This window comes from Somniosus microcephalus, chromosome 2 (genome assembly GCF_052327205.1).
Source record: "Somniosus microcephalus isolate GS21.2 chromosome 2, FLI_Smic_1.0, whole genome shotgun sequence".
Classification (NCBI taxonomy): Eukaryota; Metazoa; Chordata; class Chondrichthyes; order Squaliformes; family Somniosidae; genus Somniosus; species Somniosus microcephalus.
The window spans coordinates 264,094,925-264,167,013 of record NC_140988.1 but is presented as its reverse complement, the minus strand read 5'-3'; the positions used below and the strand labels follow the sequence as shown (position 1 = coordinate 264,167,013).

The 72,089-nt window shown below is 45.1% G+C and overlaps 1 long non-coding RNA gene across 1 annotated transcript; it reads right to left on the bottom strand.

Moving 5' to 3' along the window:
* Positions 1-21,375: 21,375 nt before the first annotated feature.
* Positions 21,376-50,583, bottom strand: LOC147123366 (uncharacterized). The gene is made up of 2 exons (XR_015074327.1): positions 47,081-50,583; positions 21,376-23,206 (listed from the first exon to the last, which is right to left on the bottom strand). It is a non-coding gene; the product is annotated as an uncharacterized LOC147123366 (long non-coding RNA).
* Between the last annotated feature and the right edge of the window lie 21,506 nt (positions 50,584-72,089).

Genomic DNA, 72,089 nt, shown 5'->3' with positions numbered 1-72,089 from the left:
TGAGCCTTTGGGACCTTGCATCAAATGCAACTCTAGACTATTAATGTTACCAAGCTCAGAAAAGAAAAATGAGTTTGTTTTTAGAACATGGGGAGCTACAGTTGTATACCACATTGGAAAAGAACTGACTGCACATGCATTTCAAATCCACATGTTTCATACCCAGAAATCTCCTTCTGTTGAATAACCTATTCACTCACATCCTGCGTTTTACTCACTAATTATCATTCATCATGAGGTACATCCCCCAGTGTTGCTTTAAAAGGGAACAAGAAGATTGTGAAATTGTTTGTTCATAATACAGCAAAATCATCCAACTGTAAAGCAAAGCTGTGTGTTGCCATAAACACAGACACCTGCAGTTCACAGACAACAAATATTACAGTGCGTGACCCAATGCCTGCTGTGCACTTCTATACATGTGCTCTGAACAGCTGCTGATTGAAGAAGGAACCTCCTCCTGTGAGATAAATAGCAGTAAGAAAGCACAGAACTGTTAATAGTTGCCGCAACCATCTTGACAGCAGATTTGCAACACATAATTGAATACGAGCTAAATAAGGCTTCACCCAGAATGTTGACCCCATATAAATATATAATAAATGCTATGGGGTGGAGCATATGAGCTATTATCAAAGTTAAATAGCGCACATGTTAATCTAATTTTTTATAGCAGACTTCTACAGAATGTCAAAGATTATATGCATTTTACATTATATAGAACAGTAAAAACATTTGCTGACTCAGATCTTTCATGCCAATTCATATTCAGTCCATTTCAGTAAGATTGGCTTCATTAATAGATACTGAGACAAATTGCTCTGCAGTGAGCTGATGGCAGCACTGCATAAAAGCCACTGGAAATGGGATTAATCTTTTCAATTAAGAAAAACAAACTAAAGCAAATTGCAAATATAGCAGCATATCAAACTACTTAGCTTGCTGTACATCTTGAAGTGTGGAGATTAAAGAAGTGCAATCCACCATACATACTTTAAATGGAATTTTATAAGGAGAGTTAGAATTTTATAGAATATAGCACAGGCTGCTTACAGCTTGCAGTGGGTTGGAGCATATTATGTGCAGTTTTATTTATTTTGCCTCATCTATGAAAATCCAGTGCATTTTTATTCTATGTATTGTAAAAACAGGGGTAAGGTAGCATAGTGGTTATGTTGCTGGATGAATAATCCAGAGGCCTGGAGTAATGATCCGGAGACATGAGTTCAAATCCCACTATGGCAGCTGGGGAATTTAAATTAATAATTAAATAAATCTGCTGCTAGTTTCAGTAATGATGACCAAGAAACTCACGGATTGTCTTAAAAGCCCATCTGGTTCACGAATGTACTTCAGGGAAAGAATCTGCCATCCTTACCCGTTCTGGCCTATGTGTGACTCCCGACCACAGCAATGTGGTTGACTCTTAACTGCCCTCTGAAATGGCCTAGCAAGCCTCTCAGTTGCACCAAACTGCCACGAAAAACAATAAGAAGAATTAGACCGCCAGGTATCGATCTAGGCACTGGATTCGGTCACGACAACAGCACACCCAGCCCAGTCGACCCTGCAAAGTCCTCCTCACCAACATCTGGGGACTTGTGCCAAAAGTGGGGCAGCTGTCCCACAAACTAATCAAGCAACAGCCTGACTTAGTCATACTCACAGAATCATACCTTTCAGACAATGTCCCAGACTCCGTCATCACCATCCCTGGGTATGTCCTGTCCCACAGGCAGGACAGACCCACCAGGGGTGGCGACACAGTGCTATACAGTCGGGAGGGAGTGGCCCTGGGAGTCCTCAACATTGACTCCAGACCTCATGAAGTCTAATGGCATCAGGTCAAACATGGGCAAGGAAACCTCCTGCTGATTATCACCTACCGCCCTCCCTCAGCTGATGAATCAGTACTTCTCCATGTTGAACACCACTTGGAAGAAGCACTGAAGGTATCAAGGGCACAGAATGTACTCTGGGTGGGGGACTTCAATGTCCAGCGCCAAGAGTGGCTCAGCAGCACCACTACTGACCGAGCTGGCCGACTCCTGAAGGACATAGCTGCCAGGCTGGGTCTGCGGCAGGTGCTGAGAGAACCAACACAAGGGAAAAACATACTTCACCTCGTCCTCACCAATCTACCTGTCACAAACTAAATAAGGGAGGGGAGGGGAGGGTCCCGGTGGAAAGAAATCTAGAATGCTAAAGAGAAAAGACAAGGAAGCAGTGCAGGAAAGTGATTGGGGTAAGGATAACCAGATTGTGTCAGGAAGGGACAGAGCGTACAAACAAAGGAGTCCGGGTAAGTAAAAATGGTAATAAGACAAATAGGGCCATAGTAGAAAAAAATGTTAAGATGTCTAAAAATGTTAAAAAGACAAATCTAAAGGCACTGATACTAAAATCGGCTGTGTGGTTGATACTGAAGGAAGCTGTAGACTGCAGGAAGATATCAATAAATTGGTCAGGTGGGCAGAACAGTGGCAAATGGAATTCAATCCAGAGAAGTGTGAGGTAATGCATTTGGGGAGGGCTAACAAGGAAAGGGAATACACATTAAATGGTAGGACACTGAGTAGTGTAGAGGAACAAAGGGACCTTGGAGTGCATGCCCACAGATCCCTGAAGGTAGCAGGCCAAGTAGGTAAGGTGGTTAAGAAGGCATACGGAATGCTTGCCTTTATTAGCCGTGGCATAGAATACAAGAGCAATGGGGTTATGCTTCAACTGTATAAAACACTAGTTAGGCCTCCGCTAGAGTACTGCGTGCAGTTCTGGTCACCACATTACAGGAAAGATGTGATTGCACTAGAGACGGTACAGAGGAGATTTACAAGGATGTTGCCGGGAGTAGAGAATCTTAGCTATGAGGAAAGACTGGATAGGCTGGGTCTGTTTTCCATGGAACAGAGGAGGCTGAGGGGAGACCTTATTGAGGTGTATAAAATTATGAGGGGCCTAGATAAAGTGGATAGAAAGGACCTATTTCCTTTAGCAGAGGGGTCAAAAACCAGGAGGCACAGATTTAAAGTAATTGGGGGAAGGTTTAGAGGGGATTTGAGGGGAAATTTCTTCACCCGGAGGGTTTTGGGGGTCTGGAACTCACTGCCTGAAAGGGTGGTAGAGGCAGGAACCCTAACCACATTTAAAAAGTACTTGGATGTGCACTTGGAATGCTCTAACCTGCAGGGCTACGGACCAAGGGCTGGGAAGTGGGATTTGGCTGGATAGCTCTTTGTTGGCCGGCGCTGACACATTGGGCCGAAATGGCCTCCTTCCATGCTGTAACTTTCTATGATTCTCTATCTGAATGCACAAAGCATTCGTAATAAGGTAGACAAATTAACAGCGCAAATAGATGTAAACGGATATGATATAATTGCGATTACTGAGACATAGCTGCAGGGTGACCAAGGCTGGGAGCTGAATATCCAAGGATATTCGATATTTAGGAAGGACAGGCAGAAAGTAAAAGGAGGTGGGATGGCATTGTTAGTAAAGGATGAAATCAGAGTAATATCAGAAAGGATATTGGCTCAGAAAATAAAGATGTAGAATCAGTCTGGGTGGAGCTAAGAAGTACCAAGGGGCAGAAAACATCGGTGGGAGTTGTCTATAGGTCTCCAAACAGTAGTGGTAATGTAGGGGATGGCATCAAACAGGAAATTAGAGATGCATGTAACAAGGGTACTACAGTAATCATGGGTGACTTTAATCTACATATAGACTGGCCAAAACAAATTAGCAATAATACTGTGGAGGATGAATTCCTGGAGTGTGTACGAGATGTTGTTTTAGACCAGTATGTTGAGGAGCCAACTAGGGAACAGGCTACCCTAGATTGGGCATTGTGCAATGAGAAGGGGTTAATTAATAATCTTGTTGTGTGGGGTCATTTAGGGAAGATTGACCATAACATGAAGAATTCTTCATTAAGATGGAAAGTGAAGAAGTCCAATCCAAAACTAGGGTCCTAAATCTAAACAAAGGAAACTACGAAGGTATGAGGAGTGAGTTGGCTATGATAGATTGGGGAGCTTCATTAAAAGGCATGACAGTGGATAGGCAATGGCTAACATTTAAGGAACGAATGCATGAATTGCAACAGTTATACATTCCTTTCTGGCGCAAAAACACAAAAGGAAAAGCAGCCCAACCATGGCTAACAAAAGGAATTAACGTTAGTATTAGATCCAAAGAGAAGTCATAAAGTTGCCAGAAAAAGTAGCAAGCCTGAGGATTGGGAACAGTTTAGAATTTGGCACAAAAGGACCAAGAGAGTGATTAAGAGAGTATGAGAGTAAGCTTGCAAGGAACATAAAAGCAGACTGTAAAAGCTTCTACAAGTATGTAAAAAGAAAAAGAATAGTGATGACAAATGTAGGTCCCTTACAGTCAGAAATGGAAGAATTTATAATGGGGAACAAGGAAATGGCTGAGGAATTAAACAAATACTTTGGTTCTGTCTTCACGGAAGAGGACACAAATAACTTCCCAGAATTGCTAGGGAACCAAGGGTCTAGTGAGAAGGAGGAATTAAAGGAAATTAGTATTAGTAAAAAAATAGTGCTGGAGAAATTAATGGGACTGAAAGCTGATAAATTCCCAGGGCCTGATAATCTGCATCCCAGAGTACTAAAAGAGGTATCCATGGAAATAGTGGATGCATTGGTTGTCATCTTCCAAAATTCTATAGATTATGGAACAGTTCCTGCAGATTGGAGGGTGGCAAATGTAATGCCACTATTTAAAAAAGGAGGGAGAGAGAAAACAGGGAACTACAGACCGGTTAGCCTAACATCAGTAGTAGGGAAAATGCTAGAGTCTATTATAAAGGATGTGATAATAGGACACTTAGAAAATATCAACGGGTTTAGACAAAGTCAACATGGATTTATGAAAGGGAAATCGTGTTCGACAAATCTACTGGAGTTTTTTGAGGATGTAACTGGTTGAATAGATAAGCGAGAACCAGTGGTTGTGGTGTATTTGGATTTTCAAAAGGCCTTTGATAAAGTCCTACATAAGAGGTTAGTGTGCAAAATTAAAGCACATGGGATTGGGGGTAATATGCTGGCATGGATTGAAAATTGGTTAACAGACAGGAAACAGAGAGTAGGAATAAATGGGTCTTCTTTGGGGTGGCAGGCGGTGACTAGTGGGATACCGCAGGGATCAGTGCTTGGGCCCCAGCTATTCACAATATATATCAATGATTTGGATGAGGGAACCAAATGTAATATTTCCAAGTTTGCTGACGATATGAAACTAGGTGGGATTGTGAGTTGTGAGGAGGATGCAAAGAGGCTTCAAGGCAATTTAGACAAGTTGAGTGAGTGGGCAAATACATGGCAGATGCAGTATAACATGGATAAATGTGAAGTTATCCACTTCGGTAGGAAAAACAGAAAGGCAGAGTATTATTTAAATGGTGATAGATTGGGAAATGTTGGTGTATAAAGGGACCTGGTTGTCCTTGTACACTAGTCACTTAAAGGAAACATGCAGGTGCAGCAAGCAGTTAGGAAGGCAAATGGTATTTTGGCCTTCATTGCAAGAGGATTTGAGTACAGGAGCAAGGATGTCCTAATACAGTTATACAGGGCCTTGGTGAGACCATACCTGGAGTACTGTGTGCAGTTTTGGTCTCCATACCTAAGAAAGGATATACTTGCCACAGAGGGAGTGCAGCGAAGGTTCACCAGACTGATTCCTGGGATGGCAGGACTGTCGTATGAGGAGAGATTGGGTCAACTAGGCCTGTATTCACTAGAGTTTAGAAGAATGAGAGGGGATCTCATTGAAACGTATAAAATTCTGTCAGGGCTAGACAGACTGGATGCAGGGAGGATGTTTCCCCTGGCTGGGGGGTCTAGAATGAGGGATCACAGTCTCAGGATACGGGGTAGGACATTTAGGCCTGAGATGAGAAGACATTTCTTCACTCAGAGGGTGGTGAACCTATGGAATTCTCTACCACAGAAGGCTGTGGAGGCAAAGTCACTGACTATATTTAAGAAGGAGATACATAGATATCTAGACACAAAAGGCATCAAGGGGTATGGGGAGAGAGCAGGAATATGGTATTGAGATAGAGGATCAGCCATGATCATATTGAATGGCGGAGCAGGCTCGAAGGGCCGAATGGCCTATTCATGCTCCTATTTTTCTATATTTCTGTCTATGTTTCTAAATGCATCTGTCCATCACATTATTGGTAGGAGTGATCACCGCACAGTCCCTGTGGAGATGAAGTACCATCCACACACTGAGGACACCCTCCATATTTTATGGCACTACCACTGTACTAAATGGGATAGACTGAGAACAGATCTAGCAGCTTAAAACTGGGCATCCATGAGGAACTGTGGGCCATCAGCAGCAGTAGAATTGTATTCCACCACAATCTGTAACCTCATGGCTCAGCACATCCCTCACTCTACCATTACTATCAAGCCAGGGGACCAACCCTGGTTCAATGAGGAGTGTAGAAGAGCATGCCAGAAGCAGCACCAGGCATACCTAAAATGCGGTGCCAAACTGGTGAAGCTGCAACACAGGACTATATGCATGCTAAACAGCGGTAGCAGCATGCTATAGGCAGAGCTAAACATTCCCACAATCAACAGATCAGATCAAAGCTCTGAAGTCCTGCCACATCCAGCCGTGAATGATGGTGGACCATTAAACAACTAACGGGGTGAGGAAGCTCAAGGAACATCCCCATCCTCAATGATGGAGGAGCCCAGCACGTGAGTGCAAAGGACACGGCTGTAGCGTTTGCAACCATTTTCAGCTAGAATTGTCGAGTGGGTGATCCATCTCGGCCTCCTCCTGACATCCCCACCATCACAGAAGCCCATCTGCAGCCAATTGCATTCACTCCACGGGATATCAAGAAACAGCTGAGCACACTGGATACAGCAAAGGCTATGGGCCCCAACAATATCCTGGCTGTAGTGCTAAAGACTTGTGCTCCAAAACTAGCCGTGCATCTGGCGAAGCTGTTCCAGTACAGTTACAAAACTGGCATCTACCCAACAAAGTGGAAAATTGCCCAGATATGTCCTCTCCACAAAAATACCACCCCCATCAGTCTACTCTCAATCATCAGCAAAGTGACAGTGCTACCAAGCGGAACATGCTGACCAATAACCTGCTCACCGAAGCTCAGTTTTGATGCCGCCAGGACCACTCAGCTCCAGACCTCATTACAGCCTTGGTCCAATCATGGACAAAAGAGCTGAATTCCAGAAGTGAGGTGAGAGTGACTGCCCTTGACATCAAGGCAGCATTTGACCGAGTGTGGCATCAAGGAGCCCTAGTAAAATTGAAGTCAATGGGAATCCGTGGAAGAACTCTCCACTGGCTGGAGTCATACCTAGCACAAAGGAAGATGGTTGTGGTTGTTGGAGGGCAATCATCTCAGCCCCAGGACATTGCTGCACGAGTTCATCAGGGCAGTGTCCTAGTCCCAACTATCTTCAGCTGTTTCATCAATGACCTTCCCTCAATTATAAGGTCAGAAGTGGGGATGTTTGCCAATGATTGCATAGTGTTCAGTGCCATTCACAACTCCTCAGATAATGAAGCAGTCCATGCCCACATGCAGCAAGACCTTGACAACGTTCAGGCATGGGCTAATAAGTGGTAAGTAGCATTCGCGCCACACAAGTGCCAGGCAATCACCATCTCCAACAAAATAATAATAATAATAATAATCAACTTTATTGTCATTGATAGTGCACAAGTGCAGTACAACGAAATGTAGGCTTGCGGCTCCCGAGAGTGTACATTTAGATTAAGACATTTAAACATTCAACATTCATTTGGCTTGTAATACATTAACATAAACATAATAATGTGCATTGGCAGATGTGCAGGCTTTAGAGTTTATTTGTGGAGTTCAGTAGAATGACAGCCCTGGGAAAGAAGCTGTTCCTAAATCTGGTCGTTCGGGTGCGAATGCATCTGTAGCGTCTCCCAGATGGCAGGGGGGTGAACAGACTGTGGCTGGGGTGGGTAGGGTCTTTGATGACGGTCAGTGACCTCCGTAAACAGCGTTTCTGGTATATGTGCTCTATGGTCGGTAGCCGGGTGCCGGTAATGCGTTGGGCAGTTTTGACTACCCGCTGCAGGGCTTTCCGGTCATAGGAGCTACAGCTGCCATACCATACTGTGATACAGTTCGTCAGGATGCTCTCTATTGTGCAGCGGTAAAAGTTAGAAAGGATCAGGGGTGACAGGTTACAGCTCTTCAGCCTCCTTAGGAAATATAGGCGCTGCTGGGCCTTCTTCACCAGAGAGGAGGTATTGAGGGACCAGGAGAGGTCTTCCGTGATGTGGACTCCAAGGAACTTAAAGCTGTCCACCCTTTCCACCACAGCCCCATGGATGTGGATGGGGGTGTGACTTCCGCCTTTAGACTTCCTGAAGTCCACAATGATTTCCTTGGTTTTCTTGATGTTAAGGGCCAGGTTGTTATCGGCGCACCACTTCACGAGATGCTGGACCTCCTCCCTGTAGGCTGACTCATCGTTGTTGGTGATCTGGCCTACCACCGTGGTATCATCCGCAAACTTGATGATGGTGTTGGAACCATGAACAGCCACACAGTCATGGGTGAAGAGGGAGTAGAGGAGGGGGCTCAGCACACATCCTTGTGGGGCCCCCGTGTTCAGGGTCAGGGGGGGGGTCTAACCACCTCCCCTTGACATTCAATGGCATTACCATCGTTGAATCCCAGACCATCAACATCCTGGGGGTCACCATTGACTGGAATCTTAACTGGACCAGCCACATAAATACTGTGGATACAAGAGCAGGTCAGAGGCTGGGTAATCTGAGGCAAGTGACTCACCTCCTGACTCCCCAATGTCTTTCTACAAGGCACAATCAGGAGTGTGAAGGAATACTCTCCACTTGCCTGGATGAGTGCAGCTCCAACAGCATTCAAGAAGCTCGACAGAATCCAGAACAAAGCAGCCCGCTTAATTGGCATGCCGTCCATCACCTTAAACATTCACTCCCTCCACCACCGGCACACCGTGGCTGCAGTGTGTACCATCTACAAGATGCACTGCAGCAACTCGGCAAGTTTTCTACAACAGCACCTCCTAAACTCACAAGCTCTAACACCTAGAAAAACAAGGGCTGCGGTGCATGGGAATACCACTACCTGCAAGTTCCCATCCAAGTCACACACCACCCTGACTTGGAAATATAGCGCCGTTCCTTCATCGCCGCTGGGTCAAAATCCTGGAACTCCCGACCTAACAGCACTGTGGGAGTACCTTCACCACACGGACTGCAGCGGTTGAAGAAGGCGACTCACCACCACCTTCTCAAGGGCAATTAGGGATGGGCAATAAATGCTGGCCTTGCCAGCGATGCCCACATCCTATGAATGAACAAAATAAGTGTAACGTTTTGAACACAAAAATGAAGAGATTCGAAGAAAGTTATCTTTCCATTTTAAGATTTACTTTGTAGTCATATATTTGACATGATGTTTATTCATCATGAGCATGATCTAACTTTGATATGTAGGCTGACCCCACCTCATAGCATTTATTATATATTATATTATATATTATTTATTATATATCCAAAGATGTGCGGGTTAGGTTGATTGGCTATGATAAAATTGACCCTTAGTGTTAGGGGGATTAAATACGTGGGGTTACGGGGATAGGGTGGGATATGTGTTGGTGTAGGGGTTACGGGGATCGGGTGGGATATGTGTCGGTGCAGGCTCGATGGGCCGAAATGGCCTCTATCTGCACTGTGAGGTTTCTGTGATTCTGTGATATTTACAAAGGGTCAACATTGCGGGCAAAGCCTTAGATAGTTCGTTCACACACCACCACAAATCTGACAAACACAAAGTGGAGTTCTGCTACTGGAACATGTGTATCTTCCCCCGATATTGTGGAACACTCAATATACGGATATAAGTATCACCAACCATGACGTCAAAACCTACAGCTAGCATTATTGCTTTTAAAATGGCATCATCCTGCAGTAACATAATTCTTCACACATAAGTTATAGCTTTAGTATAATGTGACCCAAAGCACAGCTGTAGCTTATAATATGAAGCATATATAAAGCATGGCTGGTCTGCAAAGAGTGGCCTTAAATGGAGTGCATCTAAGCAGAGTATTAAAGTTGGGAATTTAGAGAGAAGGAAGGAGATGCTGCTTTTTGCCTCCAATACTTGCCGTTCTTTGTGTTACAGGTAAATATTTAATTTAATCTACCTATAACAAACTAGATCAAGTAATTAGTTAAAAATCTAAACTATAGGAACATAAGAAATAAGAGCAGGAGTAGGCCATACGGCCCCTCGAGCCTGCTCCACCATTTAATAAGATCATGGCTGATCATTGACCTCAACTCCACTTTCCCACCCGATCTCCATATCCCTTGATTCCCCTAGAGTCCAAAAATCTATCTATCTCAGCCTTGAATATACTCAAAAGACTCAGCATGCACAGCCCTCTGGGACAGAGAATTCAAAAGATTCATAACCCTCTGAGTGAAGAAATTACTCCTCATCTCAGTCTTAAATGGCCTACCCCTTATCCTGAGACTATGCCCCCTAGTTCTAGACACTCCAGCCAGGGGAAACAACCTCTCAGCATCTACCCTGTCAATCCTCTTCAGAATCTTGTATGTTTCAATGAGATCACCTCTCATTCTTCTAAACTCCAGAGAGTATAGGCCCATTCTGCACAATCTCTCGTCATAGGACAGCCCTCTCATCCCAGGAATCAATCTAGTGAACCTTCGTTGCACCGCCTCCAAGGCAAGTATATCCTTCCTTAGATAAGGAGACCAAAACTGTGCACAGTACTCCAGGTGTGGTCTCACCAAGGCCCTGTACAATTGTAGAAAGACCTCCTTACTCTTCTACTCCAACCCCCTTGCAATAAAGGCTAACATGCCATTTGCCTTCCATATTGCTTGCTGTACCTGCATGTGAGCTTTCTGTGTTTCTTGCACAAGGACACCCAAATCTCTCTGAACACCAACATTTGAAAGTTTCAGAGAGATTTAGGTGTCCTAAGCTAAGTTAATTAAATATATAAACTCTAATTAATTACATAATTAACACAAGGTTATATAGGGATGGCAGTGCAGGTGGTGTGCTGCAACTGCAGCATGGGGGAGTTTGTGGAGAGCATCGCGATCCCGGACGACAACGTCTGCAGTAAGTATCTGCATCTCGAGGAACTTCAACTCAGAGTTGTTCAGCTGGAGTCCAAGGTGCAGACATTGTGGGGCATCAGGAAGGGGGAGAGTTACCTGGACACTTTGATACCAGAGGCAGTCACACCTCTTAGGTTAGGTGGTGGTTCAGGTCTGGTTCGTGGTCAGGGACAGGAGGGTGTGACTGCGACTCAGGCAGTCAACGGGACCCCAGGTGCAGTGCTGGAGGAGCCTCAGCCTTTGCCCTTATCCAACAGGTATGAGGTTCTTGCTGCCTGTTTGGATGAGGGCAGAGTCTGCAGGGTGGATAAATAAACGGACCATGGCACTGTGGTACAGGAAGCTATTCAAGTGGGGGGGGGGGAGAGTGAAAAGCAATACTGTAGTGGTAGGGGACAGTATAGTCAGGGGGATATACTGTAGCCGCGACCAGGAGATCCAAAGACTGTGTGCCTGCCCAGTGCCAGGGTTAAGGATGTCTCCATGGGGATGGAGAAGATTTTATAGTGAGAGGGGGAGTTGTCGTGGTCCACGTAGAAACCAACGACATAGGTAGAACTAGGAATGAGGTTCTGCTGAGAGAGTTTGATGAGCTAGGGTTCAAATTAAGAAGCAGAACTTCAACGGTAATAATCTCTGGATTGTTACCTGAGCCACGCGCAAATTGATTGGCATAGGGACAAGCAGATCAGAGAGTTAAATGAATGGCTCATAGAAAAGTGCGGGAGGAAGGGGTTTCGATTCATGGGGCACTGGCACCAGTACTGGGGAAAGAGGGAGCTGTTCCGTTGGGACGCGTTCCACTTAAACCGGGCTGCAACCAGTGTCCCGGTGAATCAAATAACTAGGGCTTTAAACAAAAAAGGGTGGGGGGGGCGGCGTCAGGTGAGGAGACATTTAGAAATCTAAAGAAAAAAGTTAAGGCAATGGAGCAGTGTTTCCAAAATTCTCAACGAACATACATCCCAATGAGAAATTAAAAATCCATGGAAGAAGTGATCCCTCTGTGGCTAACTAAAGAAGTTAAGGATAGAATTAAATTAAAAGAAGAGGCTTATAATGTTGTGAAGAACAGTAGTAAGCCTGAGGATTGAGAGAGCTTTAGAAACCAGCAAAGGATGACCAAAAAAATGATAAAAAGGGAGAAAATAGAATGAGAGTAAATTAGCAAGAAATATAAAAAGAGATTGTAAGAGCTTCTACAACATTGGTCCCTTAGAGGCTGGGACAGGAGAAATCATAATAGGGAATAAGGAAATGGCAGAGACTTTCAACAAATATTTTGTACCTGTCTTCACAGTAGAAGACACAAAAAGCATACCAAAAATAATGGGGAACCAAGGGGTTAATGAAAGTGAGGACCTTAAAGTAATTAATATCAGTAGAGAAAAAGTACTTGAGAAACTAATGGGACTAAAAGCCGACAAATCCCCGGGACCTGATGGCCTAGGTCCTAGGGTTCTAAAAGAGGTGTGGATGCATTGGTTGTGATCTTCCAAAATTCCCTAGATTCTAGAATGGTCCCAGCGGATTGGAAGGTAACAAATGTAACCCTGCTACTCAAGAAAGGAGGGAGAGAGAAAACAAGGAACCACAGGCCAAGCAGTCTGACATCAGTTGTAAGGAGAATGCTGGAATGCATTATTAAGGAAGTGGTAACAGAGCATTTAGAAAATCATAATATGATTAGGCAGAGTCAACATGGTTTTATAGAAGGGAAATTGTGTTTAACAAATTTATTAGAGTTTTTTTAAGGATGTAACTAGCAGGGTAAATAAAGTGGAATCCGTGGAAGTAGTATACAGGAAACTTTCGTTTAACCGGAGGTTAAAAGTCCAGAAAGCTCTATCTACCGGCAAAATTCAGGAGCCGTTTCCTATAAGTTCTTTTGCTTCTCGTTGCTTTTTTTTTCCCAGTCAGGCTCTGCAAGGTCTGTAGCTAAGCAACAGCTTCAGCTAGAGTCGCTTGCAGCTGCAGCCGACTGTTTTGAAGCTGTTGCTAAGCAACAGGGTTTGTTGATTCACACGGCGCTGAAAAGCTCTGTATGTTTTAACATTAGGGCTAGTTTATACGGCAGTTTTGATGGGACGGCACCAACTCGGTCCCGTCAGTGCCAGATACCAGAAAGTTTCCTGTATTTGGATTTCCAAAAGGCATTCGATAAGGTGCCACATAAAAGGTTGTTATGCAAGATAAGGGCTCATGGGGTTGGGGGCAATGTATTAGCAGGGATAGAGGATTGGTTACTGGACAGAAAACAGAAAATAGAGAGTAGGGATAAATGGGTCATTTTTCAGGTTGCCAGGCTGTAACTAGTGGGGTGCTGCAAGGATCAGTGCTTGAGCCTCATTTACAATTTATATTAATGACTTAGTTGAAGGGACCGAGTGTAATGTATCCAAGTTTGCTGACGATACAAAGCTAGGTGGGAAAGTAAGGTGTGAGGAGGACACAAAGAGCCTTCAAAGGGATATAGACAGGTTAAGTGAGTGGGCAATAAATAAGGTGGCAGATGGAGTATAATGTGGGGAAATGTGAGGTTGTTTACTTTGGTAGGAAGAATAGGAAAACAGAATTTTTTTAAATGGTGAGAAACCATTAAATGTTGGTGTTCAGAGAGATTTAGGTGTCCTAGTACAGGAAACACAGAGGGCTAAAAATTGAGTAGCGCTACTTTTAGCGCCCTGGAAAAATTAGCGCCCGAACGCCGGAAATTGAGTGGTTGCGCCCCAAGAGGGAAGCGGGGGTACTACTGGAAGCGCCCCTTGGGGCGCTGCGAGTCAATATCGTGGCACTACGTGCCGCGGTATTGCAGGCCTTCCTCCCCTTCTTAAAGGGCCCGGGGATCGGGAGTGCCGGCAAAAGAGCCCGACACTCAAAAGAAGTGCCGGGCTCTTGGAGCGCAGCCGGCACTCCACGGGGTGGGGGGGGGGGTGCAGTTCAGGAGGCTGGGGACGTCAGCACAGGCAGGTGCTGGCAGGCAGCTAGCAACAAAAATGGCTGCCCCACACCACTCCTTTAAATAGCGCCTCCCCTGATTCCTGTCGGACATAGCGTCTGGCAGTAAGTCAGGGGGTGCTCCCTAAGATTGCGGCCGGGGCGCGAGCGGGGTGCTGTGCATGGCGATGACGTCATCGCCAGCGGTGCAGCACCGCGGGGCGCTACCGGTTAGCGCCGCCGCTAACCTCCCGCTGAATTTCGCAGGAGGTGTGGGCAGAGCTGTGCCAAGGTGCTAGTTGCTTTGCATCCCATTAGCACCCTCTTAGGGCTCTACTGGGAGGCGCAAAGCAACCCAATTTTTCCCCAGAGAGTTAACATGCAGGTACAGCAAGCAATTAGCAAGGCAAATGGCATGTTGGCCTTTATTGCAAGTGGGTTAGAGAACAAGAGTAAGGAAGTCTTACTACAATTGTACAAGGCTTTGGTGAGACCACACCTGGGCCTAGAAATTCAGTTCGGACGCTATTGCGGCGCTAAAGTCGGGCGCTCGGCAAATTTAGCGGCCGCCGGAAAGTGCAGGCGACCTCGCCGAAATTCAGTAGATTTGGCCAACTTTTTGGCCGAGCGCTGCAATAGGCGTTGGAACCCTGTGTTCAGGCGCTAATCCGGCGATGCGGCCTGATAACGCCGATTCCGGGCGCAGCGCAGGTGCGATCATGTGGTGAGTGTCAGCAGACACCCTGACGCCGGCCAGCTCTTAAAGGGGGAAGGGTCAACTTTGACTGCAGCCACGCCCTGCATGCTGTAGCCCTGCAACTAGGCCTCAGGACTGGTTGTGTCCCAAATCAACGCCTGGAGGTAATGGAGAGGGCCTGTGAAAGAGCCCAGCGGTTCTCTGACCATGCGCTGGGTGTGCTCCTTCATGGGGTACGCAAGAGAAGACGGGCCGTGTGCCCGGCTAGTGGCAGGAAGGCTCCCAGGAGCAAGTTCAGGGAGGCCTGGACCAAAATTGCCCGGAGGGTCTCCTCCAACTCCGATGTTCCCAGGAGTGCGGACCAGTGCCGCAAGAAATACAATGACCTATGTCGGCTGGTCAAGGTGAGTACCCTTTCCAGTGTCCCCCTCATCCTTGCATGTGCACCTCCCATTAGGGCCAAAGGGACATCAAAGGTCTAATGCCCAGCCCTCCTCCCGCTGCAATGGCACTTGCATGTTAATCAATAGCTCTTTCTGCACTTATCACACTGTCCAAGCTATTCCACCATGGGAGGCCTCACACACAGCAACAGGGCACCACACTGTCCAAGCTATTCCACCATGGGAGGCCTCACACACAGCAACAGGGCACCACACTGTCCAAGCTATTCCACCATGGGAGGCCTCACACACAGCAACAGGGCACCACACTGTCCAAGCTATTCCACCATGGGAGGACTCACACACAGCAACAGGGCACCGCACTGTCCAAGCTATTCCACCATGGGAGGACTCACACACACCAACGGGGCACCACACTGTACTTAGACGCCCTCCTTTCTCTTGCAGGCCAAGTTGGCGAGGAACGCCAGGAGCCTGCGTGTCACTGGTGGAGGCCCTCGCGATTACCAGGAGCTAACGGTTCTGGAAGAGAGGGTGGCCCGACTCCTGCGTCACCCGGTGACTGGGCCTGTGGCGCTCGGCGATGCAGACCTTATACTGGAACCCACTGGTAAGGACAGGACCGGGTGCACCTCTCTCCTTGCCCTCGCGCATCAGATCTACATCCTTCCCCACTGGCCGAAAAATGCGCATAATGCACCAGTGCGGCCTCCCTCGCTGTCGGCCTGTCCTCACTCTAAAGCTACACTTGTGCCTTCCTGCTTTCAGCTGGTGAGGAGGAGGTGCTCCCTGAAGCCCACACAGCCAGGCCCTCGGAGGAGGAGGACGTCGAGGAGCAGCAGGAAGGCGCCACCTCGGGGGAACCCTCCTCCGCTCCAGGAGATGGCAATGAAGGGGAGACGTCTGGCGTGCCGGAGAGCCAGGGGGAGGCGGGGGAGGGGAGCCCCGAACCTGGTCCCAGTGGCATGGACGCACGCAGCAAGGCTCCGGCGGCACGCCAGCCTTCTGCCCAGAGGGGGGAGGCGGTGGAGGGGAGGGCAGAACCTGCTCCCAGTGGCGTGGCCGCACGCGGCAAGGCTCCGGCGGCACGCCAGCCTTCTGCCCAGAGGGGGGAGGCGCCCTCCAGTCCGGACTCGGACGTCGCCCAGGAGGTGCGCCTCCTGGACGAGATGTCGGCGGCATCGGAGCGGCGGCACGTCGAATTCATGGAGGTGGTGGCACAGATGCCTCACGCCATCGAAAGCCTCGCACAAAGTGTGGTGGCTTTCGGCCAATCCCAGGCCAGGGGGCTGGAGCAAATCGCAGCAGCGCACGCCAGGGGGGTGGAGCTCCTTGTGGCAGCGCATGAGAGGGGGGTGCAACAACTCGAGGCAGCGCAGCACGCCAGTCGCCAGCTGAGAGGTGCTGGGCAGACAATGGCACTGCAGATGCGGGCACATGCCGGCGCAGTTGGGGCACTGACTTCTGCCACCCTCGCACTGGCGCGGAGGCGTCGCCAGGCCAGCCGCCGCCCTGCTGCCGCACACCGGTCTGGCGACCAACAGTTTGGCGCGCTTGCTCCCCGGCCAGGCCGCCCGAGTGCACGTGTGTCTGGCGAGCAGCGCGCGCCTGGCATCACCCACCTTGTCCCCATTGGTGCAGGCGAGCCTGTCACTCCCCCAGCCAGGGTGCAAGGAGCTGCTGCAGGCAGTGAAGAGGGCCACCCACAGCTGCAGCAGCCACCAGCCGGCCCCTCCCGGGCCCGCCCTCGTGTAGGCCGACCCCCAAGGGCATCTGGCGAGACGCCTCGTCGCCCTGAAGATCCTTCCCCCAGCCTCGCCACAGCCTCACGGCCCAGCTTGAGGCGCAGCAGCAGGACGGGCCGGGGCAAAAGACGGCTGTCGACGGACTCGCCCTCTCGCCACACCGAATAGAGTGTGGTGAGCGAGGGTTTGGGTGATGCGGGGGCTTCTGTTCTGGGGGGCATTATGTTGTTTGGTTTTATGGGGGTGTTTGTGTTGTGGGGGGGGCTTGTTTTTGTTAGGCCAGTGAGGAAGGCCATTTGGATGTTGATGTTTTGTTAGTCCTCCCCAGGTTTTGGGAGTGACAGAAGTTTGTGACTGTTTTTTGGGGGTCTTCTCTGTTTTGCTCTTCCATGTGGGAAGGGCCCTGAGTTTTTGAAATAAAGATGTTTATTTATTCACCATGTGCAGGTGTCATGTTTCAAGTGGTTGTTGGGTTAACTGGCTGAGGGCTTGCGGAGCGGCTGCCTTCAGCTGCGTTCAGTGGCCCAGGCCATTCCCTGACAGGGGGCCTAGAAGTGTCGAGCAATAAGCCCCCGGCGGACGGCCCTTGGACCTTGTCGCTCCCTCCTGGCCTGGTGCTCCTCCTCCTCAGGGTCCTCCTGCTCGTCCTCCTGAGGTGGTGGGGCAATGTCAGGTGGCAGTGCCTGAGTCCTGCAGATAGCCAGGTTGTGGAGCATGCAGCACACCACGACGAACTGGGAGACTCTATCCGGCGAATACTGAAGAGACCCGCCCGAACGATCCAGGCAACGGAACCGTTGCTTGAGGACACCTATCGTTTGCTCTATTAGGTTCCTTGTGGCTTGATGGCTTTCGTTGTATGCCAGCTCCGCTGGGGTCCTGGGCGCGCGGAGCGGGGTCATGAGCCATGTGCACAAAGGGTAGCCCTTGTCCCCGATAAGCCATCCCCTTGGTGGAGGCTGTGCCTGGAACATGTCAGCCACAGTAGTCTGGCGCAGGATAAAGGCATCGTGGCTGCTTCCTGGGAAGCGGGCATTGACAGCTAGGATGCGCTGCCTGTGGTCACACACCAGCTGCACATTTAGGGAATGGTAGCCCTTCCGGTTGCGGTATTGCTCGGCATTGTGGATAGGTGCCCGCATAGCCACATGCGTGCAGTCAATGGCGCCCTGCACCATGGGGAAGGCCGCGATCCTGGCAAATCCGACTGCACGCTGCTCCTGCTTGTGTTGGGTCATGGGGAAGGAGATGAATTGGTGCCTCCTCGCGAAAAGTGCTTCGGTGACCTGTCGGATGCAGCGATGCGCGGCGAACTGGGAGATGTTCGCAATGTCCCCAGCAGCGGCTTGGAAGGAGCCGCTTGCATAAAAGCTGAGAGCCACCATGACCTTCACTTCCACCGAGAGAGACGTTCTGGGCATGAGCTGTGGCTGCAAATCTGCGTGAAGCAGCTGGCAGATCTCTCCAACCACCTCCCTTCTGAAGCGCAGCCTCTTAACACAATGCGCCGCAGTCATGGTGAGATATGAGACCTGCTCCCGGTATTGCCTGACTGGGTAAGGCCTACGTTGGCGACGCCTAATGGCCCCTCTGCGTCTAGGCATGCCTGGCCCTCTCTCAAAGCGTCTGCGAGCCCTTCGCACAAAATGTAGCAACTGAGGGTTGGCCCCCCATGCAGCCCCCATTACAAAGTTCCAAACAGCAAAATCACAAGGATGCAAATGTCAAAGCACTGGCTAGAAGCCAAAAATACCTCTCCTATGGTGTCCGAAATCAGTAATCTCTGTGCCTTGCTCTCTGTGCAGAAATCCAAAGCAGTAAAGTCATTGCAGCGAAATGGCTGGCTTTTATGGGTGAGTGGATGTGCCCTTTAATTAGCGCTCCCCGAATCCCACAGGGCCTCTGTTGAGTTCCATTTCACAGTTCTTAGCAGCGCCACGCCCACATCGGCCGGGCGCCACTGAATTTCCGGTTTGGGGCGCACAAACCGCGTTGCATGACGAAATGACGTCATAAGATGCGCGCGCAGCTGAGCAGGCGCTAACACTTTGCGCCGGCGCTAAATCCCAGCTGAATTTCAGCGTAGGCGCAGATCCGGCGGTGCCCGGGCGCTAAGTGGCTAGCGCCGGAAATCTGGCGCTAACGGCTGGCGCAAACAGCTGAATTTCTAGGCCCTGAAGTACTGTGCACAGTTTTGGTCTCTGTATCTAAGGAAGGATATGCTTACCTTAGAGGCAGTGCAACGAAGGTTCACCAAATTGATTCCTGGGTTGAGAGGGTTGTGCTATGAGGAGAGATTGAGTAGAATGGGCCGATACTCTGGAGTTTAGAAGAATGAGAGGTGATCTCATTGAAACATATATGATTCTGAGGGGGATTGACAGGGTAGATGCTAAGAGGTTGCTTCCCCTGGCTGGAGTGTCTAGAACTAGGGGGCATAGTCTCAGGATAAGGGGTCGGCCATTTAAGACCGAGATGAGGAGGAATTTCTTCACTCAGAGGGTTGTGAATCTTTGGAATTCTCTACCCCAAAGGGTTGTGATGCTGAATTGTTGAGAATATTCAAACTTGTGGTAGGTATATTTTTGGATTCTATGGGAATCAAGGGATATGGAGATCGGGTGGGAAAGTGGAATTGGAGGTCAAAGATCAGCGATGATTTTATTGAATGGTGGAGCAGGCTCGAGAGGTTGTATGGCTTACCCGTGCTTCTAGTTCTTATGTTCTTAAAGCAACTACATATAGTCTGTGCATTTGATTGTAAGCAGACTAAAGCCATAATTGATGTGTTTAAAGTGTTGCTAGTATGGCCATTATGCTGACAGACTGGATAATTTCACACTAAGTAGATATATAGATATGGGCAGAATTTGTGGTCGGTATGATGGTGTACTCTAAGAGTCCGCCATTGTACCGCCTCTGAAATTGACCGCAAGTTCAGGATTTCCACATGCACATGCGCTAAATCCCGAACTAGCGATCTGTCAACTACCAACTTGACAGATCATCTGTTGCGACTGTGAAATCCTCTTTCCTGGTGCAGAGTTGGGCTAATTGCCCACCAACTGCTAGCAATTACGCATGAAAATTTTATGGCCGGTGCACATAGGCGCAGGAGCCTGTTTGCCCAGTGTAAGGGGAGTTGTGGGGGGGGCGGGGAGGGGGGCGAGGGAGATAGTTGACCATACTGTTTTAATTCAGCATAGCTTTGCATTGCCATTCAAACACTGCCATTACTTTGTATTGTTCTCACTCGGCTGTTCATCACTCTGATTTCAAATTATTCCCAGCCAGTAGATATTTTGGATAATAAAGTAATTGGATATTGTTGAAACAAGATTTGCTGCCTAATATTTCTTTGCTGTTCCTTGCTTTGAATAACGTTGTTTTAATTCATTTCACTCCAAGTAAAACTGGACAGATCCTTGAAAAAATATTCCTTGTTTAGCTTGAGTGTTATAATGATTATCATTATTGTTTACAGTGGGAGTGATAAGTCATCAATTCAAATCACACCGCTTAATTGAAAATTTGATTGATGTTGGGCGTCTGAGGTTTCAGTTTCCTGATTGCGCGCCACCCCACATGATCCCGGGTACGCTTACGCACATGGTGTGCCCCTGGCATCTGTGGGCTACTACGCTGCACTCAAATCTACAGCTAAACAACGCAAGTTTATGAAGGGGGCCTCGCACCAGGTAAGTGCGGATTTCTTTCAGAGGTCGGCGGCGTACTCCTTAGTTATGCTACGACCGCAATTTCAGGGCCATAGTGATTGTTAGAGGCCAAAGTTTCTCAGGTGAAAATAATACTATGTATTATCAAATTATATAACAAAGAGAATGAGCCTGTTCTGTGGGAAAGAAAGCTATATCTGGATCATCCTATGCCCGCTAATAATAGTGCAAATAGCTGATGGTTATGCTACGTGACAGTGATGGTAATCTCGCGTTTATGGTCACAAATGCTAATTGCATTGTCCTTGTAATATTAAACAGGGTGACTAAACAAACAATTAACTGCTAAGGGGAAGATCTCCTTTTGATTTTTTTCAACTTGAAAGAAATAGCAATTTGGAATCCAACATGATAGACTAAAATTATAAAGATAGTAAATAGTAATAATTTCATGTTTACACTGTGTAATATTTTATATTTAATCAACACCAGCAAAACCACCTTCTTTATGTCTAAATAAAGGATATCAGCACCCAGAGTATAAAACAGCACATGTGGAAACATGTTCCTCAAACTGAAAGTACTGAACGTAATGGGTGGCATCCTGCTTGGGGCACATACTAACATTATTTATTTATTTATAAATTTAAAGTGGTGACTAATTACCTGCTTTTGAAAAGAACTGGCAGGCACATATGATGGCAAATGATTATTTAAGATCTTTAATAAGAATAAGTTAAAGTAGCATGTATTAACTTTTTTACATAGTAAAAGAAGAGAAAAACACAGTAAATTCGTAGGAACATAGAAACAGGAGTAGGCCATTGAGCCCCTCGAGCCTGTTCCACCAGTCAATGAGATCATGGCTGATCTGCGACCTAACTCCATATACTCGCCTTTGGCTATCTCCCTTAATACCTTTGGTTAACAAAAATCTATCAATCTCCGATTTAAAATTAACAATTGATCTAGCATCAATTTGCAGAAGAGAGTTCCAAACTTCTACCATCCATTGTTTGTAGAAGTGTTTCCTAATTTCACTCCTGAACAGTCTGGCTCTAATTTTTAGACTATGCTCCCTAGTCCTAGAATCCCAACCAGCGGAAATAGTTTCTCTCTATCTACCCTATCTGTTCCCCTTAATATCTTGAAAACTTCAATCAGATCACTCCTTAACCTTCTAAATGCTAAGGAATACAACCCTAATTTGTGTAATCTCTCCTCATAACTTAAGCCTTGAAGTCCAAGTATCATTCTGGTAAACCTATGCTGTACTCCGTCCAAAGCCAATATATCCTTCCTAAGGTGTGGTGCCCAGAACTGCTCAGTACTCCAGGTGTGGTCTAACTAGGGCTTTGTATAACTGTAGCATAACTTCTGCTCCCTTGTATTCTATCCTCTAGATATAAAGGCCAGCATTCCATTAACCTTTTTGATTATTTTCTGTACCTGTTCATGACATTTTAATGATCTATGTACCTGGACGCCCAAGTCTCTTTGGACCTCCACTGTTTTTAGCTTTTCACCATTTAGAAAGTACCCTGTTCTATCCCTTTTAGGTCCAAAGTAGATGACCTCATTGAAATCCATTTGCCACAGTTTTGCCCATTCACTTAATCTATCAATATCCCTTTGTAATTTTATGCTTTCACCTACACTGCCTACAATGCAGCCTATCTTTGTGTCATCTGCAAATTTGGATATATGATATATATACGATATGATATACTGAAATCAACCAGAATTAATCTGAGAGAGAAAAACACTACTTCAACCATACTGGCACTCTAGGATGACCCCGCAACCCTACCAGACTCTCCCAAGGGACTCTAGGTGGCGATATTCCTGAATTATGTAGATGTCAATTATTGATTGTACAGTATGATAATCAACAGGCTGACTTTAGAACCAACCTAGTTGGTTAGCTGAGCCGAAGCTTGTTGAATACTGTAATTCAAAAAGATTGGATGGTGGTATTTATATCTTTATTGCTCTAAATCCTCCAGTCACTTTTCATCCCCTGCTTTCGCTGGGTTTAAATGGGTGGTTGAAGATTTCACCCATATCTACTATAGCTAATACTTCTGTTTTTATGATAGATTAATACATATCTTATAGCTTTTCCGGTGGCCCAGAGAACATAGGAACAGGAGTGGGCTACTCAGCCCATTCAATTCGATCATGGTTGATCTGCATCTTAACTCCATCTACCGTCTTCGTTCCTTTACCCTTAAAACCCTTGCCTAACAAAAATCTATTAATCTCAGTATAGAAATTTTCAATTGATGTAGCTTCAACAGCTTTTCTTTTGTGGGGGGGAGAAAGAGTTCCAGAAATGTTTGCCCTGAAAGTGTCATGCTCCCTGCTTGTCAAATAGGTTGTTTGTTTTCTTGTTCCTACGATGTTGGTATCAGGTAGCTTTTTGACTATTCCTCCTTTGTCCTTCATCTTCAGTCATTTTCCCCTTCCTCAGAAATCACAATGGTTGGCCTCTAGAAGAGCCATCCTTGTGTTATGATAATGAAGCATCGTCTGTAAAGTTTGAACAAAGAAATAATGTGTTTCAGAAACTACACTTTAGATATGAAAATCAATGTTGTATTCAGATTTATGCAATTTAAATACAAAAGGTTTATGAAAATTACAAATCTTGATTTAAAAAATGACACTGTCGCCATGTCAAGTAAACCTACATTACATATTTGATATCCCTGTACTGAGTAAATTGCATAATGTTGCATATATATTGTAAATACACTTACCAGAATAAGAGAGTGCTGTTTTGGTCTCCTCCTCCTCCTTCAGAATATAGAATTTGATAGCCACCCTCAATTCAACAGATTCAGGGATTTTGAGAAGGGACACGGTTGTACTTATTTTCTCTGCTAGTTGTGTGTCACCTTGAACCTAGCCAATGCCTTTAAATCTTTGAAATCTTTTCTCTTTTTTAATGGCCCAGAAATTCAGGTCGGGGGCTTCCCGCGGGTGCAAGCCCCCGACCTGCACTTACCTACCGCGCCGGCCGTTGAGGTGTGGACCCGCGTGGGATTCCGATCCTGGGCCTCCTCCAACTGCCGGCGCGCAGTGCCTGCGTATCCCAGGGGCGCAGTTAGTTCGATGCGTCCCCTGGGATCAGGTGGGCCATGGAGAGCCAATGGTAGCAGGGAATGCTTCATTCATAAGTTTGACAGGAAGACCTGTCAAACCTATAAATACTATAAGCCCCAAAATAATTTTTTTTTTTTAAATCACATTTTTAAAATAACTATAAATGACATGAAATAACAATTTTAAACAATAATTTAAATTTTTGAAAAATTAATTACATTTTCTAACGGGGCTAAAAATAAACTTACCTTTCTTTAAAGTATTGAAAAATAATAAACCTGTGGAAAAAAAATTTAAATTTTAATGAACTTACCACTTATCTTGTAAAAAGCAGGCCATGCGCCTGCTTTTTAAAAGTGTAACTCCTGGAGACTTACCCTCCCGGAAAAACCTGGAAAAAAAACGTAAGTTCGATGCGCACGCGCTGCCTCTCCTGCGCACGCGTTCCACCTCTCAACCCCTTCTTTCAGGGGAACGGAAGTGCCGGTTTTCCACGCATGCACGAAACCGGCACTTCCATGCGTACTCACCCGTGGAGACCCAAATTTCTGGGCCATTATCTCTGGTGACATGGAATAAATGCATTGTTGTCTTTTCTGGCTACTTCAGCCCTGGCACTTGAATTCCTTGATAATGTTGATATATTAGTAATAGGCTACAACATACTTTCTTTCTGGAGACTCTTCAACCAAAATTTTCAATTTTGTTTCCCCAAAATGTTGCTTCCTTGTGACGCATGTTTGGCATACCATTTTAGAAGATTCACCATTCCCTGGCACTAAGGCAGGCTTAAAGATGAAGTACTTCATTTCTGATTATTACGGTGGCAAAATAATGTAATTTCATCCAATGTACCATTGCATGGATTAAGTTGCCACCAGGTAGTAAATTAGCATATGGAAATGCAGACAATACTGTACTTATGGATCAGTGATAAATATGCACTGTTCATGCATATTTGCCAACAAATGTCCCTTAACCATCTCCATGCAGGAGGGTTTCTTTCATACCTATTAATAGAAGTACTTTAGTCACAGCCTGGAAATTCAGTACCAACTTCCACAGAGCCATAGTTGCATAAGGCAACTAGGCCACATCAGCACTTTTGATCTGTATACAGCAATAACAACTTTGTAACTTGATCCTGACTTAAGTGGGATGATCCTTTTCTAAGAACTCTAGATAATTATCATAATTGACTCCTTCTACCAGCCAAATCACAGCACTGAAAGTACATTTCAAGAACAAGGAATGGAAAATATGCAAATTAAAATTTGTGACCTTTTTGGCACATTAAACAGTGAGCTCAAGAATACAGGATTCTCTTCCAAATAGGCACTTTAATTGTCCAATCTCACTGATTATTTATTTCTGAAACACTCTTTTTCCTCTTACACTAACTACAATTTCAATCAAAGGTAAGATCCAACAGGTTCTTTACTGTGATGAAATACACACATAGGGATTGTTACCAACAAATATGTTTTTTCAATAAATTACTGCACATTCATATATTTTGGAAAATTTAGTCCTGGTCTTTTGGAAAACCATTTACTGGGCTAGATAGTGTAACTGAACAGAACTTTAGTAGTGTACAGCTTCTGTTATTTTTATCACTTTAATTACATGATGGCACCAACAACTTTGATTCCTCAGGATACCGTATATAACTAAACATTAACTGTAGCCATAACAAAAATATATTCTTGAGATCAATCTCCTCATATTTAAAACATTTCCCACTTGATAAAAGCTGAAAGTTTATGAGGTCGCCCAATTATAAGAAGGGTATAAAAGCAATGCCAAAAGTGCAATTTAGATTCACTCGGTTGGTTGAAGAATGAACGGTTACAATTAAGAGAGACTTGAGAAGTTTAGGTATTACGACTAGAGCTGAGAAGGTTAAGGGTTGACCTGATAGATGTCTTCAAGGTTATGAAGGGTTCTAGGATAGTGATACATTGATTCCAGTGGTTAGAGATGATATAAAAGGAACATAAGAAATAGGAGCAAGAGTAGGCCATACGGCCCTTCGAGCCTGCTCCACCATTCAATAAGATCATGGCTGATCTTTTATCTCAACTCTACTTTCCCGCACTATCCCCATATCGCTTGATTCCCTTAGTATCCAAAAATCTATTAATCTCTGTCTTGAACATACTCAATGATTGAGCACCCACAATTGTCTGGGCTAGAGAATGCCAAAGATTCACAACTCTTTGAGTGAAGAAATTTCTCCTCATCTCAGTCCTAAATGGCCAATCCCTTATTCTGAGACTGTGACCCCTAATTCTAGACTCCCCAGCCAGGGGAAACATCCTCCCAGCAGCTACTCTGTCAAGCACCTTAAGAATTTTACATGTTTCAATGAGATAGAGTCATGGGGGGAGAAATTCAGTATCGCCCATTTTGAGGCGCGATTATCGGCCGGGCACAAAGTTTAGCGCCCGGCGCAAATTATCACCGCCTACTGCAATATTCGTCTCTATCGCCCCTGGAGGTGATTGGAGCGCTAAATCAGGCGCTACACACCTCTCTTAAGGCACTAAGCCGGAGGAGCAGGGCGCTACCACACAGCGCTGGCGAAGCTCATGTGATGTCAATCAGCAATGGAACACAAACACACTGCCACCGTCCAATTCTTAAAGGGGAGTTCTGATGAATGCTCATCGACCTGAAACGTTAACTCTGTTTCTCTCTTCACAGATGCTGCATGACCTGCTGAGTTTCTCCTGCATTTTCTGTTTTTATCTTAAAGGGGAGGGTTGATCTTGCCTTGCTCTCCATCCACATCCTGCTCATTGCAGCCTTGAATCTCAGCCTGAATCTCAGCCTGGAGAGACCTGTACATCAAATCTGCTGGAAAGAACAATGAAGAGAACCAGGGAAAGAGCTCAGAATGCAGACCCCATAGTCTCTTCTAAATCGATACAAGGAAGGGCAAATCAAAACCAACCTACAAAACTCCTTCACACAGCACTGAATCTCTCCAGAAGTCTGTCTCTCTCTCTCAGAATGTGTGGTGCAAAAATGTCACCGACAAAAAAAGGCAGGAAGTGGTCGCCTTTAAATAGTGCTCCCCTAGTCCCTTTCCGACAGCATAACGGTCCCCTCAACCTGTCGTTGCTAGCGGCAGGCGCTAAGGCAGGGGGCGCCACTCAATTTCCGGTCCGGGGCGCTAACGGGGCGTTGCACACTCGACTGACGTCACGATCTGCCGGTGCAGGAGATCGTGGCGGTATTGTTTAGCGCCGCCGCAAAATGTCCGCTCAATTTCGCGAGAGGCACAGGTCTCGCCACGCCCGGGCACTAGTTGGTTAGTGCCCCACTTATCACCCTCTTAAGGCGCTAATGGGTGGCGCTAACAACTGAATTTCTCCCCCATAGAGTTATACAGCACAGAAAGAGGCCCTTCAGCCCATCGTGTCCGCACCGGCCATCAAGCCCTGTTTATTCTAATCCCATTTTCCAGCACTTGGTCCATAGCCTTGTATGCTATGGCATTTCAAATGCTCATCTAAATGCTTCTTGAATGTTGTGAGGGTTCCTGCCTCTACCACCCTTTCAGGCAGTGAGTTCCAGATTCCAACCACCCTCTGGGTGAAAAAGTTTTTCCTCCAATCCCCTCTAAACCTCCTGCCCCTCATCTTGAAACTATGCTCCCTGGTTATTGACCCCTCTACTAAGGGGAAAAGTTCCTTTCTATCTACCCTATCTATGCCCCTCATAATTTTGTACACCTCAATCAGGTCCCCCCTCAGCCTTCTCTGCTCTAAGGAAAACAACCCCAGCCTGTCCAGTCTCTCTTCATAGCTGAAGCACTCCAGCCCAGGTAACATCCTGGTGAATTTCCTCTGCACCCTCACCAATGCAGTCACATCCTTCCTATAGTGTAGCGACCAGAACTGCACACAGTATTCCAGCTGTGGCCTAACTAGCGTTTTGTACAGCTCCATCATAACCTCCCTGCTCTTATATTCTATGCCTCGGCTAATGAAGGCAAGTATCCCATATGCCTTTTTAACCACCTTATCTACCTGTCCTGCTGCCTTCAGGGATCTATGTACATGCACATCAAGGTCCTTCTGATCCTCTGTCCTTCCTAGGGTCCTACCATTCATTGTTCTCACCTCTCATTCTTCTAAACTCTAGGGAATATAGGCCTAGTCTACTCAATCTCTCCTCATAGGACAACCCCCCATCCCAGGAATCAGTTTAGTAAACCTACTTCGCACTCCCTCTAAGGCAAGTATATCCTTCCTTAGGTAAGGAGACCAAAACTGTACACAATACACCAGGTGTGATCTCACCAAGACCCTATATAATTGCAGCAAGACTTTTTACTCTTGTACTCTAATCCCTTTGTAATAAAGGTCAACATACCATTTGCTTTCCGAATTGCTTGCTGTATCTGCATGTTAACTTTCTGCGATTCATGTACAAGGACACCCAGATCCCTCTGAATACCAACATTTCCCAGTCTCTCACCATTTAAAAAATATTCTGCTGTACTATTTTTCCTACCAGAACGGATAACTTCACACTTCCCCACATTATATTCCATCTGCCACATTCTTGCCCAATCACTTAACCTATCTAAATCCCTTTGCAGCCTCCTTGTGTCCTCCTCACAGCTTATTTTCCCACCTAACTTTGTATTGTCAGCAAATTTGGATATAATACACTTGGTCCCCTCATCTAAGTCATTGATATAGATTGAAATAGCTGAGGCCCAAGCACTGATCCTTGCAGTACCCCACTAGTTACAGCCTGCCAACCTGAAAATGACCTGTTTATATCTACTCTCTGTTTTCTGTCCATTAACCAACAGGAAGGCAGATTATTATTTGAATGGCAATAGATTGGGAGAAGGGGAAGTGCAAAGAGACCTGGGTGTTATTGTGCACCAGTCGCTGAAGGTAAGCATGCAGGTGCAGCAGGCGGTTAAGAAAGCAAATGGTATGTTGGCCTTCGTAGCAAGAGTACAGGAACAAGAATGTCTTGCTACAGTTGTACAGGGCCTTGGTGAGACCGCACCTTGAGTATTGTGTGCAGTTTTGGTCACCTTACCTGAGGAAGGACGTTCTTGCCATGGAGGGAGTGCAGCGAAGATTCACCAGGCTGATACCTGGGATAGATACTCACTGGAGTTTAGAAGATTGAGAGGGGATCTCATCGAAACCTATAAAATGCTGTCAGGTCTGGACAGACTAGATGCAGGAAGGATGTTTCGGATGGCCGGGGAGTCCAGAACCAGTGGTCATAGTCTAAAGATAAGGGGTAAGCCATTTAGGACTGAAATGAGGAGGAATTTCTTCACCCAGAGAGTGGTGAACCTGTGGAATTCTCTGCCACAGAGGGCGGTGGAGGCCAGTTCATTAAATATATTCAAGAAAGAGTTGGATATATTTCTTGAGGCTAAAGGGATCAAGGGATATGGGGAGAAGGCAGGGACAGGGTACTGAATTTGGATGATCAGCCATGATCTCATTGAATGGCGGAGCAGGCTCAAAGGGCCGAATGGCCTACTGCTGCTCCTATCTTCTATGTTTCTATGTTTCTAAATCCATGCTAGTATATTACCCCCAATCCGATGAGCCCTAATTTTGTGTAATAACCTCGTGTGGCAACTTATTGATTGCTTTTTGAAAATCCACTGGTTCTCCCTTATCCACCCTAATAGTCACAGCTTCAAAAAACAGATTTGTCTAACATGATTTCCCTTTCATAAATCCATGTTGACTCATCAATTTCTGGGTCCTCCTTTGCTGAATTCTAAAATCCTCCCAATCCTCAGGCTTACTACTTTTTTGGCAACTTTATAAGTCTCTTCCTTAAACCAAATATTGGCCTAGAAATTCAGTCGCGTTTGCGCCCACTTAGGGGCGAAAGAGTGGGTTGCGCCGGAAGTTTTTTAGTGCCCGAAATTAAGTTGGTCCCTAACAGCGGCGTTAGCCCGTAGCGCTGCGCCGGCACCGATGATGTCATCGGTGTGCGCAGTGCCCCGGTTCCAACGCGATTCCGTGCCGAAGGCCAAATTCAGTTGCGGCCGCCTCGCCCGCAGCGGCCGCAAACAACGTTTGAAAAACGGGGCCTTGCAGCTCCGAGAGGCCGGCGCATAAAGGTGGAGGGGCGGCCGGCCGCTTTCCCGGCGGCCGCATGGCCGCACCTCCCTCCCCGGACTCCTGCACCACCCCCCCGCGGCATTGCTGTCTGACTCCCGCGAGCCCGGCACTTCTCCGTGGTGCCGGGCTCATTTGCCGGGGGAATCCAGCGGCGATCTCACGGCTGCAGGCAGCTCCTCCTTAAGAGAAGGAGGAGGCCTGCAGTACCCCAGCCTGCCGCACCGCATCGGGTGGTGCAGCGGCAGCTGGACGCCTGAAATAGACTTTCATCGCCCCAAGCGAGGCGGCCAAACCCTGCAATAGCGCCCGCCTCCCTCTTGGCCCGTCGCAACTGAATTTCAGGCGGGCGCTACGGGAATCCGGGCGAGCGCTAAATTTCGGGCGCTAAAGACCTGGCGGGGCCTTACTGAATTTCTAGGCCATTATCTTTAACTTCTCGGCCTAGAAATTCAGTTGCGTTTGCGCCCAATTAGGGGCGAAAGAGTGGGTTGCGCCGGAAGTTGCGTCGCGCCCGAAATTAGGTGGGCCCTAACATCGGCGTTAGCCGGTAGCGCTGCGCCGGCACCGATGACGTCATCGGTGTGCGCAGTGCCCCGGTACCGCCCGAAACCACGCCGATCCCCATCTTCAGTAGCGGCCGCCTCTTCCGTGGCGGGCGCTAACAACATCGGGAGACCGGGTCCTTACTGCAGCCTTAGCGGCGCAAGTTAAGGTGGAGGTGCGGGGCGGCCGCTTTTTCGGCGGCCGCCTGCCCGCACCTCCTTCCCCGGCCTCCTCCACCCGCCCCGCGGCATTGCCGGCTGGTTTCCGTGGAGCCCGGCACTTCTCCGTTGTGCCGGGCTCTTTTGCCGGCACTTGCAATCGGGGCTCCGGCCGTTGCAGGCACCTCCCCCTTAAGAGAAGGGGGAGGCCTGCAGTACAGCAGCCTGCCGCACCGCATCGGGTGGCGCAGCGGGACCGGGAGCGCTGAAATTCACTTTCAGCGCCCCAAGCAGGGCGGACACACCCTGTACCAGCGCCCGGTTCCGCTTTGGGGCGCTGAAAGTGAATATGGGGCGGGCACAACTGGCTCCGCGGCGGGCGCAAAATTTTCGGCGCAAACATGCTGGCGGGGCTATACCCAATTTCTAGGCCCTCTTGTTAGCCACGATTGGACCACTTTCATTTTATTCCTTAAGGGAATGTATATTTGTTGTGAATTATGAATTAATTCTTTAAATGCTTGCCATTGCTTACCTACCATCATATCTTTTTATCTAATTTCCCAAACTGCCTTAGCCAACTCACCCCTCATACCTACGTATTTTGCTTTGTTTAGATTTAAGACCCTAGTTTCGTACTTAACTAAATCACTCTCAAACTCAATATAAAATTCTATCATATTATGATCAATTTTCCCCACAAGCTCCTTTACTACAAGGTTATTAATTAACCCTGTTACATTGCACAATGCTAGATCTAAAATAGCCTGTTCCCTAGTTGGTTCCTTGACATACTGATCTAAAAAATTATCTTGAATGCAAGAGGGCACAAATTTATGATGAGCTGAAAAAGAATTAAAGAGTTGGTTCGAAAAAACATCTGGACACAGTGGATCATAAGAATTTTGAATTCTCTACCACAAACGATTATTGAAGCAGAGTCCATAATTTATTTTAAAAGATAATCAGTTACTTGAAAAAGAGTAATATCAAAGAGTATGAGGAGTGAGCAGGTGAGTGGGAGAAAAATGGGACAGACTTAATGGGCTGAGCAGTCAGGTTTCTGTGCTGCAATGCTCTATGATTCTGTGAAAACTGACATGGAAAGTGTGATCAATAACATGACAGAACATTAAAATATTACTTTGGCTGGCATGGTGTGACTGGCTTCAATTAAAGGATAGCTATAAACTTAAGTTTTAAATTTTGCAAACAAAATAATGAACAATATTCTTATCATGTCAGCCTGTGTACACAGCCAATAGTTTAACGTTGAGGAGAGAAATACCTCACCTGATGTCATAGGGACTTTGTCACAGCTCTGAACAGTTTGGTCTGTTTCATACAAAGTCCCAAGAGAATGTCATATGACCTTTAATTGGCTAAAAATGGAATTAATCATGGAGAGACACTTACTTATAATAAGTGTATATCTATTTTTTTTAGTCTCTTACCTTAAATAAAAGACTTTATTGTACCTCTTATTTAGAGTATTTCACATAGGCTTTTGCTAATTTATTTTAAAATATCTGTTCTACCTCCCTGTACTGTAGTGTTGCAGTAAACTTTCAAAAAATAACTAGCAGTGGAAAGTGAATTATAGCCCAGATATTGTTGTTGATTGAGTAAGTGGGGTTAGCTGTGGGTCACTAAAAATTTTAGGAAGAATATTCACCTGATCATTAACCGCCAATATTCCAATTTTTTACTGCATGTGTAGATTATGCAATTTACCACCCACACAACAGGCTGAACAATGGAGCACTGGAATTGATTGCAATGTAGAAAAGCCATTACTTTTATTAACCCTGCAGTTACACAGAGGAGAGCAGGCCAGGGGTTTACTCAACCAATTTCCTGAACAACGCAGGCAACAAGAGCTCAGTGACCAAGCTAAGAAAGCTTTTATTTAGGAAGTAAGGGACAGGAGAGCTATTGTTTATGATGCAGAAAAGCCTCTCCCCAAAAATGACTACTTCCCACAAGCTTGGGAACAGAATACTGACAGAGTAAGTGCTGTGCTCTGAACCCAACAGATCTGGATACAGGTTAGTAAAAAGATGCCTCACCTGCTAAGGGAAGGCTAAAGTACAGCCAACAGCGCCAAGTATCCCCCTAGTAGGCATGCTATAAAAAGTGTAAATCTGTGATCTTGCGTATCCAGTGGGGAGCTGCATTCATAGACAACAGGGATCGGAGAATCAGGTGAATATTTATCTTACTGCAGGGCATGAAAGGCACATAATAAAGAGTACCAAAGAAAAACTAGAGAAGGACTCAAGCATTACAAGATCTTGAGTCTGTTTGAGGAGACCCACTGCGTGAGTGACAGTTCAGTTCATGAACGAGGAAGTTGAACTTCCAGTTGAACTGCAAGCACAGCTACCCAGAATGACCTCCCAGGGCCTGCTTATAGAAGGAGACTGCTGTCTGACCATGATAACAGTCATTTGCAAAATATCTTGTGATGCCTGGCTAGAACTTGTATGATAGAGTCCACCAGTGGAATCTGTGCAGTCCCACATGAACTGTTGCCTGTGCTGCAGTTTATTGTGAAGTGCTCGACAACTTCAGGGGCATTAGCAGGAGGATTCCTCAATAGCAGAGGAATGGAGGTTACTAAAGTGCCTTAGCACACACACAGAGAAAGAGAGCCAACTTGAGGATATCACACTGGTAAGAAATTTTTGAAGTTTTTACGTCATAAGAAATTTCAGGCTACTTTCAGCTGACTCCTAAAGTTATCATCACTCAATACAGTTAATGTCTCAATGTACCAAAAAGACTTCAACATATATATATTTTTAAATATGGCCCAATCCTGCTCTCTTGAAATCCCTTATGGGTGTCCCACTGTGCTAAGCTGTTGCATGTACCTGCACAGTGTAAATAAGCTATTAAGAAACAAGAGTCTTCATTCATTTATCCTGCTGTTGATTTTGCACAGTATGTGAATAACTGAAAGGTAATAAAGTTGGCTAAAGATATCCACTGAGCCACGGCTGACATGTATAATATAAATAAATGCCTCTTTTTGTGCATTCCTGTAGCATCTGAAATGAAAACACATTTTTGAATTTAAATATGAAAAGGTTCCAGCATCAGTTACATTCAGATTTTAGACATTGGACTTTGAAGCATTAAGCTGCAATTTTGATACCTGGCTATACCAAGGACTTATCAAAGTAAGTGCAATCAATAGAGTGAGTGATGCAGAGGAAGTAGTTCAGAGGCTAAATAGAATAAATTAATATGTCACTGGGCAATCAAACTGGGGCTACATTTTCATCTTCAGCATGACTGGCACAGTGCTTTGAATACCACAGTGTATAGCAAGAATCCAGGAGTATGGTACACATTATGGGGTCTTTCGTGATTATGTAACAGTGCAGATTACTTCATTGGAGAGTTTGAAGGAAACAGTTTAGAATGCCCAATGGCATAATATGATTGCGTTGCTCTCCACAGAAAATGTATGTGTGAGTGAGTGAAGAGAGAAAAGTTAGCTAACGTGATATATTTGCAAAACCCATGTTGGGCACCAACTGAAGGGATGATTACTAGTCCTAGCCCTTTTCGGGCTACCCCGGATCAGGCGTATTCCCCAGATGTTCACCTTCAACTAAAGTTAGAGACAGCTGAATTCTTTAAGACACTTAATTGGGTCTAAAGGTTCAGACTATCTCTCCCTAAAGGAAAGGAACGACTGAAGATGTTACCGTCCTCCAGATAGCACTTTTAATAAGTTTAACTAGACTGTAACCTTCCGGATATTATGAGGTTCTGAAATACTCCCCCAGAATTCTGCAACTCCTCACAAAAGAGTGTACAGAAATTGAGTTTGCGAATTTGATACAGAAATACTATGTGAGACAATTCTAAAAATATATAGATTTATTAAAGAACCGACATGCAGCTAACAGTTGGTGATTCAATCGCAAATTTACCAGTTCAAAATACAAAAAGCTTACATTTCTTATTTTCAGAGATCCTTATTCTCAAATTTTAACTTCATTACATTTTTACATTTCTTATTATTTCTAATCCAGGATATCCACCAAAATCAAATAAGAGTACCTTTTGATCCCTGAGACTCAAAAGAGTTAAAAACTTACAGAGCCTGCCTCTGAAGTTGAGAATCGCTTGCCCCTTCCAGCGACTTCTGGCTTCCTATCTGAAAGTTACATATTTTATACCCTTTTTGCAGTGGTATATCCTTTGAAGTTTTCTGCTGATGTAAGCTAATTATCTCCAGTCATTTCTCTGTTGACTTCTTTCTAATCTTACTGTCAGTTCAGCTGTTAACTTGCAGAATCCTGTCTCTACCTTTAGGTATTCAAACTTTATCATAAAAAATGATTATGACAGATGTATCTATTTGATGCCATTCTGACGAAGTTCTTTCATTCTATTTTTAAATCACGTTAGCTGTTTGAAAGCAGACGCCATGTCTCCTAACTGTTCCATTTTCAACACAAACACAATGTGATTGCTTGGTGCTTCTATTGAAGTCATATTTACAAAGTCTTCTGTTTGTACCTTTTACAATATGTAAATCAAAAACACTTCAACTAGGGTGTTCTATGCATTTCTTAGCTACTTCAATTGGTTGTATTAAGAATTATGTCTCCTGTCTTTCATTTGATATTACTTTTACAAAGGCACATGTTCATTTAATGTTCTGTGTTTCTGTTTAAGTGTTAGTTTTTAACACTTTAGACTGGGTAATATATTGTGTTTCTCCCAAACTGCAAACATTCTGGAAGCAACTCTTTGCTTCTTCAATAGGGCCATTGTTTTAGTATTAACAACCAATTCCCATTTCAAAAGCTTGTATGGTGTTTACAGCTTTGTGTCAACAAACCATCTTATCTCAGAAGCCTCTATTTCTGTTTACAGCTTGTGTTGTTGAGGCTTTTAGATTTTTAACCCCAGTTTGTCATGTTTTAATAAAGTCAGAATTCTGTTCATAGGATGGTGTATCTTTCTGAAATATGGCTACTTCCTTTACAGTGGGTTGCTGAGAATGGAGTCCACTTCTTAATCCGAGCCAAATTGAATGATAATTCCTAGCACTCAAGTTAATCAGATAGCATTCAGTGTCAGCAATACATAACGTGAAATTTATTAAATATTTTTTAAAACTATAAACTACTTATTAATTTGTGCAAAAAAATTACAACCTTTTTCCTTCCCTCACAGTCACCCCACCCTACACAGTACCGTAACAAAAACAGAAAATGCTGGAGATACTCAGCAGGTCAGGCAGCATCTGTGAAGAGAGAAACAGAGTTAACGTTTCAGGTCAATGACCTTTTGTCAGAACTGGAAAAAAGCAGGAAATGGAACAGATTTTTAAGCAAGTGTAGGAGCTGGGAAAAGGGGGAGGGGATGAAAGAGCAAAAGGGAAGGTCTGTGATAGGATAGAAAGCTGGAGAGGTTAAGAAACATTAAGAGATATTCAAGGCAAAAGGATTACCATCTCCTTTTGCCTTGAATATCTCCCAATGTCTCTTAACCTCTCCTGCCTTCTAGGGGAGACAAAAGACGGCTCTAGATTAGGTGTGAAATGCGCTGGCAGAATGGGAGACAGCTGCCATGTGGGAGAAAGAAAAAAAAAAGTGGGGGGGAGAGAGCCAAAACAAAGGTGTGGATAAAAAATATAAGCAAAAATGTAATAGGGGCCGAGGTTATGATCTGAAATTGTTGAACTCGATATTGAGTCTGGAAGGCTGTAAAGTGCCATTCGGAAGATGAGGTGCTGTTCCTCGAGTTTACGGTGAGCTTCCGTGGAACAATGCAAGAGGCCAAGGACGGTGAGGTCCGAGTGGGAATGGGGCGGTGAATTAAAATGACAGGCGACCGGAAGCTCGGGGTCACCCTTACGGACTGAATGGAGGTGTTCCGCAAAGCGGTTACCCAATCTGCATTTGGTCTCCCCAATGTAGAGGAGACCACATCATGAGCAGCGAATACAGTATACTAGACTGCAAGAAGTACAAGTAAATCGCTGTTTCACCTGGAAGGGGTGTTTGGGGCCCTGGACAGTGGGAAGGGGGGAGGTATAAGGGCAGGTATTACATCTCCTGCACTTGCATGGGAAGGTGCCAGGCAACAGGCGAAGGGGAAGGGGTGCTGGGGGTGATAGAGGAGTGGACTAGGGTGTCTCGGAGGGAGCGGTCCCTACGGAATGCTGAAAGGGGAGGGGAGGGGAAGATGCGTTTGGTGTGGGATCACTTTGGAGGTGGCGGAAATGGCGGAGGGTGATCCGTTGAATGTAGAGGCTGGTGGGGTGAAAGGTGATGACAAAGGGAACCCTATCGTGGTTCCGGGAGGGAGGGGCAGGGGTGAGGGCAGAAGTGCGGGAGATAGAACGGACACGGTCGAGGGCCGTGTCAACCACGGTAGAGGGAATCCTCGGTTGAGGAAAAAGGAAGACATGTCGGAAGCACTGGTGTGGAAGGTGGCATCATCGGAGCAGATGCGGCGGAGATGGAGAAACTGGGAGGATGGAATGGAGTCCTTACAGGAGGCAGGAACTAGACAATTTCATTCACTTTGCCTCCAATTTCCACCCTTCCCTCACCTTCACATGGTCCATCTCTGACTCTTCCTTTCCCTTCCTCGACTTCTCCATCTCCATCTCTGGGGATAGGTTATTGACCAACATTCACTACAAGCCCACTGATTCCCACAGCTACTTGGACTACACTTCCTCCCACCCTGCCTCCTGTAAGGATTCTATTCCATTCTCCCAGTTTCTCCGTCTCTGCCGCATCTGCACCGACGATGCCACCTTCCACACCAGTGCTTCTGACATGTCTTCCTTTTTCCTCAACCGAGGATTCCCCTCTACCATGGTTGACACGGCCCTCGACTGTGTCTATTCTATCTCCCGCACTTCTGCCCTCACCCCTGCCCCTCCCTCCCAGAACCACGATAGGGTTCCCCTTGTCCTCACCTTTCACCCCACCAGCCTCCACATTCAACGGATCATCCTCCGCCATTTCCGCCACCTCCAAAGTGATCCCACCACCAAACAGATCTTCCCCTCCCCTCCCCTTTCAGCATTCCGTATGGACCGTTCCCTCCGAGACACCCTAGTCCACTCCTCTATCACCCCCAGCATCCCTTCCCCTTCACCTGGCACCTTCCCATGCAAGCGCAGGAGATGTAACACCTGCCCTTATACCTCCCCCCTTCCCACTGTCCAGGGCCCCAAACACCCCTTCCAGGTGAAACAGCGATTTACTTGTACTTCTTGCAACCTAGTATGCTGTATTCGCTGCTCAGGATGTGGTCTCCTCTACATTGGGGAGACCAAACGCAGATTGGGTGACCGCTTTGCGGAACACCTCCGTTCAGTCCGTAAGGGTGACCCTGAGCTTCCGGTCGCCTGTCATTTTAATTCACCACCTCATTCCCACTCGGACCTTACCGTCCTCGGCCTCTTGCATTGTTCCACGGAAGCTCACCGTAAACTCGAGGAACAGCACCTCATCTTCCGATTAGGCACTTTACAGCCTTCCGGACTCAATATCGAGTTCAACAATTTCAGATCATAACCTCGGCCCCTATTACATTTTTACTTATATTTTTTATCCACACCTTTGTTTTGGCCCCCCTTTTTTTTTCTCTCTCCCACATGGCAGCTGTCTCCCATTCTGCCAGCGCATTTCACAACTAATTTAGAGCTGTCTTTTGTCTCCACTAGTCCTATCACCATCTCATCTCGTTTTGAATACCTCTTAATGTCTCTTCACTTCTCTTTTGTTCTCTCCCAGCCCCCATACTGGCCTTTTAATCTATTTCATTTCCTGTGCTTCTTCAGTCTTAACAAAGGGTTTACCCGAAACGTTGACTCTATTTTCTCTCCACAGATGTTGGCTGGCCTGCTGAGTTTTTCCAGCATTTTCTGTTGTTATTTCGGATTTCCAACATCTGCAGTATTTTGCTATCGTACACTAAATTACTATTGTCATTCCACTGCTAGCTCATGACAAATTCTCAGTAAGATATTCTATACGTATTCCTAAATATTGTTGCATAAACAATGTATTTTTCGTCTGCAGTTTAGCTTGAAATAGCATTAACAATTGTGCATTTAATTTCTCAAATGACCAAAGAACATTTAATTGTGTGGTGGATTCATATTTACTGCCTTAACTCTTGGTTCCTATTATTTTCCATATTGCTCTTCACACTGTGAAACCGACTTACACTGGAATTTTGTCTTGAATGAGGTGAATTTGAGGGTGTCAGAAATTCATGACTTTAATGGGCTAATTTGTCATGTAATGCAAAGAACGTGCAAAGATATGAGAATTCTGAGGTTTCCTTTGAGCTGTTCACAACTTTATCTACTGTTAGCAAAATTTGATAAACACATAAGGCCAGCAGACCAGTGAATATCACAGTTAGCAAATTAATAAGCAGGAAGTTAGCTTAGAATCATTGCATTTTATAGCACAGAAGACCATTTTGACCATTGTACCTGTGCTAGCGCTCTGACAGAGATATCCACTTAGAAAAAACTTGCATTCATATAGCGCTTTTCACAACTCCAGGATGCACCAAAGCACTTCAAAGCTAACTGACAATTTTTGTAGTGTATTCACTCTTGTATTGCAGGGAAACACAGCAACCAATTTGCACACAGCAATATCCCACAAGTGGCAATGAGATAAATGACCAGGAAATCTGTTTTAGTCATGTTAGTTAAGGGCCAAATTTTGGCCAGGAAACCAGGAGAACTCCCCTGCGCATTTTCAAATAGTGCCATAGGATTTTTTACGTCCACCCAAGAGGGCAGACTAGGCCCTGGTTTAACATCTCATCTGACTTAATCCCATTTCCTTACCCTTTCCCCATAGCCTTTAAAAAAATTCTTTTGACTTCCATAGGAAATGAACTGTTTACCAGTGCAGGTGAGCTGATTGGATACTTCAAGCATTAAATGAGTTCTATCAGTAGAAAAATTCACTGCTGGCTCATCACAAATTCTCAACATATTATTTTGTACATACTCAAAAATATTGAAACATCTAAAAGAAAGACACATTTTACAGGCACTGAGGTCAATCTGGTGATGTAGACAGAAACATTCGATTCTGGTACAATCCTCATCCCACCCATCTGTATGCAAGAAAGTAAGCTTGGGAGGAGATCAGTAGTTGAGTCAGAACATTTCCTGCTTATATATGTAGTATGTATAAGCTGTCTCTCACATCATTGTGTTCTACTTTGTCTGGAATAGGCTCTTGAATCATGTTTACTTCAAGTTCCTAGAAGGGACAGGGATGCAAAGAGTAAGAATTACTCTAATAGGTTTTTCCCCCTTGTATTTCACTGACGCATGCCACACAATGCATTGACAAATGTCTTCATCCACTGGCTTTGCAGGACTATTAGATCAGTCACTCATAGGGTTAGGTCACAGTACAAGGGCAGAGGAAGTCACTTTGAGGTGATCAAAAGCACCTTCACTTTTTTTTCATGAGGATTAGTGAGATCAGAGGGAGCAAAGGAAAAGTGTAAAGCAGATTCCATTTATATTTTATCAACAGTATTGCCTGAAATACCACACCATGAAATCCCAGAAGTCTACAGAAGATTTTCACTTGGAGAAAGATGAATACTACGGATGCCTGTTAATTGAGATGTAGAAATGTAATTAGACTATTTTTCCAGATCATCCATATTAAGCAAATTCCATCAATACTGCTAACTTTCAATAAAATTGGAATCAATTGATGTCTGAGAATGTGTCTTTCATAAATAGGGAACACAGCACTGAGTGGGGTCAATTGTACCCTTGGTATGTAATCCAACTTTTTCTATAAAAAAGTTACTTATACTTCATCATGAAATGAATGATTCCCATACTGAATCAATTTACATATGTAAATGTTGAGTTAAATTAGACTATAAATAAAATTACATGAAGATCAAGAGTGTTGTAGCTTCCAACAAAAGTATTTCCTTGTCATATAGATCTACTTGTTCAATTTTAAAACTCAAAAAATCAAAAGTCTGTGCATGTAGATTTGCCATTTCTGAAGCTTCTTTATGTTACTGTTTGGTTAATTTTAGGTGTAGTGAAATTGAAAGAGAGGCTGGCATCTATTTGAAAATAAATACAGTAGATTATGATAGTGTAGTGTTGCAGCAACAAGACGCAATGGCCCTGAATTTGCAGTCGGAGGCGTACCTCCGGTGTACGCCTCTGATCCGTGAAACAACTATGAACTTCAAGGCGTACCTTGACAGATCGCAAATTCTGGGTTTTTGTGCATGCGCAACGCATGCAGAAACCCAGAACTTGCGGGGCCAAACATTAGGATTAGGATGGCGTATGCTGAGCGTACACTGTCGAAGACACCTTAAATTATGGCCCAATATGGTAGACAAAGGGACTACGGCCTAGAAATTCAGTCGCGTTTGCGCCCACTTATTGGCTATAGAGTGGTTTGCGCCGGAAGTTTTTTTGCGCCCGAAATTCAGTTGGTCCCTAACATCGGCGTTAGCCGGTAGCGCTGCGCCGGCACCGATGACGTCATCAGTGTGCGCAGCGCCCTGGTTCCAATGCGATTCCGTGCCGACCGCCAAATTCAGTTGCGGCCGCCTCGCCCGCGCCGGCCGCAAACAGCGTTTGAAAAACGGTGCCTTGCAGCTCCGAGAGGCCGGCGCATAAAGGTGGAGGGGCGGCCGGCCGCTTTCCCGGCGGCCGCCTGGCCGCACCTCCCTCCCCGGACTCCTGCACCACCCCCCGCGGCATTAGTGTCTGACTCCCGCGAGCCCGGCACTTCTCCGTGGTGCCGGGCTCATTTGCCGGGGGAATCCAGCGGCGATCTCACGGCTGCAGGCAGCTCCTCCTTAAGAGAAGGAGGAGGCCTGCAGTACCCCAGCCTGCCGCACCGCATCGGGTGCCGCAGCGGCAGCTGGACGCCTGAAACTGACTTTCATCGCCCCAAGCGAGGCGGCCAAACCCTGCAATAGCGCCCGCCTCTGTCTTGGGCCGCCGCAACTGAATTTCAGGCGGGCGCTACGGGAATCCGGGCGAGCGCTAAATTTCGGGCGCTAAAGACCTGGTGCGGCGATACCGAATTTTTAGCCCTATAAATTCACTCTCTATTCTGTTGAATTTCCAATTTCGGCCACATCAGTAGGGGAGGTGCCAATCGGAGCCCGAACACAGGGCAGGGCGGGGCAGTAAGTCATCTTTAGACTGTTCTTCTGCAACTTTAACCAGGCATTTACATTATAACTGTAATGCTAGTGTAAAGCAAAACTGCTCTGTAAGGCACTGCAGTTATACTAGAAATGCAGCCCGAATTCAGTGTTTGGACCTAACCTCACATCATAACCAAGTGGAGTAAGACTCGTTGGAGCAGGGAGTTTTCTTTCTTTTCACTTCAGAGTCGGTTGGGCCTTCACACCTGATTTATATTCAATGTTTAGCATCAGTGAGAAATGACTTTGGCTTCACATTGATGTTAAACTTGTGAAGTGTGAATACATCATTAGCATGTCATTAATGGAGGCCTGGGCGCATGCCCACAAAATCATAAGTAATGTGTTACTCTGGGACAGCAGAGGAGAGGAAATAATGGAAAAAGAAACTTAAGTGTAAATAACCTAAAAAAAGGGAGGATCCTCTCTATAATGCAGCCTTACAGAGGTGTAAAAAGTATGCTATAAGGCATTTGGTAAAGTGCATTATATTTTGGTTTGTTGGTATATGAGGATTCCATAATTAATGTATGATATCAAAGGTGAGCATATATCAGGCAGCATTATAGTGATGGGTTGCAGATTTAAAGATCATATTTTGCCAAAGTGAAATTCGGAGCATCTCAAAGATTGCACTGGTCAAACTGTCAATCACTATGACAATAGCTTTGGCTGTTTCACCTGTTTCCATACATAATGCCTCCCAACCATCCCTGCAAGCAGGCGCAATGTGTTAAAAGACTTTTTTCTTCTATAAAGGACTTCAGTACATCACATGTTTAATCTTTAAAAGAGAATAACAAGAAATGATATGGCTACAGATTGCAAAGCTGTAACAACTTCAACTTTCTCTAGCCAGAGTCATTATAATATATTGTTCAGTTTCCCATATCTAAAACACCCTTGAGTTAGCAATGAGTTCTCTCCATTTCTGGCTAATCCATTTTAAATAACTTTAGATGGACATAAATAGAAGCAAGTGTAAAACACTGAAAACAGTACTCTTTCTCAGTCTTTAAAAAGACTCGAGGGATAATGCATACAACTTATTTTGTCAGGTTTGTATAGAATCAATATTTAAGACTAAGCCTTGCATCAAAGCAAATGGAACTTGTGTCCCATGTTTTCAAGCTTACTACAGTCTTCAAAGGCAGTCATGTTTGTATCTGCTGTTTAATTTAAAACACCTTTCAATGCCACTCACTGTAGTGGTAAGCGAGTCAGATGACCAAACAAAGAATAATTTTGAATAGCTGCAAGCCAAACATGCTGCTAATTGGTTAGCCTGAGAGATTTTCATTTCCGGCTCCATAATTGCCTTTTAAATAGAAGCATGAAAGTAAGACAGAGATGGGAACATACAAAAATGTAAGCTGGATGCTAGGCATATCTGATTTATAAGTAGAACTGTGGGGATGCGGATATGAGTGTGTAGGTGGCTGAGTTGCATATGACTGCACATTCTATGTCCAGCTGTCAAAATGTTTATTTCGAATTACAACAGTATTCTGATTCAAGGTTTCCTAATTCCCAGACAAACTGAACATATTTTATAGAATTTTTTGTTCTTTTAAGCAACCATATCCTGAATGATAATCTTTGAGGTACATAGTATAAAAGCAGTATAACAATAAAAAAGCACGCAAACGGTTAAAACTTCAAACGTTCAAACAGCTGCCAGAGATATTTAATGGTAAGAATGGTATTTTATTTCAGTATCAATACAAAAAGATACGTAAACATTTCTGGAACCCTATCATGCCAGATTACATACTTACACATTGCAACAACACCTGTAAAACAAATGTTACTTGACACCACCATTTCAATATTTAAATAGATTAATAATTTAACATCTACCTTACTTTCTTGCCAAAGCTACCTTTGTTTTTTTTAACTGGAGAAATAGCAGCTCACAGCACAGGTAAAGTCTAGGATTATTCCTTGTTGCCCCAATACTGTATATATATATTTTAATTCTCTCTGAATAAAGATTCTTGTCACCAGGACAAGAGTCCTTTTTTTAAAAAAATGTAATTTTTTAAAAAATATATAAGTTTTAGTTAGCATCAGTTGCCTGTACATTATAAAATTTGTCTTGTGGCATAATTAACACCAACTTGCCCACAATCCAACAATGCCCAGTGCACTTGGCAAGTACCTGTGTGCAAAAGCATCTTGAGCCTTTTTGTGCCTGGCTATAAATAATTCAAGGAGATTTTAATGCCAAATAGTAAATTAAAGCTTTGCAGCTTAATATCAATTTTGACCATTCACTCACACTATTATAAATGGGTTTGCTAACATAATATCAGGTTATAGCAAAAATGTGGAAATGCAACTAGGGAGGAAACAAATCATAGTTTTGATGATAATTTTTTTTCTTTACATTAAGGTGATCTTTAAGCAATTTCCTACTGTTTCAAAAAATACAACAGAGAGCCCAAAACAGTCTCCAAATTCAAACTATTGATCCTAATGGGTACTGAATGGTGCAGTGGGTTGGCACATTGCCCTTTCACCTCTGGCAGCTGGCTTTGAATCCACCCCAGGCTGACTTGTTCTCCGCAGCAGTGACATAAGTGCTTATTGAACTGATGCAAAAAGCATTTGGCAGTAAAAGAAAAAAATGTCTAGGACAACATTAGAACTCTTCTAATGCCACCCTGTCTCCCTGCCACCTCCAGCCCACCGCAACCCCCACCGCCCCCCACCCCACCCATTCTAGTTTTGTTATTTTGGGAAGCGATAAGCTAGTTTATATCAGATAGTTCAGCACTTCACGCGGAACACATTCAGACGTCCTTTTTGTGTTGGCAGAGAAGATAATAAGCACAATGAATCCACTAACCATCACTATTTAAATGTCACATATTTCAAAAATAATATTCTTCTAACATTTCCCTTTACACAAGACAGGAGTTGCAACACAATTTCTTCTCTACTTTCCTCACCCCTCTGTCTTAAAAAAAAAGGGACATAATGAGTGTTTTGGGGCACTTTCCTGTAACTGTGTCACACATATAAATGGCAAAAAAATGAGTGGACAGGTGGCAAGGTCCACTACATTCAGATTTTACCGAGTAATATTCACTTTCGAGGGGAAAAATATCTGATTGCAGTGTATAAATGAAAATGACAATAGATTTTATCACTCAAAGGCAGAAAATGGAAAATTGTTACTCAAATGTTTAGTGTAGACAGGTGAACCTTCAAAACAATCCATGAATATAGACCATAAAGAGCTGAATGAGCAGCAGTACAGAAATGTATGTAACCATAGCTGTAAACCTGGTTAATTTAATATCCATTACAAGAAAAGGCATTCACTAATAGGACAGATACCGTATTCTCCTACAGAGATAATGTTACAGGGACCAGTGACCACAGGTAAATCAAAACACTTCAGAAGATTTACAATCTAACTGAGCTATGTTAACTCAATACAAGGATATTGTCCCTGTTCTGATTTCCATATTGAGACATCACTAAACTCCTCGGGTGACTGTCTGTGTGGAGTTTGCACATTCTCCCCGTGTTTGCGTGGGTTTCCTCCGGGTGCTCCGGTTTCCTCCCACAGTCCAAAGATGTGTGGGTTAGGTTGATTGGCTATGATAAATTGACCCTTAGTGTTAGGAGGATTAAATACGTGGGGTTGCGGGGATAGGGTGGGATATGTGTTGATGTAGGGGTTACAGGGATCGGGTGGGATATGTGTCGGTGCAGGCTCGATGGGCCGAAATGGCCTCTATCTGCACTGTGGGGTTTCTGTTCTGTTCTGTTCTGTTCTTTTAAAATCAGTTACAATAAATGTGATTAACTTTAACATCCTTATTTTGCTGCTGCTTTTTTTTAATTGTCAGCGATGATGACATTATTGGAGAAACTGGATGGAGTGATTTACTAAGCTCAACAAATGAACAAAGCAAGTTAATCTACAGTTGAAACAACAACGTCACTGAAGCATACAGATAACAGTTATAACCACTAATGTTAATTCAGCTCCCTCCTCAACAATCTCATGACTTACATGAGAATATTCCAACGAAGCAACAGGAATATAAAGGAAAACAGAGGTTTTAAAATTGTAATTGTTATTTAAAACAGTTTGACTTGGAAAGGCAGTATTGGTGACAAGACTCGTTTTGATTATTTTGCCATATTGTTTTTCCTCCAAGATATAGTTGTACTGTATGTCATTACGGGTGGTCCCGTTTCTAACTCACCTAATACATATGGAGTTCCTAATGTGGTTATTTTAAATGGGGTATGTAAAAATCAACGAGTAATTTAACAAGTAGATCATTGAAGAAAGGTGATGCACAGGTTACAAATTGGTTTATAAACCACTCAAGTCAAAATTTCACTAGTTCCTGCTTCCTCATACCACCAGGGAGAACTACCCTCTCTGCCTTAAGTGAATGCATATTTTGCATTACTCCCTACTTCAAATAAAACATCAAAGTTAATTTACTGATTACACAGTACATAGACTAAATGTAAAGAACTGTAGGCCCACAAGACCATTACAGATTAAAACAAATACTAGCAATATATTACTTTGTTACATTCTGAATTTTTGGGTAAATAAATTATTTATTATTGTAATTACAACATATATGAAAGTCTATTTTTAAAATGATTTTACGTTTCTGCAGAGCATCTTCTTCATTCTGTACAAACTATAAGGAGTGATGGGATTTTTCATGAGCGTGAACTGCCTGGCATAAATCTTATTCCGTGGCTTCATAACAACTGCTCTGAAGAACCTCTTAACTTTTGCTGACCTTGCCTTTTTATTAAACTGCCTTAACATCAGCAAGAGGTTTAATTGAAGAATTAGGATTATAAATATTTTTCATAGTGTTTAGGATTAATGAACATTACATTGTCCTGCAGCTGTATTAACTTAAATGTGGTTTTATAGTAGTCATCAGACTTACAAATGTCTGTGTCTCATTCAGTTTCCTACAGAAAATACCGAGGGTAAAACTAGCATAAAGCACCTATACACACATCCATGAGTGCTCTGCTGTGTGTGTAAGTTCACAAATACTGAATGGTAAACAGTTAGTTCACTGTATCTGTTTCTTAGCTGTACTAATGACTATTAAGATACTCAGAATTTCACATATCCTTCCAAATGGGAAACACATGCAGCATTACCAGTAGTGACAAACACATTTTCAGAAAATTTGATCAGTTACTTCTGGGAACTGAACTTTGCAAGTACATCTTACCATATCCATGAATGCCTCCTGAAGGGGAAATTATTCACGTGCATCATTTCCATGAATCTTCCTTTACAGGGATTCCTCTCAATCGTTGAAATTTAAGTTGTGCAGACACCTTATTACACAATCAACTTCTGGTAGCAATCTAATAGATCCTCTCTATTAATCTTGACCATAATGTATGTAGGATCATTTTGCACATCTGCAGTCAGTGAATTGTTAATTTGAAAAGAAGCAGTTTAAAACCACACTGCAGTTTGAAACATCAGTGCTGTCATTGTTATAACTGTTTATGACAATTTTTGAAGCTGAACACTTAATTACGTAAGCTCCTGCTTCTAGTGAATGAAGGCAATCAAAACAGTACTTGGGGTCAGGTACAAAGAAAAATGCAGAGAGAAACAGTTCAACAGAAAATATACTCCATCTTCCAGCATTATGTAAAATTTTCTACAATATAAGAGAACAGAGGCAGCTTTGCAGAAGACTCTTCTCAATTGTCATTAAAGGAAGGTGTGTGTAGTTTTACTTTCTTTTTCTTCGTATTCTTTCTGCAAACCTTTCAGCTTTCTTGCACAATTCATTCTTTTCGACACTGATGAAAAACAAATACTTCTTCATTGAGTTTTTCCTTCTGGGATGACATAATAATCACGATAATGTACTGCAACTAAATAAACTTTTCACTAACAGTTAAAAGAGCAGGGATTCAGTCATCCACATCTGTAGCAAGGCACCGAGCCCTTTCTGCTCCAAGCCCCAGGGTGATGTTTAGCTGCCATCACATGTATTTTTGTGATTATTCTCTCCTCTGGATTTTTTTTAAACTATGGACGATATTGCTAAAAGAAATTTTTATTAAAGCAACATGCGCTTCTCTGCTTCAAAAGAACTACGCTGTTGATCTTCTTAATCCATGCAGCCTGTGTAAATTTGGCATAACAGTAGATAACAAAGAACAAAAGGATGTCAGTAGTGATACGGAGGAAGGTGAAGAGGAATGCTTCAGAGCTGAATGTCATCTAAGAACCTCTCCCCTACCGTCCTTGTTCCTTTTTTTCCAATCCAGTTCACCAACAGTTGTCATTACTGTTCTGTCATTGTAAATGGGATCATCTGCTTGAAGTCTGTGTTCTCGAAACCTTGCATTTTTGTAAAGGCGTAACAATAGAAAAGGCTCTCATTCAAGAGCAAAGTGTCCTGACCATACTCATGGGTTCAGTCATCTCCAGAGAGCCTGACATGCAGCTCAGAAAGGTTCAGCACATTCTCAGTGACTCGGTTACTTTACTCTGCTGCAGAACCAGCTTCAATCTTGTGAGAATGCTGCTGCACAGAGGATGTGCTGTCGTCAGGGGGCCCCTTTAGGTAGGCTCCATTTTCAACAAATTTATTCATAAGCTTGTTTTCAGCTAGCATTTTATTAAACTGGTTTATGAATGATATTACAGTATGTAGTATAAGAAAATTACTGCTGTGTTTCTCCATTTCCATCTGATGCACAACAATGTTATTAGTAATTGGATCACCTTAAAATACCCTAAAAGACCCCTTGACAGCATAGTTAATGCCTTTTTAGGACAAGTGGGAAGTAGTAAACAATGATCTGAACAGTTATAGGATATAAGCTTCAGAAGTCAAATGAAAAAAACAGAACGTGCAATTAAAATGGGGATTTCTTTTGTTTTTAGGAATGAAACATGGGGATTTTTTTATTGTAAGTAAATCTCTTTAAAAAAGTGATCATGATTCAACACTTCACATATATTACAGATGGACTCTCAAGTAATATTTGAACAATTGTTTAATAGTTCGTGCGACAACAGAATTATAGAATTTAAATGATTCAATTTAAAAATAAATTATCCTTAAAACACAATGATTTGTTGCAGTTTCTGTGAAGGTAGACTGCTGAGGAACCTTTCAGTAGCACCGCAGTGCTACAGTGTTATTCATGGTCCTGCTCTGCCAAAAGCTGCTGCTTCTTATGTATACGCCAATCCTTATCACTTATATTAAAACTCCAGTGGGACCTTAACGATTCTGCCATGCACCACCCCACCCCCACAACTTAAACTTCTTTGTTTGGCATTCAATATTTTCATAAAAAGAGCATTCCGTATACCATAAATTATCTTTATCTGCTCATTGTTAATTTAAATAGAAATCCTCACTGAATATTCTGTTTGCATAATATGCAATTTATAGAATATCTGAGATGCTTTTCACCTCTCTCCAGATATAAAGAATTTCCAGCTGCTCACACACTTGGGCCATGTGATGGGCTGGTAGAACCTGGGGAGTCATGTCCAAGCAAGAGTCAGTGCCTTCATAAGAGGGTGGACGGAAATTGAGAAGAAAAAACCCTTCAATGAAGACCATCGTGACCCATCTTGTGTTATAGTGACTCGTGAAAGGCAAGTTTGTTCTTGAAGTTAGAGAAAGATCTGGCTCCTCTACAACTCGATGTTGGATAAACTACAGATAATATGGTAGTAGTCATGGCGCTGAGGGTGGTGGCAGAGAGCTGGAATTGGCTGTGCCTACAGAAAATGCTAATTAGGGGCAGCTTATAGACAAGGAAGAGAAGGGGCCAAGGATGAAACCTTGTGCAACTCTGAAAGTGACCATGCAGAGGCAGTGGGAAAAATCATTACAGGAAATATTTTGGCTATGTTGAGACAGGCAAGGGTGGAACCAAGCTAGGATGATACCATGGATGTAGATCGAAACAGGGTAAAGTGAGCACAGAGCTGGGTACCAATGGAACATTCAAGGATCTTAGGGTTGGAACATCTAGAGCCTCCTGGATGTCAAGGGGCATACAGGGAACGATCAGGCAAAAAAGGGGAGCTTATGTCAGATACCGAGAGCTAAATACTGCAGAAAGCCTAGAGGAGTATAGAGAGCGCAGGGTGATATTAAAAAGGAAATTAGGGAAGAAACAAGAAGGCATGAAAAAATGTTGGCAAGTAAAATCAAGAAAAACCCTAAGATGTTTTATAAATACATAAAGAAAAAAGGATAACTAAAGAAAGAGTAGGGAATATTAGAAACCAAAAAGGTAACCTGCATGTGGAGGCGGAAGACGTGGGTATGGTTCTTAATGAATATTTTGCATCTGTCTTCACAAAAGAGAGGGACGATGCAGACATTGTAGTTAAGGAGGAGGAGTGTGAAATATTAGCTGAAATAAACATAGTGAGAGAGGAAATATTAAGGAGCTCAGCATCCTTGGAAGTGGATAAATCACCAGGCCCGGATGAAATGTATCCCAGGCTGTTAAGAGAAGCAAGGGAGGAATTAGCAAAGGCTCTGACCATCATTTTCCAATTGGGGGTAAGGTACTGAATTGGATAGAGAAGTAGTTGGCAGAGAGGAAGCAAAGAGTTGGAATAAACGGGTCTTTTTCCGAGTGGCAGGCAGTGACCAGTGGGATACCGCAGGGATTGGTGCTAGGACCCCAGTTATTCACAATATATATTAATGATCTAGACAGGGCCTTGGTACTGAATTTGGATGATCAGCCATGATCTCATTAAATGGCGGAACAGGCTTGAGGGGCTGAATGGCCTACTCCTGCTCCTATCTTCTATGTTTCTATGTTTCTGTGGCTACAGGTGTGGTGCTGGAGTAGTGGAGGACTGCTAATGTTGTACTGTTGTTTAAAAAGGGAGAAAAGGATAGACCGAGTAATTACAAGCCAGTCAGCCTAACCTTGGTGGTGGGCAAATTATTGGAAAAAATTCTGAGGGACATTATTAATCGTCATTTAGAAAGGCACGGAATTATCAAGGACAGTCAGCATGGATTTGTTAAGGGAAGGTCGTGTCTGACTAACGTGACTGAATTTTTTGAGGAGGTAACAAGGAGGGTTGATGAGGATAACGCATTTGATGTAGTCGACATGGATTGTAGCAAGGCTTTTGATAAGGTCCCACATGCAGACTGGTCAGAAAAGTAAAGGCCCATGGGATCAAAGGGAAAGTGGCAAATTGGATCCAAAATTGGCTCAGTGGCAAGAAGTAAAGGGTAATGGTCGACGGATGTTTTTGTGACTGGAAGGCTGTTTCCAGTGGGGTTTCACAGGGGTCAGTACTGGGTCCCTTGTTTTTTGTGGTATATAATCAATGATTTAGACTTCAATGTAGAGGGCATGATTAAGAAGTTTGCAGATTATACAAAAATTGGCCGTGATAGTGAGGAAGAAAGCCGTAGACTGCAGGAAGCTATTGATGGACTGGTCAGGTGGGCAGAAAAGTGGCAAATGGAATTCAATCTGGAGAAGTGTGAGGTAATAAATTTGGGGAGGGCTAACAAGGCAAGGGAATACACAATAAATAGTAGGATACTGAGAAGTGCGTAGGAACAGAGGGACCTTGGGCCTAGAAATTTTTCTCGGGCGGCAGTGAAAAGTGGGCGGTATTGGATCGACTGCCCGTTATACGCAGCGCCTGATATTCATTGACTGTAATAGAACTGAATCTCAGGCACTGAGTACAATGGGCAGCCAATCCGATACCGCCCACTTTGTGCCACCGCCTGAGACAAATTTCTAGGCCTTGGAGTGCATGTCCACAGATTCCTGAAGGTAGCAGGACAGGTAGATAAGGTGGTGAAGAAGGCATACGGGATACTTTCCTTTATTAGCTGAGGCACAGAATATAAGAGTAGAGAGGTTATGCTTGAACTGTATAAAACACTAGTTAGGACACGGCTAGAATACTGCGTGCAATTCTGGTCACCACATTACAGGAAAGATGTGATTGCACTAGAGAGGGTACAGAGCAGATTTACGAGGATGTTGACAGGACTGGAGAATAGCCGTCCATGTGATGGCCAGCACTATGGTGCTAAGGTTGGCCATCCAGTGCCGAAAGAAGTTTAATGACCTCACACGGGTGGTCAAGGTGACTGAAGGATTCTGCAAATGCCATATCTCACGATCTGCACCACAAGCCTCACACACTGTTCAATGCACCATACCCCAGCACTCAACTACCAACAATCTCTACCTATCACCACTCACACCTCACAATCATAACTTTACTTCACCCTCACAACCTTAACACTGCTGCAACACTCACACCCACATCTCACACCTTGCACACACTGACAGCTATTCCACTATGGCAGGCACATCACCCAAACACATTTCACCACACTCACTCACACATCACCCAAACACATTACACCACTCACTCACACATCACCCAAACACATTACACCACACTCACTCACACATCACCCAAACACATTGCACCACACTCACTCACACACCACCCAAACACATTACACCACACTCACTCACACACCACCCAAACACATTACACCACACTCACTCACACACCACCCAAACACATTACACCACACTCACTCACACACCACCCAAACACGTTGCACCACACTCACTCACACATCACCCAAACACATTACACCACACTCACTCACACACCACCCAAACACATTGCACCACACTCACTCACACACCACCCAAACACATTACACCACACTCACTCACACACCACCCAAACACATTACACTACACTCACTCACACACCACCCAAACACATTACACTACACTCACTCACACACCACCCAAACACATTGCACCACACTCACTCACACATCACCCAAACACATTGCACCACACTCACTCACACACCACCCAAACACATTGCACCACACTCACTCACACATCACCCAAACACATTGCACCACACTCACTCACACACCACCCAAACACATTACACCACACTCACTCACACATCACCCAAACACATTGCACCACACTCACTCACACATCACCCAAACACATTGCACCACACTCACTCACACACCACCCAAACACATTGCACCACACTCACTCACACACCACCCAAACACATTACACCACACTCACTCACACACCACCCAAACGCATTACACCACACTCACTCACACACCACCCAAACACATTGCACCACACTCACTCACACACCACCCAAACACATTACACCACACTCACTCACACACCACCCAAACACATTACACCACACTCACTCACACACCACCCAAACACATTGCACCACACTCACTCACACACCACCCAAACACATTGCACCACACTCACTCACACATCACCCAAACACATTGCACCACACTCACTCACACACCACCCAAACACATTGCACCACACTCACTCACACATCACCCAAACACATTGCACCACACTCACTCACACATCACCCAAACACATTGCACCACACTCACTCACACACCACCCAAACACATTGCACCACACTCACTCACACACCACCCAAACACAGTGCACCACACTCACTCACACATCACCCAAACACATTGCACCACACATACTCACACATCACCCAAACACATTGCACCACACTCACTCACACACCACCCAAACACATTGCACCACACTCACTCACACACCACCCAAACACATTGCACCACACTCACTCACACATCACCCAAACACATTGCACCACACTCACTCACACACCACCCAAACACATTGCACCACACTCACTCACACACCACCCAAACACATTGCACCACACTCACTCACACACCACCCAAACACATTGCACCACACTCACTCACACACCACCCAAACACATTGCACCACACTCACTCACACACCACCCAAACACAGTGCACCACACTCACTCACACATCACCCAAACACATTGCACCACACTTACTCACACATCACCCAAACACATTGCACCACACTCACTCACACACCACCCAAACACATTGCACCACACTCACTCACACACCACCCAAACACATTGCACCACACTCACTCACACACCACCCAAACACATTGCACCACACTCACTCACACACCACCCAAACACATTACACCACACTCACTCACACATCACCCAAACACATTACACCACACTCACTCACACACTTCTCTTTCTCTTGCAGGCCAAGGTCACGCAGAATCGGCAGGAGCAGTGGCAGACAGGCGAGGGGTAGGCTGACATCAACAACCTCAGCCAGCTGGAGGAGAGAGTTCTGGGGTTAATTGGGTGCCAGATAATAGACGCCGTGGCAACTGGTGAGGTTGAACCCCTTGGGGACAACAACGGTATGGTCATTCCTAATCCTTCTTCTTACATCCCACATCCCCCTCATCCCACAATCTCTTCTCACTTTCAAGCCACTGATGCTGTTTGCATGCACACATTGCTTCCCTGCCCCCCTCCCATCACCATAACCCGACTCTTGTGCCTCTCTGCTTTCAGATAATCAACAACAAGCACCAGAGCAGCCTGTCCCCGAGGCGATACATGTGAGCGAAGGGGGAGAAGAAGAGGAAGAAGAAGACACTGCTTCACTGCATCTGTCGCTCACAGACACCAGCTCAGAAATTGACACTACGCATACTTTAGAGGCTAGTGTAGTAGTGGGATCTGCACAGGATGCGGCACTGGGCACGAGTGGGCTGCAACAAGGCCAGAGGGAAAAGATAGCTCAGGGGCCAGCTCCCCGGAGGGTAAGTCTGCGCACGAGTCCTGTTGCACAGGACGCAGATGAGGACATAATATAAGAACATAAGAAATAGGAGCAGGAGTAGGCCATTTGGCCCTTCAAGCCTGCTCCGCCTTTCAACAAGATCATGGCTGATCTTCTACCTCAACTCCACCTTCCCGCACTATCCCCATATCCCTTAATTCCCTTCGTTCTCAAAAATTTATCGACCTCTGTCTTGAATATATTCAACGACTGAGCATTCACAGCTCTCTGGGGTAGAGAATTCCAAAGATTCACAACCCTTCGAGTGAAGAAATTTCTCCTCATCTCAGTCCTAAATGGCCAACCCATTATTCTGTGACTGTGACCCCATGTTCTAGATTCCCCAGCCAGGAGAAACATTTTCTCAGCATTAACCCTGTCAAGCCACTTAAGAATTTTACATGTTTCAATTAGATCACCTCTCATTCTTCTAAACTCTAAGGAATATAGGTCTAGTCTACTCAATCTCTCCTCATAGAGCAATCCCCTCACTCCAGGAACCAGTCTAGTGAACCTTCGCTGCACTCCCTCTAAGGCAAGTATGTCAGTGGCGGCGGACCTGGGTGAGGCGGCGGCGGCAGAGGAGCGGCAGTGATATAAAGCAGCAGCAGACCAGGTAGGCCCCACAGCTTACCAATCTCCAATCCCCGAACTCAGAAGGAGGGAGAGAAGTAAAAAGTAATCGAAGTGTGACGTCACCAGAAAGCAGGTAAGTGATTGGTTGGTGAGTATTTCTCTCTTTTTTAAACTTAAACTCTGTGGTTTATAGTTTCTAAGCTCTCTCTGGTATAGGGGGGACTGTTGGTGAACCAGGGCCCTTAAATATATCATTTAACTGTAGTGTAATTGGTGGGATTGATTTGATTTAATTTAATTTGAATTAATTAAAGGGTAAGTTATGACAAGAGAGCTCGGCCCCATGGTATGCTCCTCCTGCGCTATGTGGGAACTCAGGGACACTTCCTGTGTCCCTGACAACCATGTGTGCAGGAAGTGTATCCAGCTGCAGCTACTGGCAGAACGCTTTGCGGCACTGGAGCTGCGATTGGATACATACTGGACCATTTGCGATGCTGAGGACATCATGGATATCACGTTTAAGCAGTTGGTCACACCGCAGGCAAAGGTTGCACAGGCAGAAAGAGAATGGGTGACCAACAGGCAGAGTAGTAGGCACAGGCAGGTAGTGCAGGGGTCCCCTGTGGCCATCCCCCTCTCAAACAGATATACCACTTTGGGTACTGATGGGGGGGATGGCTTACCAAGGGAAGGCAGCAGCAGCCAACTTCCTGGCACCAGGGGTGGCTCTACTGCACAGGACGGGGGGAATAAGAGGGGTAGAGCTATAGTAATAGGGGATTCTATTGTAAGGGGAATAGATAGGCGTTTCTGTGGCCGCAAACGAGACTCCAGGATGGTATGTTGCCTCCCTGGTGCAAGGGTCAAGGATGTCTCAGAGCGGCTGCAGAACATTTTGGAAGGGGAGGGTGAACAGCCAGTTGTCGTGGTGCATATAGGTACCAACGATATAGGTAAAATCCGGGATGGAGTTAGGAGGTAAATTAAAAAATAGGACCTCAAAGGTAGTAATCTCAGGATTGCTACCAGTGCCACGTGCTAGTCAGTGTAGAAATAGAAGGATATTTCAAATGAATACATGGCTAGAGGAATGGTGCAAGGGGGAGGGATTCAAATTCCTGGGACATTGGAACCGGTTCTGGGGGAGGTGGGACCAGTACAAAATGGACGGTTTGCATCTGGGCAGGGCCGGGACCGATGTCCAAGGGGGAGTGTTTGCTAGTGCTCTGGGGGAGGGTTTAAACTAAAATGGCAGGGGGTTGGGAACCTGAGCGGGGTGACAGAGGAAAGGGAAACAAGGATAAAAGCAAAAGACAGGAAGGAGAAAGACAAAAGTGGCAGGCAGATAAATCAAGGGTTTAAATCAAACATGGCCACAGTAAATAATAATTCTAAAAGATCTAAGAGCATTAAAAAAACAAGCCTGAAGGCTTTCTGTCTTAATGCGAGGAGCATTCGTAATAAGGTGGATGAATTAGCTGCGCAAATAGAGGTAAACAAATATGATATGATTGGGATTACGGAAACATGGCTCCAGGGTGGCCAAGGCTGGGAACTCAACATACAGGGGTATTCAATATTCAGGAAAGATAGGCAAAAAGGAAAAGGAGGTGGGGTAGCATTGCTGGTTAAAGAGGGGATTAACACAATTGTAAGGAAGGACATTAGCTCTGATGATGTGGAATCTGTATGGGTAGAACTGAGAAATACCATGGGGCAGAAAACGTTAGTGGGAGTGGTATATAGACCTCCAAACAGTAATGCGGAGGTCGGGGATGGCATTAAACGGGAAATTAGAGAAGCGTGCAATAAGGGCACAGCAGTTATCATGGGTGACTTTAATCTACATATAGATTGGGCTAACCAAATTAATAACAATACTGTGGAGGAGGAATTCCTGGAGTGTATACGGGATGGTTTCCTGGACCAATATGTCGAGGAACCAGCTAGAGATCAGGCCATCTTAGATTGGGTATTATGTAATGAGAAAGGATTAATTAGCAATCTTGTTGTGCGAGGTCCCTTGGGTCGGAGCGATCATAATATGATAGAATTCTTCATTAAGATGGAGAGTGAAGTAGTTGACTCAGAGACTAGGGTCCTGAATTTAAATAAAGGAAACTATGATGGTATGAGGCCTGAGTTGGGTAGGATTGATTGGGGAATGTCACTCAAAGGGTTGACGGTGGATAGGCAATGGCAAACATTCAAAGATCGCATGGATGAACTACAGAATTTGTTCATCCCAGTTTGGCATAAAAATAAAACAAAAAAGGTGACTCAACCGTGGCTAACAAGGGAAATTAGGGATAGCATAAGATCCAAGGAGAGGACATATAAATTGGCCATGTTTGATTTACACAATGAATGGAAAGACCCTAGGCAAGACGGAGGGTCAGAGGGATCTGGGTGTGCAAGTACACAGATCCCTGAAGGCGGCGGAACAGGTGGATAAGGTGGTAAAAAAGGCATATGGGATACTTGCCTTCATTAGCCGAGGCATTGAATATAAGAGCAAGGAGGTTATGATGGAGCTGTATAAAACACTGGTTAGGCCACAGCTGGAATATTGTGTGCAGTTCTGGTCGCCACACTACAGGAAGGATGTGATCGCGTTAGAGAGGGTGCAGAGGAGGTTCACCAGGATGTTACCAGGGCTGGAGCGCTTCAGCTATGAAGAGAGACTGGGCAGGTTGGGTTTGTTTTCCTTGGAGCTGAGGAGGCTGAGGGGGGACATGATTGAGGTGTACAAAATTATGAGGGGCATAGATAGGATGGATGCTGAGGAGCTTTTTCCCTTAGTAGAGGGGTCAATAACTAGGGGGCATAGATTCAAGGTAAAGGGCGGGAGGTTTAGAGGGGATTTGAGAAAGAACTTTTTCACCCAGAGGGTGGTTGGAGTCTGGAACTCACTGCCTGAAAGGGTTGTGGAGGCAGAAACCCTCACAACATTTAAGAAGCATTTGGATGTGCACTTGAAATGCCATAGCATACAAGGCTACGGGCCAAATGCTGGAATATGGGATTAGATTAGACAGGGCTTGATGGCCGGCGCGGACACGATGGGCCGAAGGGCCTCTATCCGTGCTGTATTACTCTATGACTCTATGACTCTATGACTCTAAACAGCAGTAAACCTGAGGATTGGGAGCAGTTTAGAATTCAACAAAGGAGGACAAAGGGATTAATTAAGAGGGGGAAAATAGAGTATGAGAGTAAGCTTTCAGGGAACATAAAAACTGACTGTAAATGCTTTTATAGATATGTGAAGAGAAAAAGATTGGTGAAGTCAAGTGTAGGTCCCTTGCAGTCAGAATCAGGGGAATTTATAATGGGGAACAAAGAAATGGCAGACGAATTAAATACATACTTTGGTTCTGTCTTCACAAAGGAGGACACAAATAACCTCCCAGAGATGTCGGGGAACATAGGGTCTAATGAAAGGGAGAAACTGATAGAAATCAGTATTTGTAGGGAAATGGTGTTAGGGAAATTGATGGGATTGAAGGCCGATAAATCCCCAGGGCCTGATAATCTACATCCTAGGGTACTTAAGGAAGTGGCCCTAGAAATAGTAGATGCATTGCTGGTCATCTTCCAAAATTCGATAGATTCTGGAACAGTACCCATGGATTGGCAGGTAGCTAATGTTACCCCACTGTTCAAAAAAGGTGGTAGAGAGAAAACGGGGAATTACAGACCGGTAAGCCTGACATCGGTAGTGGGGAAAATGCTAGAGTCCATTATAAAAGATGTAATAGCAGAGCACTTGGAAAAACGTGACCGGATCGGACAAAGTCAACATGGATTTACAAAAGGTAAATTGTGCTTGACTAATCTACTGGAATTTTTTGAGGATGTAACTGGTGAAATAGATAAGGGAGAACCCGTGGATGTGGTGTATTTTGACTTTCAGAAGGCTTTTGACAAGGTCCCGCATAAGAGATTAGCGTGTAAAGTTAAGGCACATGGGATTGGGGGCAAGGTATTGACTTGGATAGAGAACTGGTTGTGGTGTGGAGATGCCGGAGTTGGACTGGGGTGGACAAATGTAAGAAGTCACACGACACCAGGTTATAGTCCAACAGCTTTATTTGAAATCACAAGCTTTCGGAGCGCTGCTCCTTCTTCAGGTGAAGTGGAGAAATGCATAAAGACACAGCTTATATAGTCAGAGAATCATGTCAGATGTTTACAGGTAACCTTTCCAACTGCCATTTATCACACCTCGGCAGAGAGATAATCACAGCAGTCAAAGGTGTGAATGGTGTCCAAACAGGTCAGTCAGGGAAACATTACATCAAAGAACAATGAGGTGGGGTCACAAGGGGTCAAATATTGCAGATGCTGGGGTCTGTATGAAAAACAAAAAAACAGACAAAAAACATTTTTTTTGGCTGGAAATCACAGCAGGTCCGGCCGCATCTGTGTAGAGAGAACAAGCCAATGTCGACTCGAGTCTGGATGACCCTGCATCAGGTGGGGTTACATGTAGTGTGACATGAACCCAAGATCTCGGTTAAGGCCGTCCTCATGGGTGCTGTGTCTTTATGCATTTCTCCACTTCACCTGAAGAAGGAGCAGCGCTCCGAAAGCTTGTGATTTCAAATAAAGCTGTTGGACTATAACCTGGTGTCGTGTGACTTCTTACAGAGAACTGGTTGGCAGACAGGAAGCAAAGAGTTGGAATAAACGGCTCTTTTTCCGAGTGGCAGGCAGTGACTAGTGGGGTACCGCAGGGACTGGTCCTTGGACCCCAGCTATTCACAATATATATTAATGATCTGGACGAGGGAACTAGATGTAATATCTCCAAGTTTGCAGACGACGCAAAGCTGGGTGGGCGTGTGTGGTGCTGTGAGGAGGATGCCGAGAAACTCCAGTATGATTTGGACAGGTTGGGTGATTGGGCAGAAGCATGGCAGATGCAATATAACGTGGATAAATGCGAGGTTATCCACTTTGGTGTCAAAAACAGGAAGGCAGATTATTTTCTGAATGGCAATAGATTGGGAGAAGGGGAAGTGCAACGAGACCTGGGTGTCCTTGTGCACCAGTCGCTGAAGGTAAGCATGCAGGTGCAGCAGGCGGTTAAGAAGGCGAATGGTATGTTGGCCTTCGTAGCGGGAGGGTTTGAGTACAGGAACAAGGATGTCTTGCTGCAGTTGTACAGGGTCTTGGTGAGACCACATCTTGAGTATTGTGTGCAGTTTTGGTCGCCTTATCTGAGGAAGGATGTTCTTGCCATGGAAGGAGTGCAGCGAAGATTCACCAGGCTGATACCTGGGATGGCAGGAATGACGTATGAGGAGAGATTGGGTCAATTGGGCTTGTACTCGCTGGAGTTTAAAGGAATGAGAGGGGACCTCATTGAAACTTATAAAATTCTAACAGGACTAGACAGACTAGATGCTGGAAGGATGTTCCCGATGGTCGGGGAGTCCAGAACCAGGGGTCACATTCTAAAGATAAGGGGTAAGCCATTTAGGACAGAGATGAGGAGGAATTTCTTCACCCAGAGAGTGGTGAACCTGTGGAATTCTCTACCAAAAAGGCAGTAGAGGCCAATTCATTAAATATATTCAAGAAGGAGTTGGATATATTTCTTAAGGCTAAAGGGATCAATGGATATGGAGAGAAGGCAGGAACAGGGTACTGAATTTGGATGATCAGCCATGATTTCATTGAATGGCAGAGCAGGCTCAAGGGGCCAAATGGCCTACTCCTGCTCCTATCTTCTATGTTTCTATGTTCCTTAGGTAAGGAGACCAGAACTCTACACAGGACCTCGATGGGGCAACCTTCAGAAGAAGGGTGATGGGCATGTACACTGAATTGCTAGGTGTAATGGCAAGCCTGCCAGATAGCCTCTTGGCATTGTCAAAGAGCATGGAGGAGTCTGCCTCCAATATTCCACGGGGCTCTCTGCAGAGCTTGGAGCCCAGGATTTCCAGGCTGGAAATGATGGAGGACTCCCGAAGAGACCATGTCGATTCCAGACGTGATGGTGCGGGTGCTGGGGGATGTCGCAGCTGCCCTTGAAGCACAGGCGGAAATGACCCAACGTCGTAGTGCTGCAGTGGAAGCACAGACCGCTCTCATGCAGTCTCAGCTTGATGTCACCCATGCTCAGATTGCTGTCTGTGCGCGAATTGGCTGCCGCGTTTCGTACATTACAACAGTGACTATATTTCAAAAGTACATAATTGACTGTAAAGCGCTTTGGGACGTCCGGTGGTCATGAAAGGTGCTATGTAAATGCAAGTATTTCTTTTCTTTTTGCTGCCATCATGGCTGGGTTAACCACTGTCAACAGGGGCTTGCAGGGTGTCGCAGCAGCCCAGCAATCTGTGCTCCAACATATTACTAGGAATGCTGAGGCAGCATCCCGGGGGAGTGGCAGTGGTTCAGTGGAGCAGGACCCTGCTGTCCTCTCTCAGGATGACGGCATTCCTGTTCCCACTACTGCCACTCCACCATTGCCATTGCCCTTGCCGCTGGCTGAAATCCAGCCAGCCCAGACTGCTGCTGCCCATGCTGAGGTGGTGCAATACGCAGCCAGACTTTCTAGGGCCAGAGCTGCTCGAGGTCGTCCTGCAAAGCCATCTGAAGTCTCCCCCGTGGAAACTCAGCAGCCTTCCACCAGCCCTGCTCCAGCCACTGGGGAGCACTTTGTAGGAGCAGTAGAGTAGGAAAAGGCACACAAACGACAGGCACCAAGGGACTGCAAAAGGGTGATTAGTTCATATTGTTACTGTAAATATGTGTGAAGTCATTTTTGATAAATTCATTAATTTTGTTTGGAATCTTTTGTGATGTCTCTCATTTCAGCCTTGCGCCAAGGAGGACGCTGTGATATTCCGGGACAGAGAGATTTATAATGGGGATGTGGTGAGCACCGGAGATCTGGAGTTTATTCATTGGAATCTGAGTCTGATGAGGCGTTCACGGACAGCCCATCCGGAACGGGGATTGGCTGCCTGCTTCCTCCCTCCCTCCTCGTCCTCTTCCCCTTCTTCCTCTTCTTCCTCTTCTTCTTCTTTCTCCTCCTCCTCTTCCTCCTCCTGAGGTGGTCCTACAATCCCTGCTGGCAAGGGCTGCACCCTCATGATGGCCAAGTTGTGGAAGATGCAGAAGACCACCATGAAATGGGACACCTGCTCCGGCGAGTACTGGAGGGTTCCTCCCGAGCAGTCAAGGCAGCGGAACCATTGCTTCAGTGCCCCGATGGTCTGCTCGATGATGCTCCTGGTGGAAGCATGGCTTTCATTATAGGAGTGCTGGGCACGAGTGTTGGGGTTGCAGAGGGGAGTCATGAGCCAGCTGGAGAGCGGATAGCACTGGTCTCCGAGCAGCCACCCTCGAGTCTGCTGTGGTGGCTGAAAGATTGCTGGCACACTGGACTGACGCAGTATGAAGGCATCATGACTGCTGCCAGGATAGTGGGCATTGACCATCAGGAAGCACTGGGCGTAGTCGCACACCAACTACACATTAAGTGAGTGGTAGCCTTTGTGATTACGGAAGATCTCAGGATTGTTATACAGCGCCCGCAAAGCCACATGTGTGCAGTCAATGGCGCCCTACACCATGGCGAAGCCCGCTATCTTGGTAAAGCTGCATGTGTGATCCTCCTGCCTCTCTCTGCTCAGAGAGAAGACAACTTAGTCCCTTCTTTTGGTGTAGAGAGCCTCTGTGACCTCCCGGATGCAGCGATGGACAGCGAACTGTGAGATGTTAGCTATGTCTTCTGCTGCAGACTGGAAGGATCCACTGACAAAGAAATTGAGGGTCACGGCAACCTTGACTGCCACTGGGAGAGTCGTGTTCACCATGTTCTCAGGCTGCAAGTCTGGTTGCAGGAGGTGGCAGAGTTTTGTGACCTCTTTGGTGAAGCGTAGCCTCCTAATACATTGCTCTTCACTTAAATGGATATAAGAGAAGTGCTCTCAGAAGACCCTAGGTGGGTAAGGCCTCCTGTTGAGATCCCTCCTGAACCGCCTCCTCTTCCCTCTGCGCACATCTTCTCATCTTCTTCTCTGCCTCCACTCCCTCTCCCAAAGATAGTCGAGCATAAGGTGGACTGCCAGTACAGCCACCATGATTGTGAGCAAGTGTTGTGAGCAGATGCCTTGAAATAATAATGAAGGCGTTTCCCACTTGCAACAATACTCTCTGTTACCATAGAGCCTTGCAATAAGTTAATAAAGCTGTTGAAGTTGCACAGAGCCAATCAACCTGAACAAACATGTCAGGTGCAAGTGATTGCTGACGGTCCCTTTAAATAACGCTGCTGGAGCCTCCTTCCTGCTAGTCAACGCTTGCTCAGCTCGTCATACTTAAGGCATGCCGATAAGTGGAGTGGCAAAGTCCAAACTCGCAGATCGGGCGTCAAGTGAGCACTGCATACTCACCGACATCACAATCTGCCTCATTTCAATGATTTTCATGATCGTGCTATCGGCAGCACTGTCGGCCACCCAAAAATGCCGGCCGCTGCAGAACCCATCACCAGATGGCGGAAGAGCAGCAGCTGCCATTTTTTCACCCAATTCTGGCGGTAACGGCTGGCGCTAAACCACCCAATTTCTAGGCCTTAATGTCCAACATATTTAGTCCTTCTGTCTGTCAAAAGTGTGAATATCATTCACAGTGATTGTGCAAGAAACTCAGGGAGAATAATACAAAGGGATTTAATATTATTTGCTGAGTGGAACGGTCTGCGAACAGTCAATTTCTTAAACCCTGATGACTGGTAAGTCCAGATATTTTTAGCAGGTCACTCTGTAGTTCATCTATGCCGAGACCTAATGCTGTCTGCTCAATAATGAATAGAACACTCCCTGAAAGGACTCACTGCTGGTTAGCACTGATGCAGGTCTGTCTCAGGCAATACCAACAGACAATAATTTGGTGCTGTGCACAAGCACAATTTCCCTCTGGGCAACAATAATCACCAATTTAAAGATTAGAAATATATATAAATGAGTAACTGAGGCCAATTACCAATCTAGCATCCAGCAGAGAAGCCGTGGAGTATACAGACAGCCTTTTAAGTAACATTCTAAAATGTATTTATCATGAAGTCAAAAATGCTTTTGACTACTTAAATAATTTAGGTAGTCACATTTGTAACATGGGGCATTATTCTGAAAGAGACAGAACACCAAAAAAATAGAAAGCTGAGCTTTGAAAAATAAACCAGCAAGAATAGAAAAAGAGATTGATCAGAAATTTGTAACTTGGAATTTATCTTCTAAAGGTGAACCTATATTGTACGCACCTCATCAGCACACTACTAATCATTTTATGTCTCTCCTCCCCTCATCTCACAATACAAAATAGCATTTTGTGCAACAGGGACAAATTTAATTCACTCCCCAATGACTCTGCATTCACTTAAGAATGTAGCAGAAGCAAAAACAACCCCCGTATGTCTTGTCCCTTTGGTTCTCTTCTCACACAGTTCAAAAGGATTGGTTGCTTCTATGAAAAGTCCTTGTTTGGTTTTCTCACAATTAACCTTAAATAGTAGTCACTATCTGGAGTAGTTATATACACTTATACAGGAGCCAAAAGGTAATTGCAAGTGCAAAGTGAGGTAAATCGCAACAGCAACAAAAACAAAGCTGACTTGGAGAGTATTCGTGCTAATTCAGACTTATATTTGATGCTGATTTCTGAACCACAGGAGTATTTTCTGGTCCATGTTCTCTTTTTCATTCAGTGATCCAGCATTTCCATTGGAGATCCTCACTTAAAGGGATGATGAGTTGGAATAAGGCACAAGACTGCAGCCTCAATTCTCCAACCCAAGCTCCCTTTGAGTGAGAATACACTCTGCAAGCACTGAATTGCCCTACAGTTTTTTTTCCATTGCAACTGTTCTTGTTACAACACATGCCCATCTTTATACTCAATACAGCTGTTTATTCTTTGAAGTAACGATTGTCCAGAAAGAGTAGCTCAGAGGTTGTGAAACTAAATAGCAAACTTGAAATGATGTGGGTGTTGTAATTACATCAATAGTGGTAGACATGCTCAAATAAAATTGAGGGTGGGAAAGAATGTTTTCCTAATGTACACTGCCAGCCTCTGATGAATCATATAACATTTCAGATTTTAATTGTTTCAAAACAAATAGCGATTTGAATTTAATAGGCATTTTAATTACCTTTAACGATTACACTGTAAATGCATTATGCAGTTTCTCATTCTTTCATTAACATGTGGAGTGTTGCTTTATTTAGAATTAAAGCTGTTTTTCCAAACAAATTACTAAAGTGAATTATTATAATGATATGATTGTGGAATCCAAATCTTTAAATAGGTGTAGAGCAATGAACTGATTACTGCATGTCATAAAGTGTTTTATGCTTGAGTGTAACTCATAGAGGGGACCCATTTTTCCTCTTTTAGCCACTGGAGCTCAAATTTAATTTGAGCATTTTTTTTATTTGTTCATGGAATCTGAGCTTCGCTGGCAAGGCCAGCATTTATTGCCCATCCCTAGTTGCCCTTGAGAAGGTGGTGGTGAGCCACCTTCTTGAACCGCTGCAGTCCGTTTGGTGAAGGTACTCCTACAGTGCTGTTAGGTAGGGAGTTCCAGGATTTTGACCCAGCGACGATGAAGGATCAGCAATATACTTCTAAGTCAGGATGGTGTGTGACTTGGAGGGGAACTTGGAGGTGGTGGTGTTCCCATGCGCCTGCTGCCCTTGTCCTTCTAGGTGGAAGAGGTCCCGGGTTTGGGAGGTGCTGCCGAAGAAGCCTTGGCAAGTTGATGCAGTGCATCTTGTAGAGGTTACACACTGCAGCCACGGTATGCTGGTGGTGGATGTTTAAGGTGGTGGATGGGGTGCCAATCAAGCGAGCTGCTTTGTCCTGGATGGTGTCGAGCTTCTTGAGTGTTGTTGCAGCTGCACTCATTCAGGCAAGTGGAGAGTATTCCATCACACTCCTTATTTGTGCCTTGACATAATAAAACTCACTACGCACTTGGTTTGAGTATAAAGCAAGGCTTTAATCAACTTGTTTCAAAACATGGAGGTCTAGTTGTACTTCACTAGTTCCTGTCTTACAAAATGTCCCTGGGCAAGCTAGGCCCACGCCCGAGTACTTATACTCCTTGGACGGCGCCACCAGCTGGCCGTCCAGTGTTATTTCATGAGTTGTTTCTTCATGATGATGAGATTTATAAAATGCCTTGTAGATGGTGGAAAGGCTTTGGGGAGTCAGGAGGTAAGACACTCGCTGCAGAATACCTAGCCTCTGACCTGCTCTTGTTGCCACAGTATTTATGTGACTGGTCCAGTTAAGTTTCTGGTCAATGGTAACCCCCAGGATGTTGATGGTGGGGGATTCGGCGATGATAATGCCATTGAATGTCATGGGAAGGTGGTTAGACTCTCGCTTATTGGAGATAGTTATTGCTTGGCACTTCTGTGGCGTGAATGTTACCTGCCACTTATCAGCACAAGCCTGAACATCATCCAGGTCTTGTTGCATGCGGGCATGGATGGCTTCATTATCTGAGGAGTTGCGAATGGCGCTGAACATTGTGCAGTCATCAGCGAGCATCCCCATTTCTGACCTTATGTTGGAGGGAAGGTCATTGATGAAGCAGCTGAAGATGGTTGGGCCTAGGACACTGCCCTGAAGAACTCCTGCAGTGATGTCCTGGGGCTGTGATGATTGGCCTTCAATCACCACAACCATCTTCCTTTGTGCTAGGTATGGCTCCAGCCAGTGGAGCATTTTCCCCCTGACTCCCATTGACTTCAGTTTTACTAGGGCTCCTTGATGCCACACTCGGTCAAATGCTGCCTTGATGTCAAGGGCGGTCACTCTCATCTCACCTCTGGAATTCAGCTCCTTTTTCCATGTTTGGACTAAGGCTGTAATGAGGTCGGGAGCCGAATGGTCCTGGCGGAACTCAAACTGGGCATCAGTGAGCAGGTTATTGGTGATTAAGTGCTGCTTGATAGCACTGTCGATGACACCTTCCATCACTTTGCTGATGATTGAGAGTAGACTGATGGGGCGGTAATTGGCCGGATTGGATTTGTCCTACTTTTTGTGGACAGGACATACCTGGGCCATTTTCCACATTGTCGGATAGATCCCAGTGTTGTAGCTATACTGGAACAGCTTGGCTAGAGGCACAGCTAGTTCTGGAGCACAAGTCTTCAACACGATAGCTGGGATGTTGTCGGGGCCCATAGCCTTTGCTGTATCCAGTGCGCTCAGCCATTTCTTGATATCGCATGGAGTGAATCGATTTTTATGTCAATATGAGCATTGCCGCAGTAATGTCATATGCATGACAGGCTATCCTCCTTCCCCTCACTTTCTTTGACCATATTCATACAGTTAGTTCTTCAGGATGTCTACCATTTGGCAATCGAAGTCCTGCGATGTGTTATCAAGCAGGACAGCATTCTGGTAGCAACATACCCTACTATTCAAATTTGAACTGGAGGTAAAATGCTGATCAGAATGGAAGGGGCAATTTCTACTTTACAGGGTAAGTTGGGAAGAGGGGTGTGAGCGAGGGCTGGCAGAGCAGCCGCAAGCTTAATGTGGAGGTGGGAGGAGCACTGTTTCTCCACTTCCCTCCGCATTAAGATATGTTATGATATAAGTTATCTGTAAGCTACTTCTGTGGCCTGCAGCAGTCCCTTTAACGACCACAGATTTTAGAGCCTGAAAAAATTTAAAAGAACGCCTTGAATGGGTCCAGAAACAGACGCAGGAGCCTCATTTCAATATTTCAACAAAAAAAGGCCTGACCAAATTTAGCAGTGGCTCAGGCACAAATTGGACCTGGGCCTCCCCACTGCTAAATTTGTCATAGTCTTTAGGCCAATAAAATGGGCACAGCATAGTTGAATTTAGGTCCCAATGATCTTTCAAATTTTAAAAAATTCATTCTTGGGATGTGGCCGTTGCTGGCAAGACCGGCATTTATTGGAGGTGATGGTGGGCTTTCTCCTTGAACCACTGCAATGCTTTGTAGCAGTTTTGATTCAACTGAATGGCTTGCTTGGTCACCTCAGGAGGCAGTTGACTGAAGTCTCATATAGGCCAGATCGGCAAAGGACATTAGTGAACCAGTTGGGTTTTTATGACAATCCGATAGCTTCAGAGTCACTTTTACTGATTCAAATTCTCAAACTGCCATGGTAGCATTTGAACTCGCGTTCCCTAGATTATTAATCCAGTCTTCTGAATTGCCAATCCTGTAACATAACCACTATATTACCGTACTCTTTCTACTGTCATTGTATTCCATGAGTTGGCCTTGCAAACTCAAAATTGAACACTTAAAATTTCTGATTGATTAAACAATCATCTGTACTCACATGGCCTTTTACTCTCGATAGTCGGGATTTGTGGATACTGCCTATTCTACGCGAGCTCCCACCCATATAGCATGCTGCCTGAAAGATCACTTAAACAAAGACTTGCATTTATGTAGAACCTTTCACGACCTCAGTGTTATGTATTGTGTGTTCTCCTCCCACCTGTGGTGGCACTGTCACAGCAGATACATGGTTGGGTGTTCTCTTGGTTAAGTTTAGCTTTCTTTGGTTGGAACTTTCCAGAACTTCTTTTCCTTCCTGAATAAAGCACTTCATGTTTGAATCTCTGAGTTCTGCGTCCTAAATTGTGTCTAGGTAGAAAGGTACCGACACAACAAGTGGCGACGAGGATCGGATGAATCTGTGTTGTAGGAACTTTCTTGTTTTCGACTACAAAACACTCGGAACAGAGATTGCAGCATCACATTAACGTTATGGCAATGAGTAAACAGAAGTTTTAATTTGAAACGTGAGATGGCTACTATATTAGAAAACATCGGTGATTTTGATGAAAATGTGGAGCAATGGAGCGCATATACAGAACGTTTTGACTATTTTGTATTGGCGAATGCGGTGGCAAACGAAAAGGTCGTGCCTACCTTTTTGAGTGTAATGGGACCGAAGACATTCAATTTACTTCGCAGCCTCGTGCAGCCAGATAAGCCAGGAACTAAAACATATAAGCAACTAGTGGAAATTCTTGGAGCACATTTTTCACCAAAACCTCTGATTATTGCTGAGAGATTTAGATTTCACAAACGGAATCAAGAGGAGGGGGAATCAGTGACGATGTTTATTGCTGCTTTAAAAAGGTTGTCAGAACACTGCGAGTTCAAGGAGGTGCTGAAGGACACCATTAGAGACAGACTCGTGTGTGGTCTGCAAAATGCAGTCACACAGAAGCGCCTTCTTACTGAGGACAACCTTACTCTTGAAAAGGCCATTGAAGTTAGTGTCTCCATGGAGATGGCGGAAAAGGAGGCTCACCAGTTGAGTTCAACAGGGAGAGTTCACAAGGTGTCGTCTGAGCCTAAAGGTGCGCGGAACAGCACATGTTACCGTTGTGGGAAAACAGGCCATCACGCTAATGACTGCTGGTGTACGGAGCTGGAATGCCGAAATTGTGGCAAAAAGGGTCACATTCAACGCGCCTGTAGAGGTAAAAAAAGAACAGACAGAGCTGGGAAGCATGAAAGCAAAATGTCTGTATTTGGACAAGAGAGGAAAAGGAGTGTTCATTCAGTGCAGTATGATGAAACAAGCAAAACAGAGGGGAGCGACACCTCTGAGGAGGAAGAGGCGCACATACTGACGGTTGCAGGTGGTTCAAATGGCTACTGGGTATCACCACTGGTGGAGGGACAATCAGTGCGGATGGAGGTGGACACAGGCGTGGCTGTGTCCCTTGTTTCAGACACTGTCTACAACAAAATGCTAAAGCATCTTACCCTTCAGCCAACAAACATTGTGCTAAAGACGTATACCGGCGAACCTGTGGCTATGAGAGGCGCCATTGAGGTGACAGTTAAATTGAATGGACAGACTGCGAAACTGTCACTATATGTGGTAAAGGGAAATTACCCATCGCTACTGGGACGTGTGTGGCGAGAGAAAATCACGCTGGACTGGCCTGCAGTCCGCATGATGTCAAAAGGGGAGTCAGGTCTGACTGCAGTGTTAAACAAACATGCAGAACTCTTCAATGGGGAACTTGGGAGCATGAAAAAGATCAGCGTGAGACTGGACATTAAACCTGACAGCAAGCCGAAGTTTCACAAAGCCCGACCTGTACCCTATGCAATTAGGCCAAAAGTTGAGGCTAACTTGGAGGCCTCAGTCGACAATGGAGTCCTGGAGCCTGTGAGCGTGAGCAAATGGGCCACACCCATTGTTCCTGTCCTGAAAAAGGATGGATCTGTTCGAATCTGCAGGGATTTTAAAGGGACTATTAACCCGGTGCTCTCTGCGGAACAGTACCCTCTTCCCCTCATTGATGATCTTTTTACGGGCCTGGCCGGAGGGTAAATGTTCAGCAAAATAGACTTGTGCCAGGCTTATCTACAAATGCATGTCGATGACAAATCAAAGGAGCTGCTGACAATTGTGACACACAAGGGGATATACAGGTACTGCCGCCTTCCGTTTGGAATTACGTCGGCCCCTGCTCTATTCTAAAGGGCAATGGATCAGATTTTGAGTGGACTGCCAGGAGTCCAGTGCTACCTGGACGACATCCTTGTCACTGGGACAAATGAGGAGGATCATCTTCTGAACTTGGATGCGACACTACAACAACTGAAAGAGTACGGACTCAGAGTTCGTAAGGACAAATGTGAATTCTTTCAGTCTTCAGTTGAGTACCTGGGGCATGTGATTGATGCTACTGGCCTGCATAAGGCGCCGTCAAAGGTCAAGGCGATCGTGGAGGCCCCAGCACCCCAGAATGTGAGCCAGTTACGTTCATTTCTGGGGCTACTTAACTACTATGGGAAGTTTATTCCAGACTTAGCAACATTGCTGAAGCCATTACATCAGTTGCTATGTCAAGGCAAAACATGGAAATGGACTGAACTGTGCAACGAAGCTTTCGCCCAAGCAAAGAAAGCATTGCTGAAATCGGAGGTCCTGACACACTTCGACCCAAAGCTACCTGTGCAGCTAGCATGTGATGCGTCACCATATGGTGTGGGAGCAGTCATATCCCACATCATGCCTTCTGGTGAAGAGAAACCTATCGCCTTCGCATCACGCACCTTGAACAAGGCCGAGAGTAACTATGCACAGATTGAGCGCGAGGCCTTGGGAATCGTTTTTGGAATTCGAAAATTTCATCAGTACCTGTTTGGGAGAAGGTTCACACTCCTGACGGACCACCGTCCATTGACTTCAATCTTCTGGCCCCACACCGGAATTCCGTCTCTTGCTGCAAGCAGGATGCAAAGGTGGGCTTTACTGTTGCCAGGACACATATACGACATCAAATATCGCAAATCAGACTTGCACGGCAACGCAGACGGTCTCTCGAGGCTACCCTTGCCTGTTACTCCCCCAGAGCCTCATCAGATAGACATCTTCTACTTTAGACAAGTGGAGGGAGCACCTGTCACGGCAGTTCAGGTGCGAAGGTACACCTGCAACGATCCAGTCCTGTCTGAGGTAATGGACAATGTCATTCAAGGGAGAGCTATAGGAGATTCTCCTAGTTTGAAACCTTACGTTTCAAAAAGAAATGAGCTCTCCGTCCAGGCAGGTTGTCTTCTTTGGGGACACCGTGTCATCATTCCGCCACCTCTGAGGGAACCTATACTGCAACAACTTCATACAGGCCACAGTGGGATGGTTCGGATGAAGGAAATGGCAAGAAGCTACTTCTGGTGGCCAGGTCTTGATGGAAATATTGAGGAGAAAGCCAAAACATGTTCCCCATGTCAAAGGGTCCAGAATGTTCCACAGCTGGCAACCCTACACCCCTGGGATTGGCCTGCAGAAGTGTGGCAGCGAGTACATGTGGACTTCGCCGGTCCTTTCGAAGAGAAGAT